General features: G+C 40.7%; 4 protein-coding genes and 1 long non-coding RNA gene across 7 annotated transcripts; all 5 read right to left on the bottom strand.

The window, feature by feature from the left end:
• Window positions 1-14,275: 14,275 nt before the first annotated feature.
• Window positions 14,276-15,229, bottom strand: LOC143111895 (olfactory receptor 6N1-like). The gene has a single exon (XM_076274146.1). The coding sequence runs from the start codon at window positions 15,227-15,229 to the stop codon at window positions 14,276-14,278; it is 954 nt and encodes a 317-aa protein (XP_076130261.1).
• Window positions 15,230-32,374: 17,145 nt separating this feature from the next.
• Window positions 32,375-33,325, bottom strand: LOC143111894 (olfactory receptor 10G4-like). The gene has a single exon (XM_076274145.1). The coding sequence runs from the start codon at window positions 33,323-33,325 to the stop codon at window positions 32,375-32,377; it is 951 nt and encodes a 316-aa protein (XP_076130260.1).
• A 12,465-nt stretch (window positions 33,326-45,790) lies between these two features.
• On the bottom strand, window positions 45,791-49,043 carry LOC143112150 (uncharacterized). Of its 3 annotated transcripts, none has more exons than XR_012984682.1 (4): window positions 49,023-49,043; window positions 48,525-48,634; window positions 47,158-47,261; window positions 45,791-45,954 (listed from the first exon to the last, which is right to left on the bottom strand). It is a non-coding gene; the product is annotated as an uncharacterized LOC143112150 (long non-coding RNA). The 3 variants fall into 3 exon arrangements; XR_012984683.1 differs by having other exon boundaries at window positions 48,525-48,624; XR_012984681.1 differs by lacking the exon at window positions 49,023-49,043 and having other exon boundaries at window positions 48,525-48,947.
• A 3,194-nt stretch (window positions 49,044-52,237) lies between these two features.
• On the bottom strand, window positions 52,238-53,191 carry LOC143112184 (olfactory receptor 10G4-like). Its single transcript, XM_076274434.1, has one exon. The coding sequence runs from the start codon at window positions 53,189-53,191 to the stop codon at window positions 52,238-52,240; it is 954 nt and encodes a 317-aa protein (XP_076130549.1).
• A 16,851-nt stretch (window positions 53,192-70,042) lies between these two features.
• On the bottom strand, window positions 70,043-70,996 carry LOC143111892 (olfactory receptor 10G4-like). Its single transcript, XM_076274144.1, has one exon. The coding sequence runs from the start codon at window positions 70,994-70,996 to the stop codon at window positions 70,043-70,045; it is 954 nt and encodes a 317-aa protein (XP_076130259.1).
• Between the last annotated feature and the right edge of the window lie 1,093 nt (window positions 70,997-72,089).

Genomic DNA, 72,089 nt, shown 5'->3' with positions numbered 1-72,089 from the left:
GCATTTGAAAGACATCCGTGGCACCCAATAAATAGCCTGGCTAGCGCCACCACTTACCAAACGTTAATTTTCTCGTATTTGAAAAAAATGCCCAGATCCGTTTATTGGGTGCCACGGATGTCTATAAAATGCGTTTGTGCATAGCACATCATCGTTTTGCTTTCCCCCTTGTTCTGTGATCGTTCCCTATCTCAGGCGAAAATTTGCTCCATGGTTTCCAGGCTGCCTTACAGCGTGAATCAAATCGCGCGCAAGGCAGCATGGGGACACCCAGGCTAGGTGTACTTTCTATTCATGTTAATCCTCCGGGGTAGTAGTGCATACACAACCACTAGGTGTAGTAAAACATAAACAACCACTAGGTGGCAGTACATCCTGTAACATCTTCCTTTTACATAATACAAGTTATGCTACCTGTATAATTGAGGCATACTGAATACTGAATACAAAACGAAATAGCATAAGGCACAGAACTTAGGCCTACTGAATACAACAATACAAACCGAAATAACATGTTCCACCACACTGGCAACAAACAGAATACAGTTGTACACTTGTCTCTCCTTTGTTTTTTTTTTTTTTTTTTGTTTTTTTATATGGTGTACAAACAAACTATTCAAAGATCAAGTCTGTTTGGTGCCCTGGTTAGCCGACCATAGCGCGACGTAGCTGGGGGCCTTGTCGGTGTGGATATTGGATCCACAGCTGGGCTGTCGACATGCCTAGGTGGGGAATCGCATGGTGTGTGACCACCAGGCTCCACGATGGGTGACTCTGGCCCCTTTTGGTTCATGGGGAGCCCCTCCCTCAGCTCCTTCAGCAAGCTTCTCTGCAGATGACTGTCTGAGTTTTGTGATGTAGTTGGCTCTGCCGGCCGCAGATCTACCCTGTTTCTGCGGTATCGCGATCCCTCTACCTCGACCAGGTAGGACCGTGGGGCGACCCTCTGCACGTAGGATCCCCGTCTCCAGATGCCTGTCCGATCACCAGGCATTGGCTTCATTCATACCCCTTGGCCTACCGTGAGCTCTGGTAAGTCCTTCGCTGAGCTGTCATAGCTGGCTTTGGAGATCTGCCTCCTGTGACGCAGCTTCTCCAACACTCCAGACACCACACACGGTTCCAACAGCTTGTTGGCCACTGGTAGCGCTGTCTTAAGACGCCTTGACATCAGGCGCTGCGCCGGACTACTGTCCATCCCTTCGGTCGGCGTGTTGCGCCACTGCAGGATCGCTTTCCAGGCATCCTCGCCCTCACGGTGAGCTTTCTTGCATAAGTTCTTTGCTATCTTGACTGCGGCTTCAGCTTTGCCATTGGCCTTGGGGTGATGCGGAGATGACGTGATGTGCTCAAACTCCCAGTCTTCTGCAAACCGCTTAAACTCGAGGGATGAAAACTGAGGACCATTGTCGGAGATAAGCCGATCAGGCCGCCCATGGCGAGCGAACTGTGCTTTGCAGCGCTTGATCGTGGTTTCGCCCGAGAGATCTGGGAGGAGATCAATCTCCCAGAAGTCCGAATAATGATCTACTATCAGGAGAAAGTCTTTGCCATTCTGTTGAAAGAGGTCAGTGCTAACTATCTGCCATGGGCGTGTTGGCAGTTCGTGGGACATCATAGACTCTTTCTGCTGGGTAATGGCATACTCATTGCAGACTGTGCACTTGCCTACAAAGTCTAAGATTTCAGCTCACATCCCTGGCCAATACAGCGTGTCACATGCTTGCCTGTAACAGGCCTCACCCCTATGTGGCTTGAGTGTACCCTTACCAACATCTCTACCAACAGGGCTTTAGGGATAATAACCCTTTCCCCTCTGAACAGCACTCCATTCTGAACACTGAGCTCCTCCTTGTACGCCCAATATTCTCTCACCTGCAGTTCTGCATCTTCTTTGAGGTCAGGCCAGCCCCTCAGTGTCATTGACTTAACCGCCTGGAGCTGCTCGTCTCTCTCCGTGTGCTGTCGAATTTGAATGAGTCTTTTGTCTGTGACATTGAGGTAGTCGTCCTGGTTGATGTGCTCTACCTCCCTCTGTTCTGTTTCCAGACTGCAGACTGTGTGCACACCAAGCCTGGAGTTTGTGCATGTGTCAGCTACTGTGGCCCTGCTAAGCGTGTCACTCACATACATTTCCAGGCCGGGCTTGTACACAACTGTGAGGTTGTAGCCCTGTAGTGATAGCAACATGCTCTGTAGGCGCTTTGGTGCATTCAGCAGTGGCTTGCTTAAAATAGCGATGAGGGGCTTATGGTCCATCTCTGCAGTGATATTGTTGCGCCCATACAGGTACTGATGAAAGCGTTGGCATGCGAATACAATGCTGAGGCATTCCTTCTCAATTTGGGCATAATTCTGCTCTGTTGGTGTGAGAGCCCTGGAAGCGAATGCAACAGGTTGGCCCTCCTGCAACAGAACGCAGCCCAGGCCATGCTGGCTGGCGTCACTCTGGATTGTCACCGCCTTTGTCACGTCATAGTAACGCAGCACAGGTGTTGTCGTCGCCAGCTGCTTAACTTCCTTCACTGCTGCGTCGTGTTTCGGAAGCCAGTGCCACACTGCATCCTTATCCATGAGCCTCCTCAGTGGCTCGCAGACCTCTGAAAGGCGTGGTAGGAACTTGGCCAGGTACGTCACAAAGCCAACGAACCGCTGTACGGCCTTCACATCAGTTGGGAGGGGCATGTCCATGACAGCCTTCACTTTATCTGGGTCAGCTTTCAGTCCCTTTGCTGACAGGATATGCCCGTGAAAGCGAACCTCTGACACTTTAAACTGGAGCTTCTTTATGCTGAGCCGTAGTTTGACCTGTCGACATCTATCCATGAGGGCCAGCAGATTAGCATCATGGTCACGCCCTGCCTCCTCGTCTGTATCCCCGCAGCCCACAATAAGGATGTCGTCTGCTATGGGGTCCACTCCATTGAGGCCCAACAGGAGCTCGTGCTGCTTCCGTTGGTATACTTCTGGGGCCACAGATACGCCAAATGGGAGCTTCAACCAGCGCTTGCGCCCCCAGGGTGTCCAAAAGGTGGTCATGTAGCTGCTTGGCTCGTCCAGTCTGCACTGGAAAAAGGCGTCCCTCGCGTCCACCAAGGTGAAAACACTAGCTTTGGGGAGCTTGTAGAGTATGTCCTCGAGAGTGGGCATTATGTAGTGTGACCGCAGCAGAGCCTGGTTGAGGTGCTTTGGATCAATGCATATTCGCAGCTTGTCTGGTTTCTTGATGATCACCATGTTGCTGATCCAGTCAGTCTGCTCTGTGACCGAAGTGATGTGGCCCTCCGCCTCGTATTTCTCCAGCTGAGCTTTCACTGCCGCCCTCATGGCGACTGGGACGTTGTGGGGGGCACTCTGAACTGGCTGAACCGCCGCATTTAGCTGAAAGTGCACCACCCCTGGGACAGATTCTACTAGAGCAGTGAAGACGTCCCGATACCTCTCAATGAGAGCCTCCCTTTTCAAAAACCCAGCATGGGTGCTACTGTCCACTGCGTTCAGGCTTGCTGGGATGGTGAACTGCATAAGTCCGAGGCACTCGCATGTAGACCCCAAAAGCAGGGGGTGCTGACTGGTTTCGACTATCTCAAACTGTAGGGCGTGTTTGCGGCCTCGCACAACACACTCCGTCACAAACAGACCCATGGAGGTCATCAACTGACCTGAGTAGAGCTTGAGCTTGGTGCTGCTTGGCATGAGTTTAACTTGTGGTGCGATTCGCATCTTGTCTCTCAGGCTCATGACGTCACAGGTGGCTCCCGAGTCTAGCTGACATTTTTGCTTAATGCCATTCAATAAAAGCGCAGCAAACCACTTTTTTCCTTTGGGCCCAACGGCTCCAATGCTTTCTGTTGAGAAGAGATCATCTCCACTATCGTCTGTTTCCTGGGATGCTATTGGATTCTCCATGGAGTGAACATGAGCAGGTGCCTCCAATCCCCTGGTTTTCATGCACACACGAGCAAAGTGGTTAGCTGTACCACAGGCTTTGCACACTTTCCCATTAGCAGGACAATGCTCTCGCCCTCTCTGATGATGCACACCACAGTATCTGCATGCAGAGACACTGTCTGTGGCTGTAGCTGCGCTGTATTTCTTCTGCTGCTTCCCGGTAGCATAGGGAATTTTCTTTGATGGCTGTCTGAACGCTGCATTGACGCTATCTGTATGTGGCCTTTCTTGTTCCATGGACCTCAATGTCATGTCCGTCAACTCTGCAGCTCGGCATATTTCTATGGCTGTAGTCAGTGTCAGACCTTTCTCTCTCAACAACCGTCTACGCGTGCCCTCATTGGTAATGCCAAGTACTACTTTATCCCTAATCAACTCGTCCCTGAGAGCCCCATAGTCACAGGTTGCTGCCTTTTCCCTCAAACGGGTAACAAAATTGTCAATGGACTCACCATCCTCCTGTTTGCAACAGCCGAGAACATATCGCTCATATATTACGTTCTTGGCCTGTTTGAAGTACTCCCCTAATTTATCCAGAACGGTCTTCACATTGCCACGCTCATCCTCTGTTAACTGCAGGTTGTGCTTGTATATATGTCGGCATTCTGGCCCCATTAGACTCCTCAGAGTGGCGGCTTGGACTGCTGAAGTTGCCTCTACCAAATCCACAGCCAAACTGTAATCTTAAAATTCAGCCCTGAATATGTCCCAGTTTGTGCTCCAGTCTCAGCTGAGCTTCATTGGACTGGGGGCGGGATCGGGTAGTTGTATGCCATCTCGTCCACAAATCTTCGTTATCCACGGAGCTGAAACTAGCTCATTAGCCTGTAGCGCTAGCTAGTAATACTGTGCTAAACTAGTGAAAACAAAATAATTAAATATGCGTGTGCACTCACGGCGTAATTGTGCTGATGCACCGTCCATTAGTTGTCAATTCGTCGCTTTTATTGAAAGTTATCCCACTTCTGTCACCATGTTGCAAGAACGACGACACAAGAGTGCTGGTGTACTTGACTATTCATGTTAATCCTCCGGGGTAGTAGTGCATACACAACCACTAGGTGTAGTAAAACATAAACAACCACTAGGTGGCAGTACATCCTGTAACAGCATTTTGCACAGTTAACCATATCCTATGCACCCATCCATAAGTTCAACAAATGTTCCTTTTTTTAAATTGAGACTTATAACATTTGTTATCATCATTTGTGTAATTATGTGTCATTTGTATGATGTAAATTGAGGGAGCAAAATAAAAGCAGTATCGGCTCCAAATATCGGCTCAAGAAAATCGGCAGCCTGTATCGGTCATCGGCTAAGGCTGATGGAAAAAAATCGGTATCGGTATCGGCACTAAAAAATCCATATCTGTCGATCCCTACTCATTACCATAAAGTTCACTGACTTTCTGCTTGACGCTCAAGGCGCCCAAAACGCAACGCCGACGGATTTGCCACTTCTGGCAGCTGAGAGAAGTCGGCTTCCATTGAAAATTAATGACTTCCTGAATCTTTGGAAGCTCAAGTCGGCGGCGGTGTGTACGTACAGTTACAACTTTGCAACAATATCATATTTTATGACAGCTGTCATGGCACATACTGGTGTGTAATGCCACCTTGTGGGTTATTCAATTGTATGTTGTAAATTTGCTGGTTCAGATTTGTAATGCTTAAAAACTCGTTAAACATGTTCTTGCCTGAGGCTTGCTTGTAAGTACTGAAAAACAGTGAACTATGTAGCATGACATTAAACGGTTGTTTAAACTACGTAGCATATTTTGTGCAAATTGTTTCTTATCTTAAAGGAGAATTCCGGTGTGATATTGACCTAAAGTGTATTGAAACATGATACCGAGTGTGAACGTATGTCTCATAGCCCATCTCGGCTTGTCCCCTGCACTCCAAAATCTGGCGCTAGTTAGCCGATGCTACCAACAGCTTTTTCAATTGTGGTGTTCAATCACTGTTTTACACCATTTACGAGGCTCAATGTATCTCCACACTTCATTGGTAGACTTCCGAGGGCCCTGACATTTAAAACGAGACATTGAGAACTTTGAAAAAGCACTGGTAGTTTACTTACAAGACGATTTATACAGACAGTATCTTCACATGCCTTTGCAGCCATCTTGAATTTAGTCACGATAAGTCGAGCGACGAGTAAGAATGAACAGGTATGATAAGGGATCAGATTCCAAAAATAATTCAGTGGAAATGCATGGATTCCAGTTTCTTCCAGTAGCAGCAACTAGAATCCATGCATTTCCACTGAATTTCCTCGGAAGTCTACCAATGAAGTGTGGAGATACATTGAGCCTCGTAAATGGTGTAAAACAGTGATTTATTTGCATGGCTAGCCCGATGCCGAAGCACCACAATTGAAAAAGCTGTTGGTAGCATCGGCTAACTAGCGCCAGATTTTGGAGTGCAGGGGACAAGCCGAGATGGGCTTTGAGACATACGTTCACACTCGGTATCATGTTTCAATACACTTTAGGTCAATATCACACCGGAATTCTCCTTTAAGAACGTTATCACAGTGTGTGGCTGTGGCGCGGGCGGAAGACAGCGACAATTGGCAGGGGAGGGTCATGTCTTTTTTAACAATTCTGTCGGAGGGTCATTGAACAATTTCTAGCAGGCAAGAGAGGGTCATGCAACTTCCAACTGAAGCACTCAAAATTCCTCCGGTGGCCCCTTCAATAAATAACGAACAGTCCCTAGATTGCTGCTGGGCTAAATGTTTTGGTTCATGTCTGTTAACAACTCATTGCCATCAAACGCATAGCCTATCTCGCGGTTGCATCCATTACAAAAACAAACATGCAATGTGAACGTCTGGGATTGGGGAGAGCACTAAATGCTCTACTGAATAAGCACGAAGTCAAACCTTTAAATGAAAAACACTCTTTAATAATCAAAAAAATAAATAAACCGCTAATGAAGTAAACTTTTGACCATCAAAAATCGTTTATCGCCTGTAACTCTGTGATAACAGGACGTAACAGGAAGGCATTTGGCTGAGCAACGGAGGTTAATATCCTCTATATTTTGTCCAAATGATGTCTGTCTATCATCGTTGCACTCGGAAAAAAACAGAATGTTTAATTTGTCCTGCGTTTCTTCTACGGCTGCAAATGGGATTCACTCGCAGTTAACCAAATATTTCTTTATTAGGGCAGGCATATTTCTGGCTATTAAATTATTTCTAATTATTTCTCTTGCTAAAGTCTGTAGTGAAGTCTGTGTAGGGTTTTCCAGGCTCCATTTCTTTTTACGAGACACCCTGCTCACTTGAGCCATCTACCGGTTGTTTGGGTTGTTTCAGCGTCTCACTGGAAAAATACAAATTAAAGTCGCGTGATACCATGAGCGGACCGCAAGTGAAGCTGGCCAAGTCGAAGCACTGCCCACTGTATATCCACCCTCTTGGTCACCCACTTAAATTAACTGAACTGATATATCTTTATGGCTGGTTACCAAGTGAGCATAAGCAAGCACCTCATTAGAGTAACACCTTGTGAAGATAAACTAGAAGACGCCGTTTTGTCAATCAGTACATCTTTATGTGCAGCAGGTATTACAAAATATGAAATTGTGATTAAACTTAGTAACCCCACCAATTTCTTGCTACTCTTCCAGGTGCAGATGGAGTAAATTATTGATAAAAGTACCTTTGGGTACTGGCACTAAACACCAGGTACCGGTACTGATATCGGTAAAATGTGAAAGGTACCCAACCCTACAGGGAGGGCTTGACGGTTTCGCAGGGTGGGGACTAACATGCACTAGTTTAATGTGCACACGCAGCAGACACAGCTATGTTTACAAAACAGACAAGCTTGGATTACAACAAACACAGAGGGAGTGTGACACTCTCTGCTTATCACACCAGTATGCCAATATATCTTCACATAGAAAAATATTTGATCAGAATATGATCTCAGTCGCGTTTGTTTCTGTTTATATTTACATTTATTAGCAGATGCTTTTGTGCAAAAAATGTACATTATATTTTACCCAAGGAAATGAAACACACCAGAGAGGTAGCTCACCCCTACCTTAAGTGTTCCCAGAGAAATTCCACTCAAGATTTCGCTTTGGACATGCTGTCCAAAATTGGTTTGTTTCCAGTTTTTGGAGCCAGGGTTGCTTACAGAGACTGGATTTTTGTGCAGTGTACTCACAGAATGGGTATCAGTTATGAGGAGATTATTGCTGAATGTGAGAAACATTATTATGGGCTTGAGATTGTGTAAAATCCCTGACTGCACCTTTAAGGTTCAAGACATTTTATATAGCATCTTTCTGAACCATCTATTCTTACCCATCTATTCTGGCATCTAAATGGCATCAGTTCTATCACTAATGTTGTTGTGCTTGATCTAAATGCTTACCTTTAGTATTCATGTAGATTTTTATTTTCCATCGCACACTAATTAACTAGCTTTGTCTCCAAGAGGGAGAGAAAGGTTTAGGTCAATTCATATGTGTGTGTGTGTGTGCTCACACTTACTTGATATTTTTTAGACTAGATGTACCGCAGAGTGGTACAAAATATGACCGCCGCCCAGTCCAGCACATTTTTTCCACAAAAATAAGTCACGCTGAAAGGCATATATGATTCTAACTGTATCACTGAATTGCATTATGCACACTCAATTCTCACTGGTATCTGCTAGACAACAAGTATCAAAACATGATTAGTTCATAGATTTCACATGTAAAATACATTTTATACAACCCCATGTACATGTTTATGCTTATGTGTGTGTCGGTGGGTGTGTTTGTGTGTGTGTGTGTGTGCGTGCATGTGCTTGTGTGTGTGCCTGCGTATGTGCCTGTGTGTGTGCACGTGCATGCATGCGTACATATGTCTACTGTGTGAGTATGTGTCATACATATGATTACTGTGAATGTATGTGTGTGCATGTGTATCTGTTAATGCACATGTGTGCATATGGAATGGGTTAACACAGCGTTTCTCAAACTGTGGGTCGCGACCCACTACTGGGTCGCGGAGACATGCCAGGTGGGGCGCGAACTGACGTGAAAAACAGGAGTTTTATTTTATTTTTTATTTAGGCGAAGATGGCCTATCTTAGCAATATATTTGATATATCTTAGCGATACATGAGTTAAATGTCCAGTTACAAGGCAAAGACAAGCACCTACCTCACCTAGCAAATAAGATTACTGCATTCACCAAAAAAACTTGAGGTATGGGACAGGCGCCTCGATCGCGACAGTATTATGCCTTTGAGATTTCTGAGCGAAATCGCTGAAACGTCTGATTCGGGATCCACTCTTGTGATCCCATGTGTTAAACAGTAGGCCTACATCACATCCCTGCAAAGTTTATTTAAAAAATATTTCCCAACCAGCAGTGCTCAGTATGACTGGATTATGGATCCATTTAATGCAGCATGTTGGTATTTCATTGAATACAGTATATTGTACAATGCTGTAAAATGGCCTATGCTTCCTAATATGTTGCTGGAAAACAGAAATATGTGTGTTATTATGTATTTATTTATTATGACCGCTGCTTCATATAGGTTTAGTCAGATTTTTTTTTCTTTTTTTTTTTCTTTTTCGCATGTCCAAATTTCTGTCAATGATTCCCGGGACACTGAAAGACCGGGGTAGACGAAACTTGGTGGGCATGTAACCCCATATGGATAGCATGGAACCATCATTTTTCGTTTTGATCTGTAGCCCCCCCGCTGGACTGCACCCCCCGAAAGGAGGGTAGGGCAGACACAGTTTTCTGTGAATATCTCGAGAACCGTAAGGTTTAGGAGGACCATTTTTTTTTGTATGTTGATCTCAAGGGGCCATGTCAACCCATTCCATAACCACTCATTTCATGTATAGCGCCACCTAGTTAAACACAAAAAAGTAAAAATTAGGTGTTGTAATCGCAGGTATCTGTGACCTAACATAGTCAAAACTGCACGAAATTGGAAGTGTAGGATCATTATGACACCCTCTGAATGCACGCCAAGTTTCGTGGAATTCCGTTCATGGGGGGCCACACAATAAATTAATTTATGTTAATATACACCAACTGGCCTGTAGGTGGCCGGAGACAGTTTTCTGTGAATATCTCGAGAACCGTAGGGCTTAGGAGGTCCACCTTTTTTTTTGTATGTTGATCTCAAGGGGCCATGTCAACCCATCCAATTACCACTTATTTCATGTATAGCGCCACCTAGTTAAAAATTAAAAAGCAAAAAATTAGGTGTTTTCATCACAATATCTCTGGCTGACATGGTGAAAACTGCACGAAATTGAAAGTGTAGGATCATTATGACACCATCCGAATGCATGCCAAGTTTTGTGAACTTTCGTTCATGGGGCGCCTTACAATAAAATAATTTATGTGTACATTTAGTGACCGTACACCAACAAGGATTCCCGGGACACTGAAAGACCGGGGTACACGAAACTTGGTGGGCATGTAACTCCACATGGATAGCATGGAACCATCGTTTTTCGTTTTGATCTGTAGCCCCCCCGCTGTACTGGACCCCCCGAAAGGAGGGTAGGGCAGACACAGTTTTCTGTGAATATCTTGCGAACCGTAGGGCCTAGGATGACCAATTTTTTCCGTATGTGTGCCCTCCAGGGGTCATGTTAACCCATTTCATGTGCACACATGTGCATAAACAGATACACACGCACACACATACATTCACTGTAATCATACGTATGACATACTCACACAGTAGACATATGTATGCATGCATGCACATGCACAAACACACATACGCAGGCAAACACACAAGCACGCACACACACACACACACCCACACACATAAACATAAACGTGTACATGCACACATGCACACAATTCAAGAATTTCTCAGAATTATGAACAGGCAAGATGGGGGTGGGGTTGTATAAAATGAATTTTACATGTGGAATCTATGAACTAATTATGTTTTGGTACTTGTTGTCTAGCAGATACCAGTGAGAATTGAGTGTGGCTAATGCAATTTAGTGAGACAGTTAGAATCATATAGGCCTTTCAGCGTGATTTATTTTTGTGGAAAAAATGTGCTGGACTGGGCGGCGGTCATATTTTGTACCGCTCTGCGGTACATCTAGTTTAGTATTATATCTGCAGAACCAGCTGATTTTAACTCTGTTGAAAAGGATATATTTAGAACTTGTCATTATTTCAATAAATTTGACAATTTTAAGCTTGACCTACCACTTTCTTAGAGCGATGAGGGACAGGTGGGGCTCGAGAATGCCCCCTTGATCAAAGTGGGGAATGAAAGAAAACGTTTGAGAACCACTGCTCTAAGGAGTGACTCAAAAAGTAGCTTTCTCACTCCCAGGGTACTAAGCTACACAATAACATAATGGGAATTTGTTATCTATCTCATTGGTTCCGTATACCTTATATAGCTTAGGAAAGCTAACAGCTTTCTATAGGATCTAGTTTGTTAACTACCACAGTCACGAGTGGGTCGCGATAGTCTGTCATTTTTAAAAAGTGGGTCCCCAGAAAAAAAGTTTGAGAAACACTGGGTTAACATGACCCCTGGAGGCAAACATACGCAAAAAATTGGTCATCCTAGGCCCTAAGGTTCTTAAGATATTCACAGAAAACTCTGTTGGTGTACGGTCACTAAATTTTTTGCTTTTTAATTTTTAACTAGGTGGCGCTATACATGAAATAAGTGGAAATGGGATGGGTTGACATGGCCCTTTAAGACCAACATACAAAAAAAAAGGTGGTCCTCCTAGGCCCTACGGTTCTCAAGATATTCACAGAAAACTGTCTCCGGCCACCTACAGGCCAGTTGGTGTACAGTAACATAAATTCATTTATATTGTGGCCCCCCATGAACGGAATTCCACGAAACTTGGCATGCATTCAGAGGGTGTCATAATGATCCTACACTTCCAATTTCGTGCAGTTTTAACCATGTTAGGTCACAGATAACTGCGATTACAACACCTCATTTTTACTTTTTTGTTTTTAACTAGGTGGCGCTATACATGAAATGAGTGGTTATGGAATGGGTTGACATGGCCCCTTAAGATCAACATACAAAAAAAAGGTGGTCCTCCTAAACCCTATACGCATGGGCGTAGATTTAGAGTGGGACGCTAAGGACTAGTCCTAATCAATATTTTAAGATGACAAAATTGTCCCCACCAATATTTTAGCGAACTTATTTGTGCTGCTGATCATTCCGACAGCCAGCACAACAGTACAAAAAACGTCGTCATATGATTTGCTGAAAAACAGAGGGGGAGGGGGAAGGGTTATCTGACATGCACGCTACAGTAGGCCTACACGCACGGAGAGTGTCAAAGGCTACTGTACTTGTTTGCACCGGCAGTCAAGCGAGCGGGTGTGTCAACGACAACGGTAAGTTAGGGCTGTCTGCCAATACATAGCCTATCCCAAAAAAGGCCAGAGTAAAACATTGTGATATTCCCTTTGCCCTTCAGCATGTACATCTTTGCCCCTTTTTGTGGTTTGTAGATCAGCTTTGCCACCCCAAAATACGAAGCTTTTTCATTGCAGTCTAGGCAAAATAATTAGCCATACAAACTGGTAACTGGTGAACAGGCTTTCAAATGCGTATTTTACTGTGTAAAATAGCATTAGCTGTTAGGATATTACCCAGGATATTGTCACAGCTAAGCTAGCTTCTGTAATCTTTCAACCAAAGTTAGGAGTCATGTTGAATAAGGGTGTGCCGCACGGACAGTCACATAGGCTATAAGTCACCATCACTGACTGTTAGGCTAATTGGACTACCAATCTTGCAGTCGCAATAAACAATGGATCTGAGACATTTTCCTGTTCCTATATTCTGTTTACGTAGGCTAATGTATTTGTGAATGTAGCCTGCACAATGCAAAGAAATAAAAGATAAACTGGTACATTTCCATACTCATAAATGAACATTGCGAGACACTTATCTCTTCTATGATCTCATCCCAGAAAGATTTTCTTTGACTTGTTAGTTGTTTTAACATTTATTTTATCTAATGACATAGCATGCTGAATTGAATCCACATATCCTTGCACCTGCGAAACTATTTTTCAGCATTCACGTTCCTCTTAAAGTGACAGGCACTTAATTGGATTTACACACCAAATGTGATGATGTAGACAAGTGTAGCCTAATAATTTAAATATCAATATGATGTAATCAAATTACTAAATATGTTTAGCTATTAGTAATCATGTAGATCATAAAATACTATATATAATTATCAATATAAATGTATAGTTTATATGAATTCCAAAATATGAAAAAGAAACCTATGACAACCATCACTTTCTATGTGTGTGTGTGTGTGTGTGTGTGTGTGTGTGGATGGTCAATCAAATTCTATGATTACCACTAATGTGAATGATCTCACAAATCACACAAACCAAATCAAATTTTAAAAAATCGCAATAGTATCGAAATCGAGATTCTTCACTTGCTATTGGTATTGAAACAATAATGTTGGTATTGTGACAACAGGAGTTGTGGATGTGTCCCTACCAAAGCTGAGACCAAACCTACGCCCTTGCCTATACGGTTCTCGAGATATTCACAGAAAACTGTCTGCCCTACCCTCCTTTCGGGGGTCCAGTCCAGCGGGGGGGCTACAGATGAAAACGAAAAACAATGGTTCCATGCTATCCATGTGGGGCTACATGCCCACCAAGTTTCGTGTACCCCGGTCTTTCAGTGTCCTGGGAATCCTTGACGGAAATTTGGGCATGCGAAAAAAAAAAAAAAAATCTGACTAAACCTATATGACCGCCGCTTCGCTGCGCGGCGGTCATAATAAGTGGGTCACTCACTATATCTCAATCCCTCTACATGATAATCTGGATCTGAATGGGAAAATGAACACTAAACACTTCAAACATGTTCTGAATGCAAATGTAACAATATTAATGTATCAGTATGTAACATTTTGACCAGTACATTACTCATGGAAATGGAGTCAAAAAGTCAATTATTGAGTATAAAAATCAGATGATAACTACAGATTCATCATTCATCATAAAAAAATGAATAACTAACTTTTTGATTGCACAGTGGCAAGAGAGAAAAAATGTTTGCATTAGCAATTGGACTGAGCAAAAGTAGGCTTTGCTTAAGGCTTATTTTATGAAAATACTGAGCATTCATTTAACTCTCTCCTTTGGTCATCTGACCAAAGACAATTTCAGATAAGTGAGAAAAGATGCCAAATACAGCAGATTTTAATTCATCACTCAAATACAGTTCCAGATGAGTAAAAACATTGTGAGAGCATAAGCTACTTTTCTGTGAAAATACAATATGCTTTCACTTAGTCACTTCACTGCCACATTTTTTTTTAGTCAACAGGCTTATCAGCCGTCCCCTCAGCTCTTTTGTTGTTAGACAGTAAGTCACAGGGTTGACAAGGGGTGGCAGCATTGAGGCCACGATAATCACAGCATTCCTCTCTGTCAGGTTAAGCATCACACCAACTCTACTTAGCAGCACAGATACTATTTTTGGTGCGTAATAAGTAGAAACCACAATGATATGCGAAATACAAGTACTAAATGTCTTCTTCCTGCTTCCCTTGTCTGAGAGTCTCAGCACAGTGTATAAAATTACAATATATGAAATGAGGATCAGCAAAAGATGACCAAAAAGCCACAAGCCCTTGATTACTGAAGCTGTAAAATAAGGGCCAGGGTCCACACATCCAGCTCTTATTATTGCAGGATAGTCACAAAACACATATCTTATTTTGTTTTGACAGTATGGAATACTGTCAGCTGCTGTTGCATTTGGAACAATTGATCCAATTGCTATTGTCCAGCAAACCAGAATGGCTGCGATGCAGCGTGGGTTTGTGAGGATGCTGTTGTATCTCAGAGGCAAGGTAATGGCAAGCATTCGATCCATAGCCATCAAGGTTATCGCTAGACACATAGTGACATCCCCAAGATGGTAGGTGAACATGCTACTGATGCACGAAGTAAAGGTAATAGTTTTCATTTCTGCAAGAAGTACAGCTATCATTGTTATACAAGAGCTGGTGCTAAACATGATGTCCACAACGGCTAAATTGCAAATTAATATATACATTGGTGAGTGCAAACGCCTGTCTGCAACTATTATACTCAAATTTGTGCTGCAAAAACACAGTATGAGGACATAAGTAATAAGAATTAAGGAGCCAAGTAGTTTCTGATGTGAAAGATGATCAAATCCTGTTATGATAAACTCAGACACCCGCACAGCTGTGTCATTTTTTGTTCCCATGTCTGGATGAAATTGTAGCAAAGATATATATTATTACATTCATATGGTATCCTCTTGTATTTCATCCTAACATTACCTCTGTGGGATAAAAGCAAGTCATTGTTTATGGTGTCTGGTTTAATTTTCTTCTCTTAGTCGTAAGATGTGTTGTGTCTTCTCCTTGGTCTGCAGAATGACAGTTTGGCATCTTTTATATTACCTGGTCCATAGGGTTGCCCATTGGGATTTGGATCTCTAGGTACTGAAAGGTGCTTCTTTAGGATTATGGTAGCTACCATTGTCATCATTTAAAGCTGCAGTTGGGAAGTTTGACAGATTGAGGGGACTTGAATGTTTACAACTCTCATGCCCCTCCCCCACTACCATCAGTGAGTCAGTGCGCACCGGACTGCACCAGACTGTGATTGAGAGTCAGATCTCACACAGCCCTGCTCTGATTGGACCAGAAGAACTGGAAGCTATGGATTTTTGCAAAACGAATAACAGGCTCTAGGTGGAGGTAGAAATGTGTTTTTTTTTCTAAAACTGGCTGATTTATGTTGTTCTGTCAGAGCATAGTGTCGATTTCAGTGAATATGATAAAACAAATCTTGCCAACTGCAGCTTTAAATTAATCAGTCATTATTTCGTGATTTCTATGTAAAAAAAATGTTATGAACCCAGAACCTCCAGAGGACAGAATTTAGTGTACATTATACATCAATATGAATTTGGTTTATCCTAATAATGGAATTTATGCAGCATGCCCAATTACTTTATCTTATAAATCACCTGTTCCACTAGCCTGGCGGGCCATCCTATATCATTGAAATGTATAGTCTGGAATCGAGCCATTCACCTCGCTTAATCCAAGGGGCGGGCAGAGAATTGTCTTTCAAACTGCCTAGGCATGCAATAGGCCAGCGCTACGACCATATCCGTATCTGGTCGGCAAAACAACAAATACATCCTTCTTTGAAAGGAATGACTTAAGTGCATTGTGTGTCCAACTCCTCCAAAGTTGACGCCAACGCCGATTCAAACAACCGCTCTTCGTTCGCCATAGCCACCTTCCTTGTTGTTCACCGTCGCAGGATTGTCGTCATCCTGTTAAGCCCGCCTTAAGACTCTCTAACAAAATAGAGCGCTGTGATTGGATGACGTCCACGGCGTCAGCCAATAGAAATCCCTATGGTTTGATACTAGACGTACAGGCTGAGCAAATTAATTTGCCGCCGATAGGGTGCGTCTAGATTTCTAGGCTACTGTTCCACAGGATTGACCATCAGAATTTGGTCAACAGGTATTGAAGTGGAACCCATGTGGATAAGTAGCATTGGCATTCCCTTTATATTCAATCCTCAGTGCTCCTTAAAATCACCAATATATTCTTCCTGTTGGCAACTATTAATGATTTACTCTTCCTCCTTGGATAGAAAGTATTAGTGATTTTAATATTGCCATTGGCTATAGAGTGGACAAAGCTTCCCATTATGGGAGAGAGTCCTGCCATGAATAACTGACAAGAAAAAGGTATTACTGCTTCCTGTACAGAACTAACTGATTTGAATACATTTTTCATAACTCAACATTTCACAACTCAAAATATTATTAACTTGATTTGACACACATTTTCTTCCCTTACTTTTGACCTTTCTGTTGGACAGATTCATTTCTCCACAAGTCAGTTCATTTTTCCACAAGCCAACTGGTAGTCTGTTGTTAACTCAGTGCCGGCCCAAGCATTTATGGGGTTCTGAGCAGAATTTGATTTCCCACCATCGCGGAGTCACCTGTGCCTAACTATTATTGATACAAATGTCTCACTATGATGAACATTATAAATTGTATTAATACAGTTGTTATTTACAGTGTCACTTTAACCTTGGAGGGTACTAAAATCACAAAAATGGTTTAGTGTTATTTTACTGAAACAATAATAATGATAGGCTAAACATAATTTTTAGACCTATTTATTGTAGCCTCAACAGGCCTACAAACAAACAGTAGTCCTAAGACAGTTTCATCGGCTTAAAACGAAATAACAACTGTCTCTCATATATTTAACAGTGACTTGTGATTTATGTTTCAAATGAATGAAACATTGTGGAATGAAACTCATCATCATTGATTCTTTGGCATGCCAGGGCTGCTTACACGTTGTTCAAATTTATCCAGGTTATGTCTACATTTAGGCTACATTTATTAATTTGGCAGACGCCTTTATCCAACGTGACTAGCAGCAATAACATTTGAGCTACAGCAATAAAATTGCCTGAAAGCAACTGACTTGACAGTTCTGCCTGGCCTACCGGCGACTGTACTGAAGTACAAAAAATCTAGCCTTGGCTGTTTTTTATGGAATGGCTCAATCTTCGGCATCGCTAAGGCTAGGGTCTTTCGCAATTACCTTTGCCGAGTTGTTTTAACAGGTATTTCATACAATTTTAATTATTATCCTACTCTTTGATGTGGATAGGCTTCTCACATCTGCACACAGTTGTCAACTCACCTTTGTAATGTTCTCTTTAACCTTGATGAGAGAAAAATTATCCCCATACTTCCACGAAGGCAAACACACTTTTATCCAAACTGTCGGCAATGCTGTGGGTTTAATGTTGCTGCGTTAACGTTAGATCACTGTCTGTGTCTCATTGTCCAAACGCTGGCAGACACAGCAGCATTGATCATGAAATCAGAATTACCTTGTATAGCGTACAATATAGCGTATATATGAAAATATATATAATTAAACATGTTTTTATTCAAATATTTTCATGTTAATTCATATTAACTGACATGAACCCTACATGAAATTTTACTATGTACAGCCGCGAGAGAGCGCTCTCATATTGCACAAGTTCTGCGCACTTGCAGTCAGAGATTAGTGCTTGCACTATGCCTGAAACACACGTGCATACCTAAATCCTCAAATTATGGCCGGGATTCTATTTATAGACGGGCCTCAGATTTGGACAAGTAAATGCCGGTAATAATTGCCTACATTGTTTCGATTTAACTCGTAAAGGAGCTCTTCTTAATATTTTATACTGTTGTTTGGTTTAATATTGTTGCCAATGAAAAGTCGTTGTCCTACACCATGGGTCTCCAACACGTCGCTCTCAAGGTACAGTACCAGTCGCTTGCCACTGCCTTCTGAGCTTGCCAGAGGCTGAAGCAGTAGCCTACATTTAAACACAATTGTTGCTGCAAGGCATTCCAGTCTATGAATTTGATAAAAAAGTGAATCATGCATAATAAAAAAAAAAAACTCAATTTAGGCTATCGTAGACCTATTTGGCTATATGCAATAAGGTTTCCATTATAGCATAGCGCACGTTGAATAAATGAAAGCGGATGCCTTGTCTCGCAAATCCCGACACTCTATTAACTACATGAAAGTTAATAGTGAACCATCAAAAATACCCCACAGATTTCAGTGGCCATCAGTCCCAACATTTAGCAATATAATCAAACAGTCCAAACGTAAATTAAATCCCCACAAAAAGTCTCATAATAAAACGCACCACGTAAGAAATAAAGGCCTGCCTTGAATACAAGCCTGCCCCAAATAAATGTAACCGGGTCATGTTTTAGAGTTTATTTGTGCTAGGAAACAAAACATTTGTTTTATTAAGGTGACTAAAAGCCACATTGTTTTATCTAGTTTTGAGACTGTATCCTGAAATCTATATCCCGGTGAGAACACCCGCCAATGCAGTGACGTGTATGAAGTTGTAAGTGTATTGAATTTCTCGCTGCCTCATGTTCCATGGTATTTTGATGTAATGCATGAGCTTGATGTAGGGTGTATTTGTAGGGTGGGGTGATTTTGTGTATTTCTCTCTTTGTAGTATCACTGCTACCATTTTATGCCACTGAGATTTACACTGTATCACCATGTTGAGCTGTTACTGTAGTTTTTATTCTGCTAAATTTGTAGGCTACTGCTTTTGGCTCTGCCATCTTAGATGGACATTTGTAATGTTAACTAGACTGCATTTCCGGCGGGAACTGCGAAAGTGTGCTTGCCCTGGTCCGGTCACCAACGTGAGCAGACAGTGACATACGCTATGCTGAACCTGGCTTGATCGATCCAAGCATTCTAACAGTGCCTTTCAGTGTTGGAGCAGTGGCAATACCTCAAAAGCTCTATTCAACTATTGCCTTGCGGGGTGAATGCGGTTCGTTGGATTTTACCTGTGGCCTGCCTTCGAATTTAGCTTCTATGACTAAAATCAAATCAATAAAATAAAACAACAGCAGTGATTGGCTGCAAAAATAAATAATGTCACGCATCTTGCACCTCTCAAACTGGGCTATCAGGTAACCTAGAGAAAAATTAAAATGCATTAAAATGCTGCTTGTTTGTCAGGATACTTTTTCACTGATTTATTTTAAAAATATGAGCTATGAGTGTGAATGTTATATATTCCATCCTCTAATTCTGTTTTACTGGTTTATTTGACAAATAATCTATATGGATTTGCTATAAAGACCTTATGTCTGTTTGGGATTGTTTTGAGAGCCTATTGATGTATCTCAGAATAAAGGAATGTCCACAACATTAGTGATGTTTTTTGTGTGTGTGTGAATGTATTTTACTTAACTCATTGAATGTAGCTGGATACTCATGAACGCATGTCTCTAATAGCCACAATAGGAGTAATTTTAGCAACACCGTATTTTGTGTGGCCCATAACAACCCAGTGGATCATGAAAATGTGCCAAAATTCACATTCCTTGCTTGTTGTTGGTACATTAATCCCATTCAGATTGCCACTTATCTGACATGTAAGAGTTCAGTATAGGTTTAAGGTCTGGGGCAGGGATTTGACATTCTGTGACTTCTTCATTGAGGGCTTGCTTAGCAGCACTGTCCGCTTTCTCATTTCCCCTCAGACCAACATGGCCTGGGACCCAGCAAAAAACTACACTCAAGTTCTGGTTCTTTAGACATTCTAGGTGATCAAGCTCAGCTTTGGTTGTACTTTTTGCGTGACATTAAAGCCTAATGGAAAGATTTTTAATTGCAATTTAATTGAATGCAATTTACTTTTACGATTAAATAAAATTAATGTATCCCTCTCACCCATAGTTTTCTATTTATTTACAAATGTACATAGACCTACTGTAATTACATTTATACATAGTTATTCTACTGATCTTTATACTATTCATCCTGCACATAGACTTATTCTTACTAATCTTATAATGTTGTTTCTGCACTACAATGACACTGTTTCCACACTGCACATAGCTGTATGTTATGTACATATCTGTTATATATTTGTCATATTGAATATCCATATTTGTTCTGTTTTATTATATTCTGTTAATACACTGCATATATCTATATTATTATTTCTACTATTATAATGTTACTGCTACATCTATACATTATTCTACTTATTGTATGAGATAACTGCTAATACACTGCACATATTTATATTTAATTCATATTACTCTAAACCACCTTCTGTAAATCAACTGTATACTACTGTCTACATTGCACTATATTTCTTGACCTGTCTCTGTATATTTCATCACCTTTCTATACTTTGCATCCAGGGTTGGGTAGTAACAGATTACATGTAATCTGGATTACGTAATCAGATTACAAAAATCAAGTAACTATAATCAGCCCAGATTACAATAAAAAAAATGGTGTAATCAGATTACAGTTACATTGTTGGGGATTACCTGATTACATTTTATCATGCAAATAATGCAACTTTTTTAGGATAGCCTAGCTATCTTTTAATTTGACAAGCAGTTCATTCAGATATTCACTTTTTAGACTTTTTTAAGATATAGTTAAGAACAAAATTATTCATACCCCTGGCAAATATTGATTTTCTCTTGACCAATATGTTTGTTCTTAATTGGGGGCCAAGCAGAGAAGCTGCGAATTGGGCCATGGAAGGGGCCATGTGAACACATTCCATAATCACTCATTTCATGTATAGCGCCACCTAGTTAAAAACAAAAAAGTAAAAATGAGGTGTTGTAATCACAGGTATCTGTGACCTAACATGGTCAAAACTGCACGAAATTGGAAGTGTAGGATCATTATAACACCCTCTTAATGCATGCCAAGTTTCGTGGAATTCCGTTCATGGGGGGCCATACAATAAATTAATTTATGTTACTGTACACCAACTGGCCTGTAGGTGGCTGAACACAGTTTTCTGTGAATATCTCGAGAACCGTAGGGCCTAGGTCAAAACTGGTCAAAACTGCACGAAATTGAAAGTGTAGGATCATTATAACACCCTCTTAATGCATGCCAAGTTTCGTGGAATTCCGTTCATGGAGGGCCATACAATAAATTAATTTATGTGTACATTTAGTGACTGTACACCAACAGAGTTTTCTGTGAATATCTTGAGAACCGTAGGGCCTAGGATGACCATTTTTTGTATGTGTTTGCCTCCAGGGGTCATGTTAACCCATTCCATATCGTCGCTGTCCGATGAAAACCACGTATCTCCATTTTTTCTGATTTTGAGTTTTTACGACCGATAGAATGTCCAGGTTCATTTCCGTATACAGTTTGCTTCATTATCTAAATTACCAATGAAAAGTTGTGAAATCATGTAATCTGATTTCCAAGTATATCCATTTGGTATCAAAGCTGTCAATCACGCCGCGTATCTCCCACCCTGTGGAGGCATCTCGCCGGTCTCATGAAGAAGTTTCATCTTAAGCGTCTCTGAGCTCATCATTGGATAGCCGAATAACACTGTGAGGTAAAGTATCAGCAAAGTTTGTTTTTGACAAATGTTCTCAAGTTTATTATATATTCGCAATATATTCACAACTATTATTTACCGGTAAATGGTCTAGACGAAGCAATTGTCACCGAATATTTAAAGTGCATGAAAATGCACTGTACTGTTCTTCCTAGGCTTCTTCTTATTATAGTGCATGAAAATGCACTATACTGTTCTTCCAAGGTTTCTTCTTTTTACAGTGCATGAAAATGCACTGTACTGTTCTTCCTAGGCTTCTTCTTATTCTTCTTCTTCTAACGCATTTAATGCAGCTTCAACCGTTTAACGTAGAAACTTCATTCAAACTATGTTACGTAAGTCTTACTTAGGACAAGAGTGCTATGTATTTTTCAGCTTTGTAACTTTTATACTTTTTAAACTATTAATTAAAAACTGTTCAAAATTTCCCCATAGACTTTACATGTGCTGATGACATCACAATAGAGCCGTTAAGCAATTAGAATCCTATGGCAGGTGTTCGGGCCACCTGCATCAACTGCCAGTCTCAGGCTTTAAGCATACAAACTGGCCCTATTAAGACTACACATCCTGTTCAACTGCTTCCTCTGCCAAAAACTGTTTCAAAATAAAAGTCGTCACTACAATATTTCACTGTTTAACAATTTAACCCTTTAAACTATTGAACTTTTTAACTGTTCAGCCATTGTAACTGTTACTTGTCAAGTCAAGTCAAGTCAGTTTTATTTTTAAAGCGCATTTAACATGCACATAGTGCAACCCAAAGCGCTCCAACAAACAAGACACATAACAAGACAAACGATGCCGGATGGAGCGGCGTAGTCGCCAGTGTGCCCATGACATCAAGACATGACAAATACATTTAAAAAATAACAAATACAAAAAATGCTGGACGGATCGGCGTAGTCACCAGCGTACCCGTGACACCAAGACATACAACAAAACAAATAAACAAATAAAAAGTGAAAAAAAAGAAAATATATTTAAAAAGGGGAAAGGTGATGTTAAAATTAGTCCAATTTCCAAACCAGCTGAAAATGTCCAAGGGCAATGATGATCCGTGAAAACTGCACAGAGTGTCTTCACAACCGATAGGCTATGCCAACAAAGTTCTTTAACGTTAGCAAATGATCAACCCGGTGAATTCACTGGCAGTCTGGAGATCACGTTAACGTTAGGCCTTGTAGACTACAGTCTGGAGATCACTGGAAGCAAAGTCTGAAGTAGTGGGCGATTGTGTAGATCCGCAACTCGGTGGGCTTCTAACAGCGACCGTCTGTTACTCCGTGAGACTGCAGCTCCTCACCCTAGGCTAGGTCCAGCTGTCCTGAAAGATCCCCTCGACCAGACAGTGAAGTGCACCGTTAACGGATGGATGGATGTCAGAGGCCCAGTTAGTCTGCAGTTGGCATGGCAGTTCGCAGGTCAGCAACAGCTCGGTGGCCACGGCAGATCTCCCGCAGAGTAGCCCAGGTCCAGCTGTCCCGAGAGATCCCCTCGACCAGACAGTGAAGTGCAGCACCGCTCACGGATGGATGGAAGGATGTCCGATGCCCAGCTAGGGCAAAAGCTAGCCATATCAAGCTCCCAATGGACAAACGTCAACGACGTTTCAGCTGACTTAGAAGCAGTAAAAAGGACTAAGAATAACACGAAAACTATCAAAAATAACGTAAATAAATAGGGAAAACATTTAACTAGACAAACCAATACAAAAAATAAACATGACATTACATACTGTAAAATTACGAACATTACATAAAAACAAACAAAAACATGATGCCAGACGGAGCGGCGTGTCTCGCCAGCGTCCCCGTAACCTAGCAACCGTGACAGTTTTGCATGGTATTGCCCCCTGTGGTAGAGTACCCGAGTGGTGAAGGAGAAATCAGGCCGAGACAGCAGGTTTAAGAGGGCCCACGGTGTTTTATTTACAACGTGCAAAAAAGAATAAAAAAATACAGTCCACTTCCTATCCGACACTCGGTCGCACCCGACAGGAGATAAAACGAAAAAGACAAACAAATCATTTAACAGACACGAATATCTAAGGTCTCTTATGGCTAGGCTACATGCCACTATATAACCAGACCTGACCGCAGGACTCACATCAGCCCCTTACCGCGCGTCACGAAACTTTGAACTCCTGCATAGAGAAAAGCCGGCGTTTAAATGGCCAATTAACTAATTACTTCCGCCGACACCGGCGAAGTCTAAACACCCAAAACGGGCACACCGCCCCTACCTGGCGGACATCTAAAGCCTACATAATGACATCAATCAAAAGTTACCATAGCACAACCCCAAAAACACATGATCCAATATTAAGCAACATTCCTCGCGCGCAAAGGAACGCGCCCAACATATAGAACACGCACAAATCATGAAATTGACATAACATATATCTTGTCTAACATATACTTGTCATCAACTATGACTCCTACCCACTGTAGCTAGTTAGCATAGTTAGCATGTTAGCATTGCTAACATTGTTAGCATTTTTAGCAAAACTGCTAAAAATGATTAGCTAAGTTAGCTAAGTAACATGGTTAGCATAGTTAGCATGCTAACATGTTAACATGCTAGTTAGCATAACTGCTAAAATGATTAGCTAAGTTAGCTAAGTCACATGGTTAGCATAGTTAGCATGCTAATATGTTAGCATGTTAATTAGCATAGTTAGCATAACTGCTAAAATGATTAGCTAAGTTAGCTAAGTCACATGGTTAGCATAGTTAACATGTTAGTTAGCATAATTAACATAACTGCTAAAAATGATGATAGCGAAGTTAGCTAAGTCATATGGTTAGTATAGTTAAAATTTTAACATTGTTAGAATGCTAGTTAGCATAGTAACTTGGTTAACATTATTATCTTTGTTAACATAGTTAGCATAACTGCTAGCAAACATTAGAGCCATTCCAACTGTTAGTTAACGTCAACTATCTGCCTAAATAATTTAACCATTTCAATTATCAACCTATTTAACTGTTCAGTCATTCCAACTATATTAAACCTCATCTACTTAGCAACCAATATAGTTTGTTTTTACTCTGTATGATATTTTACATCATATTTTTGCATTTTCATGCACTGTATTTCCTTCAGGAAATGCTTTTCTAGTTTTTTTTATTGTTAACCTGGCTGACGCACGTATGATATTGAAGCTCTCCACAAGCTAGCCTAGTTCTCCACAGATTAGCTTGCTTTCTACTAGGTAAATAAACTTGGTCTCATTGATAAGATTCAAGCAAACATAGTTTTTTCATAGTTGCCCTGGCATCAGACCTAAGTCTGCAGAGTACCACACTCGCAGCTTAACAGCAACGGCAAAGCACCAGTCTAGTTGGCATCACTGTCAGAGTACATCCTCAACCACTATGGGAATAACCCTGTCACAGACTCCTCCCCTTCAGGAGGCCTGTCAATGCACTTGGTGCACATGGGTGTCTCTCACACACGCCACTACCACCATACCTCTCCTTCCCGTGGAGATCCTCATGCTAGGGCTTCACCCATCTCTGGCAACTCTCACACAGGGGGTCATCCAAACCTGGTGGGCCTCCAACCAGGCTGAAACCTGACACGCCTCTCAAGGCCTCACGGTTAGCCATCCTACTCCTGACACCTGTAGGGGAAAAAAGAGAGAGCCGTCATGACCCCTGACTTTGAACCCCCCCCCCCCCCCGACCTCCAGTTTGACCACAACGCTGAAGGACCAGACTCTTTCACAAGGCAGTCACAAGACAAAGTGAACCAGAAACCTGGGTGGCTGTGCACCATCACACTTATAACAATTCCCTCCACCTGTAGTGACTAGTACACAAACAATTAACACACATACACACCATGAAATATTTTTTAACTGACTTGATAACAGGTTCAGGTTAACATCCATTTCCCTACACAGATAATTCCCTACACCTGTAGTGACTAGTATGCAAACAATTAACATACACACACTCACTATTAAAAGTATTTAATGTTTTCTTGATAAAAAATATGTGTATTTAATTTGACTACCTGGATGAATGGGCTGTCCTGACTTATTGATTAATTTATTAATTACCTTTTCTATTTGTTGAGTATTGACATGTAATTGTTTATGTAAATGTTTTAAAATGACTTGGTCTTATCTGTTGAACTCTTGGAATTCCTATCAGCCAATTCTGACAAGAAAGACATGATTAAAATCTTGCATTAATGCCTGTTGCTATTTTATAATTCCACCTGTAGTAGCAGTATGGAGTCTAATTACTGTAACATTAGTCGTTACTGCTTGTATCACCTGAAGAAGAAATATGAACTGGTTAACTGGAGTTTACTGAAACTGCAACTTCATAGTGTCAAATAAACATTGTTTTGATGGTGTGACAATGACTTTCCTTTACAGTAGGCCTACCTTTATTGAGGTTAAAGTTTTCCCCGTGAAGCCTGAGACGTAGATCTAGGAGTGGAGAGGAGTGACAAAATTACGGTAGGATTGTTCAAACAAAGTGTCTGTTTACTAGCATTGCCATGCCAGTGTATCGATTCATTGTCCCTTCATAGTTTGCAAGAGACATTTCAGGTTGGACGTATTTAATAAACAGCGTAGGCTATTCATCTGTCAATATGAAACGCGACTTGGCCATTCTAATTAATGATCGGAAAAACGCGTATCGACCACTGTTACTGTAAAATATACACGTATGTCCATTTAAACTCGATTTTGGTAAAATATGGATTATATCATTACACTGGCAAGAATATGATTACATTTAAAGATGCCGTACCAAGTTTGACGACGCTACGTTCAACTGCTTTGAAATTACGGTGTTTTTTTTTACTTCCTGAAAAGTAACCATTTTGGACATACGTGAGTTTCATCGGGCAGCGACGATATGCACACATGTGCATAAACAGATACACACGCACACACATACATTCACAGTAATCATACGTATGACACATACTCACACAGTAGACATATGTACGCATGCATGCACATGCACACACACAAGCACATGCACGCACACACACACACACACACCCACACATAAACATAAACATGTACACGCACACATGCACACAATTTAAGAATTTCTCAGAATTATGAACAGGCAAGAGGAAATATGTTCGTCAACGACCTTTTTTTTCATGACTAAGATGAGACGATGACGAGACGGCAGTAATGTCCTGAAACACTGAATAAGACTATCTTAAGATGCATTATGCATTAAGATGCATTATTATTGACGAAAAAAGACAAATGTTTTGCATGAAATAAAAACTAAGATAAAATCTCTCTTCATTTTCGTCTACAAAATGAGAAGACAGAATATCTAGCTGTTACGTTTTCAAAATATTCCGAATGAGTTCATACGGAACAGCTTTCCTGTAGGCTAGTCTACGTGCTGTTGCTGCAACCCTGTGGCTGCAACACGAAACTACATGGAACAAGAACACTGGAGATTGCTAACTACCTAAGCTTTATGCCACAATGCTACATACCCAGAAGTTGAAGCTTCTCTCATAACATCCCCCAGAATGTCCATACGAAAATGTTCATCATGTAATGTCAACTATTTAACTAGTTAGACTGATGATACAAAGTTTGCTAGCAAGTAAGCTAATATGGAAAGTTTGCTAGCAAGTTAGCTATGGCTAAGATGGAGAGTCTGTTTTGGGAATGTGTTTTGTTTGGGCGCATATCGCCATCTAGTGAGGAGAAGTAAAACATTAATACATTAACTACGACAGTGTTTCGCAAACTTTTTCAGTTTCAGGACCACTTAACTAACCCTAGCTAAAAAAAAAAGATTAGACCTACTTCAACAGTAGCCTATAATTAGTCTACACAATAGGCCTACTCACTGAACCACCTTGCTTATTGTCTTTGCACTTTGCTTATTGTGTGGCTTCATACTGTATGATTTAAACTGGCAAATCTTACATAGACAGTGTTGCAGAACTGTTTTTACATACAAGTTGGTTCAATATTGCAAACAACTCATCTATATTATATTTTACCACGTCTGCTCGCAGACCACTTGGGGTAGCTTGCAGACCACCAGTGATCCCCGGACCACACTTTGAGAAACACTGGTCTACGAATATGACAGTGGTCCAGTCAAATCCCTACCTGTGCATGTAAACATACTGACTGACAAAAAATCAGAATGAGTAATTATAACAGACGAGTAACCCTGTGGACACACAATATTGTTGGAAAATTGAGATGTGTGAAACACTATTTGACTCAAATGGTAATCATAAATAATTTGTTATAAAAAAAAGACTAAAATGTGTTGACTAAAACTGACTAAGACTAAGATACCTTTAGTTTTCTTTTGACTAAAACTACACTAAAATGACGAGACTTTTAGTCGACTAAAACTAACAAAAATTATATTTGAATGACTAAATATGACAAAGACTAAAAAGGACATTTCGTCACAAGACTAAGACTAAGACTAAATTAAAAATAGGTGACAAAATTAACACTAGTGGGGTTGTAGAAAATGTATTTTACATGTGAAATCTATGAACTAATCATGTTTTGGTACTTGTTGTCTAGCAGATACCAGTGAGTATTGAGTGTGCATAATGCAATTCAGTGAGACAGTTAGAATCATATATGCCTTTCAGCATAACTTATTTTTGTGGATAAAAATGTGCTGGACTGGGCGGCGGTCATATTTTGTACCGCTCTGCGGTACATCTAGTTATATAGGGTTTTTCTAACATATTAAGAATAACACGCGTAATGACTGAAAGTGAGCGGCTAGAGACCTTTGCCTTCTCTCTGCCTCATTAGCGGTTTGGAAAACAGGCAGAGGTATCCCCAGCGCAACTGAACTGGCACTCTGCTGTTGTACTGTAAACTCCTATCCATACAATACAGGAAGCAGTCACACCTGGGTAAATGAGCATCCGGAGGATCTGTCTTTGCAACATCAGTGTCAATGTGCAACACTCTCATTGGGTACAGTTTCTGAAGTCACAGCTTGGCAGCTAGAGCAGCCGGTAGCTTGATGTCTGAAAACTTGAAAGTTTTCACCCCTTATAAATGCCTTATTTTTTACTTTAAAGCAACACTATGGAGTTTTTCAACCTTCATAATATATTTCCAAGACCCTTGTGATGGTACAATTTAGAGCGAACAAGAGCGACCACGCGAGACCGAGACTTCAAATTGTGTGTGCATCTGAGTTTAGCGTGTACACGACGGAGAGAGAGAGAGAGGGGTGGTGCTTGTGTGCCTGAAGCGCATCCAAGACAGAGAGCATCCTGGTCCGTTTCGCTAAATCAATCAGTTTTCAGTGTAGGTGGGCTTTTATCTATTTTCTCCCAAACTAAATTAATCAGTTCATTGCATGTACTGTAGGAACAGGAGCGTCATGACAGAGTCAGTTCCCCTCAAAAAGGAACCTTTAAGACTCATTTCACATCAGACTACACAAAAGTGTACCCTTGTCTCATAAGAGTAAAACATAATGATAGTCTTGCACACTGCACTGTAACAATGACTTTAGCATTGCCTATGGCAGGTTATTATTCAGGCCTATACTAGATGGCTAGTTGCCAAGGCTACATGAAAAGCCCAAACTACCAAAATCTACATATTTTATTATCACAATTTCTATCCTTCCTTGGTGTACTGACTAGACATTATTGAACATATTCAAACATACTTTTCAGGACCAATGAGGGAACTGAGAGTGGTTGAAGGAAATCGTGAAGCTGTCCGCGCGCTGTTGGAAATATGACAAATTATATAAACCCCTATTGAATGGACGCCTGTGATGGCATAATAGAGCCAGCTGCGCTCATTAAGTAGTTCTCAGAGCAGTTCCCAGGCTAATCAGAACACTGGCACAGGTGTCACCTGTGAGGAATCCAACTGTTTCAGCTTCTAAACATACAATCTGGCTCTTCCTGAGCTACACATCCTTGTTGAAGTGTTTCATGTGTGTCAAAATAAAAGTCCCAGTCATATCTCATGCATTCAGCATTATGTCTCCTAACGGCTTGACATGCTTCAGATTTGGTATTTTGTTTTTGGATTTTGCCTAGGGCCCCATGGAGGTCTGAACCGGCACTGACCATAACCATAACATTTGGAACATTTAACACAATAATAGAGCAGAAAATAATAATAATAAATTTTGAGGCTAACGCAGCAAAGTGTTGCGGCAGTATATACAGTACCCTCCAGAATTATTGGCACCTCTGCTAAAGTTGACTAAAAAATTGGAAAAATCCAACCTTGAAGGGAAGCAAATTTATTTTGGGAAAAAGGAAAATCTCATAAAGAAATACATATTTTTAACAAAAACACGTTGCTCACAATTATTGGCACCCTTGCTTGTAATACTTTCTTAAGCCTCCCTTTGCTAATAAAACAGCTTGTAATATTCTCATATGACACACCATAAAGTTGGAGAATACAAAGCAAAGGATTTAAGACCGTTTGTCTTTACAAAATCTCCCCAGATCGTCCAGATTCCTAGGTCAACACTTGTGCATTCTCCTCTTTGACTCACCCCACTGTTTTCCTATGGAGTTTAGATCAGGGGACTGAGATGGCAATGTCCGAAGCATGATTTTGTGTTCAGCAAACAATATTCGTTTTGATCTGGACGTTTGTTTTGGTTCATTGACCTGATTAATGATCCAATCATGATCAACTTTTAGTGTCTTGGCAGAGATTGACAGATTTCCTTTGAAAATGTTCAGGTTTTTCTTGGTGTTCATGATACCATGCACCTTAAATAGGTTCCCAAGGCCTTTGGGGAAAAAAACAGCCCCACAATAGCACAGCCCCTCCAGCATAATTCTCATTAGGCATGGGGTTCTTTTCAGTATAGCCATTCTTCTACAGTATGTACGCCAAACACACCTAAAGTGTTTCTAGCCAAAGAGCGCAATTTTCATTTCATCTGACAATAGACCACACTCCCAGACAAAGTCACTGTACCATTCAGTAACTCCTGCCATTTACATTGGTAATTAAATGACTAGACAGACTTTTACCTGGCATGCCCTCTAAATAATCTATTAGCAGTGAGGTCACTTTTGAAGATTTTTTGGGGGACTTGGTGACCCCAAGATGATACCTTTGTCTGTAACTCTCCAACAGTGTTTCTTATGGAATTATTTGCCTATCTTACCATCCTCCATACTGTTCGTGGGGGCAAGATAACCATGGGTCTTTGTCCAAGCATGTTAATTAGAACCTTTTAATCATTGTTTTAACCGTAAATATAGGCATTTTCAACAAAGTACCTAGTTGTCATAGACATTCTCTGAGTTACAAATGTCAACACACTTTCTTTTTATTTAAATTTAGTGTATTCTCTTGTCTTTCTGATGTTGAAAAATGACTAGAGGATTTAGCCTCTGTATGACTTTATTTTCATACCATAGTGAAAAAGAAAGTCATGAACTCCTTCTGAAAGTTCACAGACACTCTGATTAACTTAATTAAATTGAAATTAGACAATGCTTTCAACAATTAACAAATGCTTCTGTTAGGTTTTGTATATAAGATTTTTCAGGGGTGCCAATAATTGTGAGCAACATGCTTTAGTTAAAAATATTTATTTCTTAATGAGATTTTCCTTTTTCTCAAAATAAATTTGCTTCCCTTCAAGGTTGAATTTTCCCTATTTTTTTCATTGTGAGATTACAATAAATCACCAACAGATTATTTTTTATACCGGTTTACGTCATCTTTAGCAGAGGTGCCAATAATTGTGGAGGGTATATATATATATATATATACATATATATACATATATAGGTTTTGCTAAAAAATGCTTACATAACCCTACAAACTGCAAGCCCTTGTTGTGGGCCCCCACAAATACCAACAATTTCCTGCAAGTTCTTCAGTCATTCCTCTTTGTTGCTGTGGCAGTTTATGATTCGATCAGCAACATATATACCAAGCACTATCAGAAAAACTTCAGAAATACAGCGGTCATGTCCTTAGTATGTTCTTAGTATTTGTTGTGATTATATGAATTTATATACATTCGTTTAAGGAACACAACGACCAGAAAACTGGAAGCCTTAACCCTTAATTCCCTAAAAGCACACCATATGGCAACAGTGGCAAGAAAAATAGGCTGTGATACATGTTCCCACATAGAAACAACATCAGCTCACTAATACAGAATAGCACACAGACACAGTACACAGAATAGACTTTCTTGATCAATGTAGTCAATTGAAGTAGGACTTTGCGTCTCTTTCAGTATACTCAGTAGAGATATTACATTATTTTGTGATTTTGTTTGGGGAAAAAAGACATCTATAGACTCATCCTAGTTAACTGAATTTTAAGAACAGTATCACATAACTGAAAACATCATGAGAGAATAAATGTAATGTCTGTATAAAAATACAATATGCTTTCACTTAGTCACTTGATTTCAACACGGTTTTTAGTGAAGAGGTTTATCAGACGTGTTCTCAGTTCTTTTGTTGTTAGACAGTAAATTATAGGGTTGATGAGAGGTGGCAGCGTTGAGGCCACGATAAGCAGAGCATTCCTCTCAGTCAGGTTGAGTGTCACACCAACTCTAGTGAGCAGCACAGATACCAGTTTAGGTGCGTAGTAAACAGAAACCACAATGATATGTGAAATACAAGTACTAAACATCTTCTTGCTTCCCTTGTCTGAGAGTCTTAGAACAGTCCAGACAATAACAACATATGTCAAGAAGATTAGAGTAAAATGTCCGCCCAGAAGCCACAGCCACCAGCCCACGAGACTTGGGATTGAAAAATAAGGCCCAGGGTTCACACATCCAGCTCTTATCATTGCAGCATAGTCACAAAACACATATTTCATTATGGGCTGGCAGTATGGAATGCTATGTGCAGCTTCTGCAGTTGTACTCAGTGCTATCATTCCTATTATCCAGGTAGCCATAATGCTCATGATACACCGTCTGTTTGTGAAGATACTGTTGTACCTCAGTGGCAAGCTAATTGCAAGCATTCGATCCACAGCCATCCATGTTAATGTCAGAATAGAAGAAAAATCCCCAAGATGGTAGAAGTACATACCAGTGAAACATGAATAGAAGGAAATGCTTTTCATTTCTGCAAGAAGCACAGCTATCATTGTTATACAAGAGCTGGTGCTAAACATGATGTCCACAATGGCTAAATTGCAAATTAATACATACATTGGTGAGTGCAAACGCCTGTCTGTAACTATTATACTGAAATTTGTGCTGCAAAAAAACAGTATTAGGACATAAGCAATAAGGATTAAGGAGCCAAGTAGTTTCTGATGTGAAAGATGATCAAATCCTGTTATGATAAACTCAGAAACCTGCACACCTGTGTCATTTTTGGTTCCCATGTCATAGCACTGTTAAGTGTCTGCAGAAAAGACTCTTTGGCAACTTTTGATATATCCGGCCTCACAGGATTGACCATTGGGAGTTGGACCTAGATATTGTTAAGGAAACAAACATAACCAGGGGTGGGGCCAGAGGACAAATGATACTAGAATGTAATGCCAGAGGAATTACAATAGTGGATGGAAAGCTGCTAAAGTTGGTGGGGAAATTCCTGGGAAAAAAACATTAAATCACTTAATATTTGAGTTCATACAAACCCTCGTGCCAAAAGACCTTGTGTGTCAAGGCGTTCTTGAGATATAACACTCAGAGTGTTCATTGACTTGACCTTTGACCTTTGACCTCCAACATCAACTCACTTCATCTTTGAGTCCATACAAACACTTGTGCCAAATTTGAAGCAAATACGTCAAACCGTTCTCGAGATATAATGCACAAAGCATGAGATATGGCTGTGACTTTTATTTTGACACACAGGAAGCACTTAAACAGGATGTGTAGTTTTAGGGAGCACCAGATTGTATGCATTAGAAGCTGAGACAGTTGAATTCACAGGTGACACCTGTGCCAGTGTTCTAATTAGCCCGGGAACTACTTTTGGGAGCTTAACAAGCGCAGCTGGCTTTAGGCCATTATGACATCACAGCCATTCAAGTGTATGGGGGAAAAATTAGCTTTTTACCATTTTTAATCCCCTATTTCTCAAAAAGTATAAACTTTTAAGAAAATCTGAAAAAGTTACTCTGTTGTCCAACTCCAGACCTACAAAACGGTTATTTCAACATGTCTGTACGTTAAGCGGTTAGAGTCGCATTAATTCTTGAAAAGGTAAAAAGAAAAAAAGGTTATAATAACTAGAAAAGCATTTCCTGAAGGAAATACAGTGCATGAAAATGCAAAAATATGATGAGTTCATATGGTTAAATTATTTGCTTGGTAGATAAGGTTATACTATAGTTGGAATGACTGAACAGTTAAATAGGTTGATAATTGAAATGGTTAAATTATTGAGGCAGATAGTTGACGATAACTAACAGTTGGAATGGCTCCAATGTTTGCTAGTAGTTATGTTAACAAAGATAATAATGTTAACCAAGTAACCATGCTAACTAGCATGCTAACAATGTTAAAATGTTAACTATGCTAACCATATGACTTAGCTAACCTAGCTAATCATTGTTATGTGACTTAGCTAACTTCACTAAACATTTTTAATAGTTATGCTAACTATGTTAACTAACATGCTAACATGCTAACCATGTGACTTAGCTAACTTAGCTAATTATTTTTAGCAATTTTGCTAAAAATGCTAACTAGCATGCTAACATGTTAGCATGCTAACTATGCTAACCATGTGACTTAGCTAACTTAGCTAATCATTTTCAGCAATTTTGCTAAAAATGCTAACTAGCATGCTAACATGTTAGCATGCTAACTATGCTAACCATGTGACTTAGCTAACTTAGCTAATCATTTTCAGCAGTTTTGCTAAAAATGCTAACTAGCATGTTAACATGCTAACTATGCTAACCATGTGACTTAGCTAACTTAGCTAATCATTTTTAGCAGTTTTACTAAAAATGCTAACTAGCACGCTAACATGCTAACTATGCTAACCATGTGACTTAGCTAACTTAGCTAATCATTTTTAGCAGTTTTGCTAAAAATGCTAACTAGCATGTTAACATGCTAGTATGCTAACATGCTAGCATGCTAACTATGTTAACCATGCTAACTAGCTACAGTGGGTAGGAGTCATAGTTGATGACAAGTAACAGTTACAATGGCTGAACAGTTAAAAAGTTCAGTAGTTTAAAGGGTTAAATTGTTTAACAGTGAAATATTATAGTGAGGACTTTTATTTTGAAACAGTTTTTGGCAGAGGAAGCAGTTGAACAGGATGTGTAGTCTTAATAGGGCCAGTTTGTATGCTTAAAGCCTGAGACTGGCAGTTGAAACAGGTGGCCCGAACACCTGCCATAGGATTCTAATTGCTTAACGGCTCTATTGTGATGTCATCAGCCCATGTTAAGTCAATGGGGAAATTTTGATAGTTTTTAATTAATAGTTTAAAAAGTATAAAAGTTACAAAGTTGAAAAATACATTGCCCGGGTGTCCTAAGTAAGACCTACGTAACATAGTTTGAATGAAGTTTCTACGTTAAACGGTTGAAGCTGCATTAAGTGCGTTAGAAGAAGAAGAAGAACTAGAAAAGCATTTCCTGAAGGAAATACAGTGCATGAAAATGCAAAAAATATGATGTAAAATATCATACAGAGTAAAAACAAACTATATTGGTTGCTAGGTAGATGAGGTTTAATATAGTTGGAGTGACTGAACAGTTAAATAGGTGGATAGTTTATATGGTTAAATGATTTGCTTGGTAGATAAGGTTTAATATAGTTGGAATGATTGAACGGTTAAATAGGTGGATAATACTTAACTTAGTTAACTTAGCTAATGTTTTCATTTTTAGTAGTTATGCTAACTAGCATGTTAGCAATGCTAACTATGTTAACCATGTGACTTAGCTAACCTAGCTAATTCATTTTATCAGTTTTGCTAACTATGCTAACTAGCATGTTAACATGCTAGCATGTTAACTATGCTAACCATTTTACTTAGCTAACTTAGCTAATCATTTTTAGAAGTTTTGCTAAAAATGCTAACTAGCATGCTAACATGCTAGCATGCTAATTATGCTTACCATGTGACTTAGCTAACTTAGCTAATAATTTTTAGCAGTTTTGCTAAAAATGCTAACTAGCATGCTAACATGCTAGCATGCTAACTATGTTAACCATGTGACTTAGCTAATCATTTTTAGTAGTTTTGTAAAAAATGCTAACTAACATGCTAGCATGCTAACTATGCTAACCATGTGACTTAGCTAACTTAGCTAATAATTTTTAGCAGTTTTGCTAAAAATGCTAACTAGCATGCTAACATGCTAGCATGCTAACTATGTTAACCATGTGACTTAGCTAATCATTTTTAGCAGTTTTGTAAAAAATGCTAACTAGCATGCTAACATGCTAACCATGTTACTTAGCTAACTTAGCTAATCAATTTTAGCAGTTTTGCTAAAAATGTTAACTAGCATGCTAACAAGCTAGCATGCTAACTATGCTAACCATGCTAACTAGCTACAGTGGGTAAGAGTCATAGTTGATGACAAGTAACAGTTACAATGGCTGAACAGTTAAAAAGTTCAGTAGTTTAAAGGGTTAAATTGTTTAACAATGAAATATTGTAGTGAGGACTTTTATTTTGAAACAGTTTTTGGCAGAGGAAGCAGTTGGACAGGATGTGTAGTCTTAATAGGGCCAGTTTGTATGCTTAAAGCCTGAGACTGGCAGTTGAGATCCAGGTGGCCCGAACACCTGCCATAGGATTCTAATTGCTTAACGGCTCTATTGTGATGTCATCAGCCCATGTTAAGTCTATGGGGAAATTTTGAACAGTTTTTAATTAATAGTTTAAAAAGTATAAAAGTTACAAAGATGAAAAATACAAAGCCCACATGTCGTAAGTAAGACCTACGCAACGCAGTTTGAATGAAGTTTCTACGTTAAACGGTTGAAGCTGCATTAACTGCGTTAGAAGAAGAAGAAGAAGAAGCCTAGGAAGAACAGTACAGTGCATTTTCATCCACTGTAATAAGAAGCCTAGGAAGAACAGTACAGTGCATTTTCATGCACTGTAATAACTAGAAAATGTAATTCCAGGGAATTACCATTGCATGTAAATGCAAAACAAAAATGCTGTTTATAACATTATATTACTTACAGTATAATTATTCAGATTACATAGACTTACAGTATTCTTGAAAACCACTTACTTGGTTAGATGTTGGCTTAGAGTATATGACAGTAAAAATAAATTGTTAATTCAATATTGATCCAACATTCTTTGTTTTAATACAGCAGAATACACAAATGAACACTTATCAACCAATGTAAGCTTGAAGTAAAAAAATCACAGTTGTTGAAACCAATTTTAAAGTTACCCAATAATGATTAGGAAGAAACCAGATGTCTACTGAATTTGCATTCTTACAGAACTTGATAATGCCAATCATATTATAAGATCTATTTATCAGTGGTAATTCTGAACTGGCAGCAAGAGCTACTGGTCTCAGTTAATAGTAATAGGTCACATTTGGTGGTGATATAGACTGAAGAATAAGATTTATCCCTTCAGATGATCAGTTTTAGACAGAACTTAGGTTAGAATCTTAATTTTCACACAGCACAGCTGAGGTCTAAAAACAGAGGTCTAACAGCACAGCTAAGTTTCACAGATGTCACAGCACAGGTATGATTCAAATGTGTGCATGCTTCATATAGTTGTCATCATAGTCCTCCTGTAACAATATAATACTCAGAATGTCTCAGTGTAGATCTCAGATCTACGTCTCAGTAATATAGTTCAAAGGTATGTGCACATATGTTGAGATATGATCACATGTTTTTAGAAATGAATGCAAGTGTTAATGTCAGCGACGTATGGTTGTTTGGCAGGATGTGCACACAGACAGGCACACACGTAATGTAATACACGGTCATCACCACACTGGTCTGGTACCTAAAAGACAAAAGCAAACAAGTTAGTTATACCAAAAACAATGAACGTGTACAATTGTTCAATACAACTTAGATATTTAAGTGAGGTTGTTGCACCATAAATCTAATGGTAGTTAAATATACTAGCCTATAGGATTTCGTTGCAAACAAAGCAACATTTTGTGTTTTATTTATTTCAGTTTAAGGATAGTTGATAGCCAAACAGTTTAAAGTAAACAGCTTAGAACACTTAGGCAAAGGGTGTGTTGCTGTTGATAATCATAAACTGAGTCTTAAGGATGGACCATTCTGATATTATGTATCTTGATAACCAACTAGCTTATACAGCTTGCTAGGTCTGTCATCCACATTTTTTCTACATATTACGATGTAGGCCTACTCTAGGATGTAGCCTACTACAACTGGGAAGCTTGATTCGTGTGCCAGGCTACGCTTTCATTTTTAGGCCAGAATAATTCTGAAATGAGTAACGTTAGCCTAGGAAGTAAACATACTCTGTAGCCTATGTTGACAACACAAACGTTATACCTCAACTTCTGTAGTGTTTTAACAATACTTTGGTCATATGGTCCGTTTCCAAACAGTAGGCTATGGCTTTCATCAGGTCCCTTTCAACAGGTGTATTTTATCAAGAGCCAGATAGTATCCGTAGGCCTACAATATGATTAGGCTACTTTATCTGGTTAACGTTAACATTACTGCTGGTTAGTGAGCAAATGTAACGTTAACGTCAGTGATTAGCTGGGAGCAACCAGAGAATGTCTAATAAGGGGAGAACTGCCACTCTCGGAAAACTTCCGGTTTCTGAACTGGTTGCAGTTCCTTCTGTGGTTCCACATGAGGGCGCTCGTCCACGAGTGCAGAATGCATGGAGGTCTATGGAGCTGTACCCCTCAAAATCCACTTTTCTCGGGATATAATTTTTTTTCAAGTAATTTGAATATTGTATTCGAAAGGGGAGGCAAAGAAAATACACTTGGTGGAGTATTATATTTTTTAAAGTCACTTAATTGTTCTAAAAAGCCTTTCAAACGTGTCAATGACGTCACTCATTAGCACAATGCTAGCGTGTTATGGGCAACAACGACCCAAACTGTAAGAAATCAAAAGGACATAAGTACTCGTTCATTCAACTTTTGACCTATAATCCATGTTGAAGTTATACAAACTACAATCAAATCTGAGATTTGTCAACGACAATCAGGTGAAAGAGACAAATTTAGCCGTCTAGCTCCATTGACTCCCATTCATTCTGCACTCATGGCGATCGCCCCCAGTGGAAATATGGTGGAACTGCAACCAAAATTCAGTACAATGGGACTTAATACGGAGTGGCAAGGCTCTCCGTAGACGGGCTCTGGAGCAACGTTAAGTTTGATTGTCGTTAGCTAACATTGTCGAAACCTACAGCTAACCGGACTTTAAAGTTGACGACATTAACGTTGATTAGGTGGGTTTCCTTAACGTTACATAATAAATAGCAACAGATCAAGTGCTAACGTTAACTATTCCCCTAACATAACGTTAGTTTGGCTATTTCATACAACATAATGTTTGATGACTTAAATGTCAAATGCCAAAAATCGGACCACTTACCTTGTCTGTAGTTGGAGAAGGACAGTTACGAGCAAGTAAAGTGGGATCACGGCAGGCGATAAGACGAACTTTCAGAAGGCTCACAGCTCCAGTGGTAGAAAGATTGCATGGTTGATTGCATTCAGCTGCAGTTCACGTCATAATGCTAAAAGTTTCCGCCACGACGGTCAATGTTAACTCAATGGGAATTTGTTGCTCTTTTATCGTAAATATGTCAAAAAGTATAAAGTTCACAAATGTAAAAAATACATTGTGCAATTGTCCGTTACAAGACCTTTGTAGGAGTGTTTGAATGACGTCAAACCGTTCAGTGGTTTTAGTGTTATTAAACGTCAAATTTGGTCGGAAGAAGAATAATAAAAGACGATAAGAAGAACAGTGATAATAGTCCATTGCATTTACATGCAATACAATAATAATAAGAAGAAGCCAGATTTCAAGATAGTGGATTCCATCCACTATAATAAACCCCTATTGAATGGACGCCTGTGATGGCATAATAGAGCCAGCTGCGCTCATTAAGTAGTTCTCAGAGCAGTTCCCAGGCTAATCAGAACACTGGCACAGGTGTCACCTGTGAGGAATCCAACTGTTTCAGCTTCTAAACATACAATCTGGCTCTTCCTGAGCTACACATCCTGTTGAAGTGTTTCATGTGTGTCAAAATAAAAGTCCCAGTCATATCATGCATTCAGAATTATGTCTCCTAACGGCTTGACATGCTTCAGATTTGGTATTTTGTTTTTGGATTTTGCCTAGGGCCCCATGGAGGTCTGAACCGGCACTGACCATAACCATAACATTTGGAACATTTAACACAATAATAGAGCAGAAAATAATAATAATACATTTTGAGGCTAACGCAGCAAGGTGTTGCGGCAGTATATACAGTACCCTCCAGAATTATTGGCACCTCTGCTAAAGTTGACTAAAAAATTGGAAAAATCCAACCTTGAAGGGAAGCAAATTTATTTTGGGAAAAAGGAAAATCTCATAAAGAAATAAATATTTTTAACAGAAACACGTTGCTCACAATTATTGGCACCCTTGCTTGTAATACTTTCTTAAGCCTCCCTTTGCTAATAAAACAGCTTGTAATATTCTCATATGACACAACATAAAGTTGGAGAATACAAAGCAAAGGATTTAAGACCGTTTGTCTTTACAAAATCTCCCTAGATCGTCCAGATTCCTAGGTCAACACTTGTGCATTCTCCTCTTTGACTCACCCCACTGTTTTCCTATGGAGTTTAGATCAGGGGACTGAGATGGAAATGTCCGAAGCATGATTTTGTGTTCAGCAAACAATATTCGTTTTGATCTGGACATTTGTTTTGGTTCATTGACCTGATTAATGATCCAATCATGATCAACTTTTAGTGTCTTGGCAGAGATTGACAGATTTCCTTTGAAAATTTTCAGGTTTTTCTTGGTGCTCATGATACCATGCACCTTAACCTGTTCATTCGCTAGCGCCCCTAGTGGTCGCGCCGCCGATCCAGAACTGATAACATCAAAGTTACAACAAACTAATAACAAAACTAAATAATATATTTTCATAAACAATGTGGCAATACAATAAGAACTAATATTCATACAAACACACACAATTTCAGATGCATAGGTCCTACAGTTCACTAGAAAACAGTTAAAAGAAAAACTGCTCATAATCAATGAATTGTAACCTGACGGTAACGTCTCCCAAACTAATCGTTCATTTAGTCATGTTACAGTTGTCAAAAAAGTTTTTTTTTGCCATATAAAATCATTTCATATCTAAAAGATGAAATCACAAGACTGGGTAGATTATCTATTCACATTTGAGTAGTTTATTATCGTACTCACATAATGGTGAAAAACGTGTATTAATTTTCCATATGACGCAATCAACATATTTCCGATCTCGTAGGGGTCATATAAAAACATTTTTTTCCAAAACCATGGCTATATTACGAAAGCTTAACATGTCCTTTACAATACTATATGGTTTTTATTCACTCAAACACATTGTACTCCTTGTTTTATTACAGTTTCCATGTTTAGCGCAAGTAGCTAAACTACTTCCGCATTTGACACCAGCCCATCTAATGTCATGATTCTTCTAACCAAAGATTGTTAAGGCGGAGCAAGATACTTCATCAGGAGCCACTTCCGGGAACCCGGATCGCACGAGGGGGGGTCAAAAATCCCCCTTTATGCAGAGCAGAGGCAGCGACTGCTCCATTGAAGTCTATGGGCATAGCTCAGAATTTTACCACATATGCTAAGGTCTTAGTTCTATAGAGTTAGGAATGTGAATTTCGGGCACGTTTTCATGATCGATCCTCAAACCCTTGTGAACATTTCAGGTACATTTTTAGCATTTTTGAGCATTCCAGTCTGGAGAAAATCGACTTTATATCAGGTGTGCGCCGGTTATTTATGCCGCTGCTGTTGGCGGGTTGCAACGTACGCTCATCAATACGTCATCAACACGCCTCTTTATGCAGACAGGATTCGATCCCCATTTCGCGCCCATAGACATGAACTACGACGAAGTATCTTGCTCCGCCTTAACAATCTTTGTTCTAACCATGGTTCCTGACCTGATTGACACCTGTTTTATCCAATAGTACTGGCTTTCAGCTTCAAAATGGTATGACGATTGCCTGACTTCGAAAGACAATAGGGGAGTTCGACTTGCGGCAGATCTGTGCAGATCTGACTTGATGTGATGCATGCTGGGTTGAACACAATGCATACTGGGATGGACGCAATGCATACTGGTTAGAAATTCTGTCCGACTTCTGTCAGCCGGGGAGGGACTTACCACCGTGACACCATGTCACATGGCCTTAAAATATCGCGGGAGTCTTAGCCTGCAGACAGATCTTGCAGTTGCCTTCCACGAGCTGCACGAGCTGAAACACGCCCTCATGACGTCAGTTCAAAGACGTGATAGGGCCATTTGGGAGGAATGTCCTCATGACGATTATGACTAGAGGCTCATGCTGCTTCCTTATGTTGGAATATGCGAAAATAAACAGAATTCGAAGGGATACCTTCTTATACGTGATTTCTGCAACAATGGTAGGCTAGCCTACTGAAAACGTTTGGATATTCTGTTATTTTCTGCTGTTGGCTAAATAGATACACACATATAGGGGAAACACTTGATATTGAATTTATGTGCTACAATGCAGGCCTGTTAACTGTATGACAACAGTGGTTTATTTAAACTACATCATAAGAATTTATTTCGTCAGTCATCATGCTCATTTTAATGAGTAAGAATGAAAGTTCTGCTGTGTTTATTGCAAACAACATTCTGCGATATCTCCCGCGATGTCTCCCGCGAGTCACGTCAGGCAGACTGTAGCCTTTCTGTCCGGGATGAGCTGCCCTCTGTTGTAGCTAGGCTCTGAAGATCACGTTTACGTAGTAAGCCAGACCAAGTCAGACTCAGCCGAAGTCAAACAAGCCTATTGAGGTGTGATTGGTTAGTGCGTAACCAGACTTGTCCCCCTTGCGCCATTGTTCTCTCACGTGCGTTGTTTACATTTGCGCAGATGCGCACAAGTCTTGTTGACGAACCCTGCCTGTGCCAGTCAGGTCTGCATACTTTTCACAGTATTGGTAGACTTAACCAACAGAATTGAAGAGATTTAACAGGGAACAGGGGTCCGTTGCACAAAAGCAGAATTAAGACATCCGGGATAAGTTACTGAGCTGCGCTCAATGAATCCAAAACAAGAGCATACAGGCTTAATTGGTTGCACAAAGACCAAGCCAGGATGAGCAGACACGGATTCATCAAGCCAGGTGAAACCTATCCTGGATAAGTGCGCGCTCACGGCTCCCTCAAATAGACCCCGCCACCGATCACAGATTCACTGATTCACCATGGCAACTAGCGTCTCAACTAGCGGCTTCATTGCTTCTTCTACGGTGTGAAGTAGGTAGCGATAGCCTTTTCACAACAGCAACAAACAGCAACACCTCTGTTTAGGAGAATATTGCAACTAGTTCCGCCACCACCACGTGCGAAATGGTTAGGCCAGAGCCCGTCTACGGAGAGCCTTGCCACTCCGTATTAAGTCCCATTGTACCGAATTTTGGTTGCAGTTCCACCAGAGTTCCACTGGGGGCGATCGCCATGAGTGCAGAATGAATGGGAGTCAATGGAGCTAGACGGCTAAATTTGCCTCTTTCACCTGATTGTCGTTGACAAATCTCAGATTTGATTGTAGTTTGTATAACTTCAACATGGGTTATAGGTCAAAAGTTGAATGAACGAGTACTTATGTCCTTTTGATTTCTTACAGGTTGGGTCGTTGTTGCCCATAACACGCTAGCATTGTGCTAATGAATGACGTCATTGACACGTTTGAAAGGCTTTTTAGAACAATTAAGTGACGTTAAAAAATATAATACTCAACCAAGTGTATTTTCTTTGCCTCCCCTTTCGAAAACAATATTCAAATTACTTGGAAAAAAATTATATCCCGAGAAAAGTGGATTTTAAGGGGTACAGCTCCATAGACCTCCATGCATTCTGCACTCGTGGACGAGCGCCCTCATGTGGAACCACGAAGGAACTGCAACCAGTTCAGAACAGTTTAGAAACCGGAAGTTTTCCGAGAGTGGCAGTTCTCCCCTTATTAGACATTCTCTGGTTAGGCACTCCCGTGATGTCACATTGTCGCATGACAGGTCGGGAATGGCGAGTATGTAAAAGTTAATTAATGATCACAAACGTTTAAATAATGACAATGGGTCTAGGTATATGTGATAACAATGTGTAGTGGGCAGTGGAATAATTATTGGTTTCCGTTTGTGGTGACTGCTGACTGAGATAAGGGATGAGATTAAATAGATCCTGGAACTTGGCCTGGTCTGGAGCAGGCTAGTGTGGGTACCTGATCTGCACGGGTTACCAGATCTGCATGATTACGTCACAAAATACATAAAATACATTCTGATTGGTCTATTAGCCGTTGCACTTCCAGAATTTCATTGGTCAGAATGTTGATTGCTGTTCGATAATTCGCCTGAGTTTATTGTTTTCTGTTGAAGGACCCAACGTACAGGAAGGAACGCAAGTGTCTTTGAAATATTGAACTAGCCGCCCATCATCTATTGTGACGTAATCATGCAGATCAGGTACCCTGACCCGTGCAGATCAGGTACCCTCAAATATTGAACTAGCCGGCAAGCCGCCCAATCACCCAAACACCGATAGGCCTACCTACCGTTTTTGTAATATAAACAAATAAAACATTAGTTGCAGTATTAAATTGCAAACTTCTAGCCTGTCAATCCTTGAAATACAGAACTACCAGCTAGCCACCAAACATCGATGTACTGTCTTACTTATAGGAACGTATTTCCAACCTCTTGTAGACTGTCACTTATTAGCCATCAAACATCGATGTATGCATTTCCAACCTCTTACGTGTGTCACTTAATATTCATTTCTATACAAACCAAGACAGCGGATTCCTAAAGAAACACAAGCACCCACACGTGTATCTAAATTAGCTATGTACCAAAAATACATGTTACCATGACTCAAAGAGCTGTAAACAGTGTTGAAGGCTGCGTGTAGAAATCCGCTTGGAGCTCCAGTGGAAATTTAAATTGCGAACTAGTCTGTCAAACCTTGAAATACAGAACTACCCAGCTAGCCACCAAAACATGCAGTCTTACCTACTGTTTGTAATTTAAAGAAAACATTTGTTGCAGTAGGCTCCTAAATTGCAAACTTCTAGCCTGTTAATATACGGCTCTTCTATTTCTTATCCTGCACTGCCACCTAGTTATATATATATATATATTTTATCGATTACAGCCCGACAACATTCGTCAGTGAATCTTTATGGGCACAACCCTCCTACCTGACATGAGGTTAAAACGAGACCCTCGATATATCGGACATTACAATTTATGTAATATGATTTACATGCAAACTACCGGAAACATTGACGTCGTTAACCCAACCCTTGACAAAACCAAATCAGACTAAAGAAATTGACGAGCTAAACATGTGTGAATAAAATGGGCAGCAAATTAAATTCATTTCTGTGAATCTTACTTTAAGTACCTTTAGTTTAAATCAATGTTTTCTTAAGTTTAAACAGGCCACTCTTGTAATATGATGTCTAGGCTACCTTTGCTTCTAATTAAAATTAACATTTCTAAAATACATAATTTCTAATATCAGCTGATTACACACATAAACAGTAAAATTAAGCTGGTCCATACATTTGGAAATCCATTACCACAAATGACAAACAAAACAATTCCAGAGAAAACAGTGGACATGTTTATTAGTGTCTAAAGTGTTCCACAATGTGTGTTGCATCTTGTAAAGATATTCATGAGAAATCAAGTTTCAGTGTCCATGTCTGGTCGGTGCCAGTCCAAAGGTAGATCAATGTCTCACTGTCCATTGAGGCCTGTCAACCTGTGAAAATAAAACCAACAAACAATAAGTGTTTTAAACCGGTTTTAAAAACTGTGGAAGAACTTTAGCTTAAAGGTCTATAAATACAGAGTCTGAAATAAGTCTGAAATAAGGTTTTTGTCTCTTTAGTAGTTTATTAATCTCTGTGCAAAGAGGTCTCATAACAGTGTTTCCTCTACGTTTATTTCAGCATGGCGGACCACCACGGGTTAATTAATACCGCCATGGTATCAGAATCAGGGTAGACGCACAATGTAGCTGCAGTTGCTTTTTAAACTAGATGTACCGCATAGCGGTACAAAATATGACCGCCGCTCAGTCCTGTACATCCGTTCCGCGAAAATAAATCACACTAATCAATTTGTATCCATCTTTTACTCCATCCCCCACTCTTGAAACTTTTGTGTATGCTTGTTTGGCGTGCCTGTGTGTGTGTGTGCGGCTGCACAGAAAGTAGCCTACTGTCCCTGCAAAGGTGAATAGATTGTAGAAAAGCTAAAAAAGTTGTAGTATTTTTATAAAACCTTTAAAATCTCTAAACAATCACAAGAAGGGCAGTTCATCACAGTTCATCCATTGCAACTGGATTGATGAAAGGTCACTTACACCTGTAGGCTACATTGCATTTGGGAAAAGCAGAAGGTATCAACATAATGTTATATTTTTATTTATTTATTTATTAATAAACAAAAACATCTCTGTCAGTTCCATGCAGTTTTCAACAGCTATCAAAAACAAAGGTCATTTTTGGATGGATGGATTTTTTGTGAATGTTTCTTCTTCTACATAAGATTTTAGTCATCTTTAGTTCATGTGATACTTTATAACAAATCGCAGAAAATCTTTCTGGGATCATAGAGGAGATAAGTGTCTTGCAATGTTCATTAATGATTTTAGTGAGCACTAGGGCCTACTGACAGACGTAACATGAGCTAGCGGGATAGTTAGCAAGGAGCTCTCTCCAGATGTATAGGTTTGCCATGGTTGCGTAGTAGATTTGCGTAAGCGCAAAGTGGTTCACTGTGTGTGTGTGTCTGCGTGAGGCTATGTTCAATTAAACTCGGTAGCTTATCCGTATAGCCTCGCATTCAGGCCACTTCAATCGGAGCATCACTACTTTTTACATCAAATTATGGTGCCAGTTAACCTCCATACTCCATGGGAACATGAAAGTAAGACTTGTATAGTTGAAAGCCCACTCACCACATCAAGATGCAGGCCACGAGTGGGGTGTTAGTAGGACAAGACACCTGTCTCTGCCGGGAGTAATGCGGAGTGAATGCTGAAGGTGGTCTTTTTCGTTGGGGCTGACGGACAACAAAGAACAAACAAAGAACAACAAAGGACAAACACATTTAGGACAATCATTGACCCTTGTACAAACTTCACAAGGACATACATAGAAAAGCATGACCACTGCTGTGTATAACATACATCGAACTAGAACAGGAAGTTTTCATGTGTTATCATGTTTATGATTAAAATGTATTCGCTGACGCTTTTAGTCCTTGGTTAAAACATAATTCCCCTTTACTATTTCGGAAAATCATAGAGTGTTAATAATAGGGAAAAAATAAAAACAATATGCAGGTTACAAGGCAGCCACAGCACTACAGTCTTGGGGGCATGAACATGGGGGCTCATGAGCATGCCTCCAAGAGTGTGGTGCTGTGGCTGCCTGGTACAGAGGTCTATGCGAAAATCGAGTGGACAATGGAGAAAACGCTTAGCTTACTCCGTTTATGACAGAAATTAACTTGGTGCCAACATGTTGTAGAAACACAACCCACAACACTGCGTTTGGTGCAAATCTCCTTTACTTTTGTTGGTTAGGCTATAGTCCGCTATTCACTAGGCTCACCGCAAGTGCATACACAATGTTTTTGGCCAAGTTTTGCTTTAATCCAGTTTACCTTCGTTTTTACCAGTCGTTGCTTTTTTTCCCTGCGTCGAATTGCGATTGAGTGCGCATCTAATGTAACAGTGGTGTCTCTGCGGAGACATCCACTCTCCATGTTTCATTTTGTTGCGAGCGAACTAGTAGGCTACGATATGGGAAATGCTTTCAATACGATCTGTATTTCCTCTCCCGATACACGTAAAAAAAAAAAAACGATTTCATAGGTCTACAACTATAAGATTGACTCGATCGAGTGATGGCCACAGGAAAACCCACTCATAAGTCCTAATAGCTCGTCGCTTTACGCGCAAATGGTTGACCACAAACCAGAGGCTGAACCGTGGCGCTTAGCTATAAACTGAGGAAAAGGTCAATAAACACACATGTATTTACTCTACCGTTACACGTAAAAAAACAAGGTTCCATAGGTCTAACGTTACAACTGTAAGATTGATTCTGACCGAGAGTTGGAAAACCCATTCACAAATTAGACTGTTAGCCACTGTTAGACTTACATTTCTTCTCCCGAAATAACTATGCTAGGGTAACATTACTTATAAGACCAAAGGACTGATTAACGTTGTTTTCATGAGAGAAAGTGACAGTTGTGTAACTTCAAAAATGTTATCAAGCAATTGTTATGGTAAATTCGAGTAATTCATGTACTTACCTTGATCGGTGGAGTTATTGTTAGCTGGAGGGTGGTGATCTGCTGTTTCCCACGACAAGGTGATATCCAAGAGTCGTTTTTCAGAAAATATAGCCTTTGGCTGAGGATTGCTTTTGACAATGTAAGTGCTACTCTGAGAGCGGCAGGAATAATAAACTTCCTGCAGTTATACTTATATGATGTTTCCACTAGCATATGAGCTAGTTTACGGTTGATTTCACTACTGTCAAACAGCAATACAATAGCATTAGCTAAATAACTCGCAAATATGAGCTAGTTTACGGTTGATTTCACTACTGTCAAACAGCAATGCAATAGCGTTACACTTAAGAAACATAAAAATAGATCAAAGTATAACCTAAAGTTAGCTTATTTTCCCGCGATTACAGCAGGGTTAATCAGACAGCGTTGTTTGCAGTCGTAGGTGACGTCACACAAACCAGCCAATCACACCACTGTTGCTGTGAAAGGGTCCACTTTAAATATTAAAACTTTTACCTCAGGCATCGCTTGAGCAACTAGGACTACGCTTCAAACCGTCTATGCTTCAAACCCAGCCGAATTCTACTCTCGACTTTGGACGAATGAGGTGGCGACACATCATCTATTATGACGTAATCATGCAGATCTGGTAACCCGTGCAGATCAGGTACCCACACTAGCTCCAAAGAATAAATCGCCATGGTAACTTATACCATAACATATCCTGCTGCCCCCTATCCCGCTTTTGTGCAACTGGATCACGGATAAATTGAGCCACGATAACCAAGATATCCCGGCTTAATCCCTTATCCTAGTTTTGTGCAATAGGCCCCAGGTTTTCAACATGCTTTCTAGTGAGGGAGAAGATGGCAACATGTCTTCTTGATGGCCTAGCTTCCAGCCACCATGGAATCCTATTTGAAGAAAGGCTAATTGGGTCCTGAACATGTAAGTATCTGTAGTTTGATTGCGTACTGAAATGAACATGCATTTAGAGCTTGAATGAGTTTGCATTCAGATATATTTAAGAAATGCCTATATGTAGAATTGCCTATATGTATTGGCTAAAGCAGAGCACCCCACAGCTCTGTCCTGTCAGGTGATGCAGGCCTTCCACGAGCTACATGGGCAAGGCACACCACCAGCACTATGCAGAGCAGCCGCACCACCACAACTGCGTGCAACACCGCACGTAGCTGCTGCTTCTGTACCTGACTTAGCAGACAGATGGCATGGAGTTCAGGTGGATCTCCTGAAGTTGTACAGCACATTACTAGCTTAGTAATTGTTCTGGCTAATAGAACTCGGATGTGAACATTTTGTTTTTGTTATTCGGAAGACTGACATCACAGGGACAAATGTGAGGAAACCTCACAAACAAGTGCAAATCCACTGCAAGTGTCAACGTCACAAGAGCTTACAGTAGAATACATTACTGCATTGCTAAATGATTTAGAAGTAACTAAACATTCATTTGGATAGGTTTTGGGTATATTTTGGAGTGGGTTAGGACCATCATTTAGATTCCCATAAGAAAATGCCTCATATTACCCAGAAATTAAGTCAGGATGGTTTGCGGTAGGATATAATGCATGGAAAAACTAGACACACTTGATATTCAGTGATTGATGTGTTGTTTTGTATTTGGTGATTTTGGATAAGCTATGAGACACTTGGAAACGCCTAAACATACCATATGAAATCTGCTCTGTAACACCTGTAAACCTTTACCTATGATGTTCAAAATTTACACACATACTACCATGATGTTGTTGAATCATGAAGTGCAGTTTTTAATTTCCTAAGACTCTCATAACCAGTTCCACACTACAATAAACAAACAAAACAGTAGGTGTTTTGTATTTTTTTTTGCTTTTGCAGCTGTAAAATTGAACACAGAATTAACTTAATAAAATACTGAATATGTTTGAAGTTGATGGCCCAGGTGTCCTCTTTACTTTAATCCATTATTATTATTATGCAATTTGTAGAGCCATAGATATTTAAGTTTAAAATGAAACCATCCAATATAGGCGGAAATTGCCCATTTATGCCTACTGCACCAGCAGGTTAAATAGGTTCCCAAGGCCTTTGGGAATAAAAACAGCCCCACAATAGCACAGCCCCTCCAGCATAATTCTCATTAGGCATGGGGTTCTTTTCAGTATAGCCATTCTTCTATGTACGCCAAACACACCTAAAGTGTTTCTAGCCAAAGAGCGCAATTTTCATTTCATCTGACAATAGACCACACTCCCAGACAAAGTCACTGTACCATTCAGTAACTCCTGCCATTTACATTGGTAATTAAATGACTAGATAGACTTTTACCTGGCATGCCCTCTAAATAATCTATTAGCAGTGAGGTCACTTTTGAAGATTTTTTGGGGGACTTGGTGACCCCAAGATGATACCTTTGTCTGTAACTCTTCAACAGTGTTTCTTATGGAATTATTTGCCTATCTTACCATCCTCCATACTGTTCGTGGGGGCAAGATAACCATGGGTCCTTGTCCAAGCATGTTTGTCACATTTCCAGATAATTAGAACCTTTTAATCATTGTTTTAACCGTAAATATAGGCATTTTCAACAAAGTAGAAAGTTGTCATAGACATTCTCTGACTTACAAATGTCAACACACTTTCTTTTTATTTAAATTTAGTGTATTCTCTTGTCTTTCTGATGTTGAAAAATGACTAGAGGATTTAGCCTCTGTATGACTTTATTTTCATACCATAGTGAAAAAGAAAGTCATGAACTCCTTCTGAAAGTTCACAGACACTCTGATTAACTTAATTAAATTGAAATTAGACAATGCTTTCAACAATTAACAAATGCTTCTGTTAAGTTTTGTATATAAGATTTTTCAGGGGTGCCAATAATTGTGAACAACATGCTTTAGTTAAAAATATTTATTTCTTAATGAGATTTTACTTTTTCTCAAAATAAATTTGCTTCCCTTCAAGGTTGAATTTTCCCTATTTTTTTCATTGTGAGATTACAATAAATCACCGATTATTTTTTATACCGGTTTACGTCATCTTTAGCAGAGGTGCCAATAATTGTGGAGGGTATATATATATACATATATATATAGATATACATATATAGGTTTTGCTAAAAAATGCTTACATAACCCTACAAACTGCAAGCCCTTGTTGTGGGCCCCCACAAATACCAACAATTTCCTGCAAGTTCTTCAGTCATTCCTCTTCGTTGCTGTGGCAGTTTATGATTCGATCAGCAACATATATACCAAGCACTATCAGAAAAACTTCAGAAATACAGCGGTCATGTCCTTAGTATGTTCTTAGTATTTGTTGTGATTATATGAATTTATATACATTCGTTTAAGGAACACAACGACCAGAAAACTGGAAGCCTTAACCCTTAATTCCCTACAAGCACACCATATGGCAACAGTGGCAAGGAAAATAGGCTGTGATACATGTTCCCACATAGAAACAACATCAGCTCACTAATACAGAATAGCACACAGACACAGTACATAGACTTTCTTGATCAATGTAGTCAATTGAAGTAGGACTTTGCATCTCTTTCAGTATACTCAGTAGAGATATTACATTATTTTGTGATTTTGTTTGGGGAAAAAAGACATCTATAGACTCATCCTAGTTAACTGAATTTTAAGAACAGTATCACATAACTGAAAACATCATGAGAGAATAAATGTAATGTCTGTATAAAAATACAATATGCTTTCACTTAGTCACTTGATTTCAACACGGTTTTTAGTGAAGAGGTTTATCAGACGTGTTCTCAGTTCTTTTGTTGTTAGACAGTAAATTATAGGGTTGATGAGAGGTGGCAGCGTTGAGGCCACGATAAGCAGAGCATTCCTCTCAGTCAGGTTGAGTGTCACACCAACTCTAGTGAGCAGCACAGATACCAGTTTAGGTGCGTAGTAAACAGAAACCACAATGATATGTGAAATACAAGTACTAAACATCTTCTTCTTGCTTCCCTTGTCTGAGAGTCTTAGAACAGTCCAGACAATAACAACATATGTCAAGAAGATTAGAGTAAAATGTCCGCCCAGAAGCCACAGCCACCAGCCCACGAGACTTGGGATTGAAAAATAAGGCCCAGGGTTCACACATCCAGCTCTTATCATTGCAGCATAGTCACAAAACACATATTGTATTATGGGCTGGCAGTATGGAATGCTATGTGCAGCTTCTGCAGTTGTACTCAGTGCTATCATATCTATTATCCAGGTAGCCACAATGCTCATGATACACCGTCTGTTTGTGAAGATACTGTTGTACCTCAGTGGCAAGCTAATTGCAAGCATTCGATCCACAGCCATCCATGTTAATGTCAGAGTAGAAGTAAAATCCCCAAGATGGTAGAAGTACATACCAGTGAAACATGAATAGAAGGAAATGCTTTTCATTTCTGCAAGAAGCACAGCTATCATTGTTATACAAGAGCTGGTGCTAAACATGATGTCCACAATGGCTAAATTGCAAATTAATATATACATTGGTGAGTGCAAACGCCTGTCTGTAACTATTATACTGAAATTTGTGCTGCAAAAAAACAGTATTAGGACATAAGCAATAAGGATTAAGGAGCCAAGTAGTTTCTGATGTGAATGATGATCAAATCCTGTTATGATAAACTCAGAAACCTGCACACCTGTGTAATTTTTGGTTCCCATGTCATAGCACTGTTAAGTGTCTGCAGAAAAGACTCTTTTGCAACTTTTGATATATCCGGCCTCACAGGATTGACTATTGGGAATTGGACCTAGATATTGTTAAGGAAACAAACATAACCAGGGGTGGGGCCAGAGGGGTGGCTCCGGGTGGCACGGGCCACGCTTGATATTCGATTGGCCACCCCAAAATCCTAGTCTACGATTGGCCATTAACAGTCGAAGGCAGGACCTTTCTTGATGCACTTGCAGTGCGAGAATTTGAAGTGTCAGAATTTAACATCTTGAACCTGTTTCTGTTTATCTGAATGTTTTGACTCATGCCACCCTTGAATTAATCAGTGCCCCACTAGGGCCACCCTTGTTAAAAATGTCTATTATGTATGGTAGGTAGAATAGGCAGGTAGAAAAATTAGCCTACATCACGTGATTCAACAGACGCAATACTGGGTTGTTTGTGATTAGATAAATGCCTATTAGGCCTACTGTAAACTCATATGCAAAAAACAATAAGCCATGTCAGCAAGCGTGTTTGCTATTTACATTTCTGACGTCTGACACTTCAAACTCACGCGCTGCAAGTGTTTCAAGAAAAGTCCCGCCTTTGACTTTTAATGGCCAATCGTAGACTAGGATTTTGGTGTAGCACCTGGGGTGACCAATCGAATCTCAAGGGTGGCCCGTGCCGCCCGGAGCCACCCCTCTGGTTCCGTCCCTCTTTGGCAATTGTAGAGCTCCCTCTAGATTCTTGATATATTTATATTTTACTCTGCTGTTATAAATAGCAAACTTCTCATGACTTATCCCCCTGTACACAATAAAATGCTTTTGTTGTGGAGGTGAAGGATTAACAACAGGCAAAAACTATCTCCAAAGAGCTATCTACTGACAGTGTAATGTTTCACGATTCTCGCGAGATTTGTCAGGCCGCCATTCTTGAAGTTGAATGCCTGGTTTTCTCGGTAGCAACTCGCTACCTCTGTGCTGTATTGCTATGCTAGGTGAATGATTCACTGTTTTCCATCAAATTGAAATTTTGCATAGTGTACCTTTAATACAGTGACAACAATAACAACATATGCTAGAAAGATCAGGGTAAAATAGCCACCCAGCAGCCACAACCCTAGGATCACAGCAACGATTAAATAGGGTTCTTACCATTGCAGGATAGTCACAGAACACATATCTAACTATGGCATTGCAGGATAGTCACAGAACACATATCTAACTATGGGCTGACAGTATGGAAGACCCAGTGGCGGATTTAGCAAATTGGGGGCCCAAGGCGAAGGTATGTATGGGGCCCCCCCATCCGATCTTTAAAAGAGAAATGTAAACTACCGTCTGAATGGTGGATAGGCAGGTAAAGCTAATCTACGGGAAAGTAAAGGTTGGAGAGGAGAAAAAACCCTACCCCTTTAAACCCTGCACTTCTTTACTCCAAAAGGAAGATGGAAAGCAGAGAACACACAAAGTGTAGCACTACACAAACTAATAGTCACAAAAGCACAACAGAGAACTCGACCCCTAACCTGACAGTAGCCAGATGAATTTCGTTCCGCTTAGCTCCGCCTAGCTTCACTCACATCCATCTGGGACCTCTTCCATTGAGAGTGATTTCTGCAACCGACTTTATGGTTCAGCCAATCAGGACGCAGGGCGGGAGTTTCATAGATGTGACATAGCGTAGAAGCGACTGTGACACTGTTATTAGCGTCACGGGTTGGCTTCGATGTGAGTGGTTTAAGTAGCACGTCAATAGATGACGGACAAGTGGCTTATTCAATCATATGCAAACATTTTTTGATTAGGCCCAGCCTTCTGAAGCAACACTTCAATGGAACGGTTCCAGATGGATGAGTGGAGCTAGGCGGAGCAAAATTCATATGGCTAGGGTCAGGTTACTCGACCCCCCCACCACCACCTAAAAAACCCTTGTGATGGCCCTTTAATTCCCCTTTACGCCTGTTTGCTTTTCTCCTACTCATATTATAGGCAACTTCTTGAAATCATTTTTAGTTTTAATACTTATATATTAATTGGTAGGCCTACACTTTACATTTCTGTAAGAAATGCAGTCATTTCCAACCTATTCCCAACTGCTGCACCATAGGGTAGCCTACACAATTGTAGGCAATGGCTATATTTTGGATATATTTTTAGGCTATATAGGCTTAAATGTCACTCGAACAGACCGACAGAATTGTTTTTTTTTAGGCTACTCCAGCCGACAGTCTGTCCTGCATTGACAACATGCTACATAGCCTAAACAAATGTTATAGGCCTAGGTTTCTACTTTTTTTACTTGTATGCTCGATTTTGAACTATCTACTTTGTGAATGAAGTTGTAGCCTACTTTCCTTTGTTCAATGTGCTTGTTGAACGATGCTGGCAAGCGCGTCGCTGTTTCCCTGTCATCATGTCATTGCTCTCGTCTCGTTTTTGCTGAACCTTCCAGTGACGTTTTCTGGGCTGTTAAGATTTATAGAACATCTACTTCCGTGTAATAACATGGGCTGATACCACATAAGCCAGTCGTAACTTTTATTATCATGGGGTAGCTAACGCTTTGGGCGAATTCGCGAAGTAGGCCTAATTCACTAACGAAACAGGCATGAGAGGGGAGATTTTCTGACGTTTCAACAACGAAACAGAGTTTGCCATCGTTGCAAGAAATAAGCAAATTTGTTCTCGCCATTTTTCTCGCTAGGGATGACCAAAACTAGCGACAGAGTCGCTAAATTGTCAACACTTTCCCAGTTGTCCTTTGTTTATCTTTCGCGCAACGCACGTTACAGACTAGTCCATTTCATTGTGGAAGTAGGGGGTGTAGGCCTATGTGTAGGGACATAACCATGAATTGGACATTTTAACTACTACGTCAATGTTTTAAGTATTTCTTAAGAATATTATTACAATTTACAATACTTTTGAAGCGTTCATGATGATAAGGTTTTTTTATTTTTTATTTTAGGTTGGTTGGGGGCCCCCCTACTAAGACTACTGGTAGGGGGCCCCAAGCAGCCGCCTACCTATGCCTCTATGTTAAGACCGCCACTGGGAAGACCAGTGTGGTATTACATTACATTACATTACATTACATTACATTTGGCTGACGCATTTTTAGCCAAAGCGACTAACAACATGGTAAACAGTTTAAGTTTAGAGCAATTCTCAACAATATTAGGACAATTTAAAAAACATTAGAGTACAGTAAGAATAAGTGCATCAGTGAGTGCAGTTTTTAACAGTTACGTGTCAGTTTAAGACGGCTGGTGAGTGCTAGGATCAGCAAGACTTGTTGTAAGTGTTGCTATGAGAGGAGATGTTCTCTAAAGAGCTGGGTCTTCAGGAGTTTTTTGAAAATGGAGAGGGATGTCCCTGCCCTTGTAGGAACTGGCAGTGTGTTCCACCAGCGAGGAACAACAGATGAGAAAAGTTTGGATTGGCCTGAGCGTACCGGAGGTGGAGCTAGACGTCGTTCGTCTGAGGAGCGCAGCGGTCTGGAGGTAGCGTATGTCTGTATGAAGGCATTCAAGTAGGTGGGAGCAGAACCGGAGACTACTTTGTAGGCAAGCGTTAGAGCCTTGAATTTGATGCGGGCCGCCATAGGTAGCCAATGTAGCTGGATGAGTAGCGGGGTAACATGTGCCCTCTTGGGTTGGTTGTAGACCAGGCGCGCCGCCGCGTTCTGGATCATCTGAAGTGGTTTCACTGCGCAGGCTGGGAGACCTGTCAGGAGGGCGTTGCAGTAGTCGAGTCGTGAGATGACTATTGCCTGAACCAGAAGTTGGGTGGCATCTTGATTTAAGTAAGTCCTGATTTTCCGTATATTGTAGAGTGCGAAACGGCATGACCGGGCGACTGAGGCAACATGATCTGAGAAGTTTAGTTGGTTGTCGAGAACAACTCCTAGATTTCTTGCAGTCCTGGTAGGTGAAACAGACAGAGAGTCAAATTTGATGTTGATGTCGTGGTGTATGGTAGATTTAGCTGGGAGGACCAGCAGTTCAGTCTTTGAGAGGTTCAGCTGGAGGTGGTGTGCCTTCATCCATGTAGCTATGTCTGAGAGGCAATCCGAGATCCGTGCTGAAACCAAGGGGTCATCAGGTGGAAAGGACAGATAGAGCTGTGTGTCGTCTGCATAGCAGTGGTATGAGAAGCCATGCGAACGGATAATCTGTCCCAAGGAGGTGGTGTAGATAGCAAAGAGAAGGGGGCCCAGTACTGAGCCCTGGGGGACCCCTGTGGTGAGATGGAGAGGTGCAGATAGCTGACCAAGCCATGATACGTTAAACGAGCGTCCTGTGAGGTAGGATTCAAACCAGGAGAGAGCAGAACCGGAGATTCCCATGTTAGCGAGTATAGAGAGAAGGATGCGGTGATTAACCGTGTCAAAGGCAGCCGATAAGTCAAGCAGAATGAGTACTGATGACCGAGCGGTCGCCCTGGCTTCTTTTAAGGCTTCTGTTACAGACAGCAGAGCCGTTTCGGTAGAGTGGCCGCTTTTGAACCCAGACTGATTTGGATCCAGAAGGTTGTTCTGTGAAAGGAAGTCAGAGACCTGTTTGGAGACTGCTCGTTCAATGCCTTTGGATAAGAAAGGCAGGAGTGAGACAGGGCGGTAGTTCTCGACTTGAGCAGGGTTGAGAGAAGCTTTCTTAAGTAACGGTGTTACCCGGGCCGTTTTGAACGCTGTTGGAAATGTGCCGGAGGTTAGCGAGGCATTGATCACGTGTGTGATAGCTGGTGCGATGGTCGGGCTGATGGACTGAAGTAGGCTCGTAGGTATAGGGTCCAGCGAGCATGTGGTAGGACGGCTGCATGTCAGGAGTCTAGATACTTCATTCTCGGAGAGAGGCGTGAATGCTGAAAAAGATGATCTAGCAGTCCCTAGAGGTTGTAGGAGTGCGGTATCTGAGTCCGATGCGTTGAGTGGGCCTGTAGAGAATTTACTGCTGATTGCCGCCACTTTGTTTGTAAAAAATGAGGCGAGGGTATCTGCAGTAAGGCTGGATGGAGGAGGAGGCATCTGAGGGTTGAGTAGCGATTTGAAGGTTGAAAAAAGTTTTCGAGTGTCTGTAGCACTGTTGATTTTGTCATTGTAGAAAGCCGTCTTAGCAGCAGTGATGCTGGCTGAGAAGGAGGCCAGGAGTGTCTGGTAGTTTTTGAGGTCATCAGTTAGTTTGGATTTGTGCCATTTCCTCTCCGCGGCTCTGAGTCTGGTGCGCTGCGATCGGAGGGTATCATTTAGCCATGGATGAGAGTGTTTGGATCGAGCTGGCCTTGTGGTAAGAGGGCACAGCTCGTCTAGACACGAGCTCAGTGTGGAGCAGAGCGAGTCTGTGGCCTCATTAACCTCCAGAGAGGAGAAGGTGTTGAGTGGAGGTAGACCGGAGGCAACCACAGAGGAAAAGTGCGTTGGAGACAGGTTCCGGATGTTGCGGCGGAACGTGACCATCGGCTGAGGAGCCGGAGGCTGTTCTGTCAGGCTGACGTTGAACTGGATGAAGAAGTGGTCAGAAAGATGGAGAGGCGTCACCGTGAGGGTGTCTGTGCTGCAGTTCCGAGTGAAGATCAAGTCAAGCTCTTTGCCAGCTTTGTGTGTCGGTGGGCTTTGAACCAGTTTGAGGTCAAAGGAGTGGATCAGGGCCAGAAAGTCCGCTGAGCCTGGGGCATCTAAGTGGATGTTGATATCGCCGAGAAGAAGAAGCGGACAGTCATGCTCAGGGATGGAGGACAGCAGAGTGTCAAGTTCATCCAAAAAGTCGCCTAGTTGGCCTGGAGGGCGGTAGATGACCAGCACGTAGAGTTTTGCTGGGGCGATCACTGTGATGGCATGGAATTCGAATGAGACATATTTGTTTGAAGGCAGTAGCGGGGTGAATTTCCATTTGTTGGAGATCAGCAGGCCCGTCCCACCTCCTCGTCCAGATGGACGAGGGGTGTGGGATAGTGTAAGGTTAGTGGAGAGTGCAGCCGGGGTGGCTGTGTTCTCTGGTTTGATCCAAGTCTCAGTGAGAGCAAGGAGTTCCAACGAAAGATGGTTGGCATAGCCAGCTATGAAGTCCGTTTTGTTGACTGCGGATTGACAGTTCCACAAGCCCATGGAGAAAGAGGTTTCTGTAGGTGAGGACCGTTTAAGTTGCTGTAGGTTAAGGCGATTTCTGCCCCTTTTGGCATGATGCCGTTTTCTGCGATGGCCGGTGATAACAGATATGGTGGAATGGCACATTTTTGCCTTTGTCGGCGCCTGTGCTCGGTGAACTTGCACAGGTAAACTTGCTTGTCTTGACCGCGTCCGTCTTAAACGAGGACGGCTGAAACGAGGGCTGCCGCTTACGCTGACGCTTCAGCTACAGCCTCTATTGTTATGCTGACAGGAATTGCCTGCAGCTGTCCTCGTGTCTCACTAATGATGAATCAGCGTAGACCGCCCTCTGACGTTCACACAGCTTAGATTGTTCAAAAGGGTGTTAATTACTGTCAACTGAAAGTCCGCTCGCTCACACCGACCGAAACTCGCAGTTTCAAGTAGCCTCCTCCCTCAGCTGTTTCCAAACGCCCAGAGTCCAATTGTAAACAGTGAGTGGCCATCCTGTGATGTCCCCGAGATGATAGATGTACTGGTGGCGCACGAGCAGTAGGACATTGTTTTCATTTCAGGAAGAAGCACAGATATACTATAAGCACATGTTATACTCGCAGCAGTAGTAAACATTATATCAACAAATGCCAGATGAAGATGTACATGGGAGAGTGCAGCCGTCTGTCTGAAACAGTGTTGGTCAAGTTACTTGGAAAAAGTAATTAGTTACTGATTACTTATCCAAGAAAGTAATCTAGTTACTTTACTGATTACTTATTTTCAAAAGTAATTAGTTACTTTACTATTTACTTTACTTAATTACTTTACAAAAACACACTAGCTATACACAACCTGAATACGCTTTTTTAAAACTTGGTTTTATTAGTTTCAATCTTAACTTTTTGGTGTGTAGGCCTATACTCCTTCATTCGAATAGATGTAAATAAAATACAGCAAAAAAAATATTAAAACCAAAGTCTCTATTAACATTTACATCTTTTAACAGTTGCAGTGCAGAGAGGAGTAATGCATTTACCAAAACAGAAAATGATGTTGCATGCCACATTTAGGCTGTTCTAATGTCAAGAAGAGTATGTGTTTGAACTGTGTGTGTGCAGTGCCGCTGCTGGCTATTTTGGTGCCCAAAGCAGAACTGTTAGTTTAAAATATTTCTTAAGAAATACTACTAATTTGATGCAGTTTAACTCATTTATAAATGGTGCACTGTCACTTTAAGAGCATCTATACAACTCTCATAATGATCAGCTCCATTCAAATATAAGCCTATGGCTAGTCCACAAACTCCACATTTGGCACTATATTAGCAATAGTCATGATATTAAGTTGGTATAAACAGCTAGCTAGACATTTTCTGTTTGCAATTAAAAGTGATAGCCTATATGAGCCTGGTAGCACCTATCTGAGTGGAATGTGTTTCAATCGGCATAGGCTACTGTGCTTCATGTAAATGCTTAGTTTAAGGCAGTGGTTCTCAAACTTTTTCTTTCATTCCCCACTTTGATCAAGGGGGCCTTTTCGAGCCCCACCTGTCCCTCATTGCTCTAAGAAAGTGGTAGGTCAAGCTTAAAATTGTCAAATGTATTGAAATAATGACAAGTTCTAAATATATCCTCTTCAGCAGAGTTAAAATCAGCTGGTGCTGCAGATATAATAATAAATAAATACATAATGTGCCATTGTAAATTAAACACACATATTTCTGTTTTCCAGCAACATATTAGGAAGCATAAGCCAATATTTTACAGCATTTTACAATATATTCAATGAAATACCAACATGCTGCATTAAATGGATCCATAATCCAGTCATACTGAGCACTGCTGGTTGGGAAATATTTTTTAAATAAACTTTGCAGGGATGTGATGTAGGCTTATAGGTTTAATACATGGGATCACAAGAGTGGCTCCCGAAGCAGACGTTTCAGCGATTTCACTCAGATTCTCAAAGGCATACTGTTGCGATCGAGGCACCTGTCCCATACCTCAAGCTTTTTGGTGAATGCAGTAATCTTATCTGCTAGGTGAGGTAGGTGCTTGTCTTTGCCTTGTAACTGGATATTTAACTCATTGAGCTTTCCAAATATATCGCAAAGATAGGCCAGCTTCAAGAAATGTTCATTAGTGAACGTGCTTGCAGATTCAAACATGCGCTCACGCTGCCTTGACACGAGCGCTTCCCTATGAATAACACATGCGTCCATTGCGCATCGGGTGCTACCTTGGCCTAGGCTACAGATAAAAAAATAAAAACTCCTGTTTTTCGCGCCCCACCTGGCATGTCTCCGCGAACCAGTAGAGAAACGCTGGTTTAAGGGAAACGAATTATTGAAGACTTCAACACTCACCAGCCCCATTACAAAAAGACAAAGACCACATTATATTTTTGCCCATTTTCCAAATCACAGTGAATGCAGCCAGAATATTATAATGCCCTGGCTCCTGTTATAACAGGCCAATAGGCTACAGGGAACCCGCGACGTCCTCTATTTTCACCTGTTTCTGCAGCCTTCATGTCGGGATCTGGGGGTGTCTCAATGAGTTTCACATTTCTGTGCCGGCTTGCTAGGCTTGCTCAGATTTGAGGTGGAATTTTTCGCTGTAGACAACATGTTTCTTCCCATGAAGAGTGTACAGCGTTAATGTTTTTTTCGTAATGTCTGAACTGCAATGAATTAAATGCTCCATGTTCGCGCTCTCTCCTGCACTCCATGTCTTGCACACGTGTGTCTGTTGTTTACATCTATATCACGCAGCTATAGCCTACATCATTGTCACGAGTTAGTCTCACAAAATCCATATGGCAAAATCCCAAATTCTTTTACTGTCTATGGCAAAATCACGGTTTAGTAACGCAGTAACGCAGGCTGCTTGCAGGAAAGTAAAGTAATCTAATTACTGTTTTTGTAATTGTAATCCCTTACTTTACTTGTTACTTGAAAAAAGTAATTGGATTACAGTAACGCGTTACTTCTAACGCGTTACTGCCCATCACTGGTCTGAAATTATAAAGCTCATAATGATGGAGCCAAGAAGTTCAATACAGAGACTCTGACTATTGAATCATTTGTGGTACCCATGGTTGCCATATAAACACCATTCAAAGGTATCCAAAAGATATCTATCCATAGTTCATCATAACAAAGTCTGGGTGATACTGAGTTATCCATCACTTTACATGGTAGAAGTCTTCAGTTTCCCTCATGATTCATGACTGTTGGGTGTTCTTCTTTTGAGGGGACAGCTTGTCGGATTTTATATGTAGTCCTATGAAGGTCCGCTGGGTTCATCGCTGTGGTCTGGACCAATAGGTTTTAGGTATTCACATAACAAAAGATCACCAGTTACACAAGAACTGGTGGTTGCAGACCCTTGGCCTTACCTTGCAACATTAACGAAAGTAAAATACTAGGCTACACAGTACAAATTGGCTAGGACAGACAGCAGGAGGGAGGTTGACCCCTCAACGCCACCCTTTCAGGTGGATCTGGCCTATCCGTCTGTCCATGTAATGTCAGAGGCCTGGCATGAAATAATCAAGAAACACCTATTAGGTTAGGTTTGCAATGTGAACATGGTTATACACTAATGAAAATTAAATTCTGAATGAAATATCTTTGCCTAATAACCCCCTAATTCATAGGCTCTACTGCACAAGCTTGAGTTTAAAATGGTGTGTAGCTGCTTGACAATTATCTGTGCAATATGCGATCATTGCCCCATTTGAAATAGAAGAGAAAAATGTCTGAAGAGCCAAAGAGAAAGAGAACTACCATGTACTTTGGAATACATGTTGGATTATGACATCTTCACTCCAAACGTAGGTGATTTGTATAACCAATAATTTAGACTAAATGATCTATTTCTGGCCCACTGTAGCATGTAATTGCAGTTTCTGTGACTGAGGGACTTTGGAATTTGTGACATATGAGGTGTCATCTGAACTTGTAATAGAGAAATGATGTATATATAACGACCAAGATGGCGGCGCGGATGCATCGTGACGCCCTGTGTCTCTCCGGATTTTGCAAATTAGTGGTAATATGCTTGTTTATTTCAAGTATTTTCAGTAAAAACAGTTTAGCGTACGTATCATACACCCGACAGGAACTTTTGGACATCGGTATTCCCGGACGCGTACTCGGGACCTGTGCTGTGCAGCTGACTGAGGTTTGGACTGACATATTTAATCTGTCACTAGCCCAGGCGGCTGTCCCCGCGTGCTTTAAAACCACATCCATCGTGCTGGTGTCAAAACACTCCACTGCAACAAGCGTTATGACTTCCGTCCAGTTGCACTCACCCCCATCATCATGAAGTGCTTTGAGAGGCTGGTCCTGGCCCATCTCAAGACCTGCTTACCACCCTCACTAGACCCCTTCCAATTCGCCTACGGTCAGAACAGGAGCACAGAGGATGCCATCTCTACGGCACTTGTCCGGCCCTTGACACGGCCCTGTCCCACCTTGTCACACCTTGACAATAGCAACATCTATGTGAGAATGCTGTTCATTGACTTTAGTTCAGCATTCAACACCATCATCCCCTCCAAACTGATCACCAAACCCAGAGAACTGGGCATCAATACTTCCCTCTGTAACTGGATTCTGGACTTCCTAACCAACAGACCTCAGTCTGTTAGGTTAGATAATCACACCTTCTCAACCATCACCCTGAACACCGGTGTACCACAGGTAGAGCTTAGATCGGGCCCAAAAAATCAAGCCCGACCCTACCCGAGCCCGTGCACATTGTGCCCGAACCCGACCCGGCCCGACACATTAACTGTAATTATGAGCCCGAGCCCGATTTAAACCCGACATTTTTTAAATACGTGGGCCATTATAACTGACGTTCTCAACTACAATTCCGAGCTGTTTGAGCTACAGAAATCCGTTTAGAATTATATTTTATGAATAATGCAATAATGAAGAATGTAGGCTAAACTATGTTTTTTTATTCAGAATGGAATGGATTGCAAATAAATCCGAATGAAGAAACGTAAGCCACTTACAACGTAAAAGTATGTCCCTGCAGCAAAACTCAAGGCATTTCTCTGTGAGGGCTTGCCTCGCTCTCAGGTGTATGCTTGGAGAAGTGACAAAAGAGGACATTGAAGGCTGGCTATCATTATTTCTGCCATGGCAAGCCTGCTTCATGTTCATCAAAGTCTTTTTGCTGTCATAGGTGAACATTGTGCGCACTTAATGCACGCAACAAAGCATACCTGACAAATGCATAGCCTACCTCCGACTTTTCTCCAAACTTGCTCGAAGTTATTTCTCCTGTTTTCATTTTTTTTCTTTACATCTTCAAGCTTCACGTTGCACTTAAACTACACAATACAGCACAGCAGGCCCCGTGTGATGCGTGCGAGTGGAGAAGCTGCGCATGATACGTGTTGCGCAGATGACAATTTGTAACTCTGAGCCTAACTTGTATAACTTTGTATACACTTGTTACTTAGGCCTACTTTGTTAAATATATAATATTTCTGAGTCTGACTATGGCATAGCTTTAGCTCCCTACCCAAGTAGGCTAATGATTTAAAAAAAAAAATGCTTGATCAAGGACCCGGCCCGGCCCGAGGATAGTGGCTGGAAATATCGGCCCGACCCGGCCCGCGGGTCGGGTCGGGTCAAGTTCGGGCTCGGGCAGAGAATCTAAACTCTAACCACAGGGATGTGTGCTGAGCCCTCTCCTCTACTCCCTCTTCACCTACGACTGTACACCCGTAAATGGCTCTAACACCATTCTCAAGTTTGCAGACGACACTACGGTGATTGGTCTCATCAGCAACAACGATGAAACGGCCTACAGGGAGGAGGTCCAGCACCTTACATCGTGGTACACTGACAACAACCTGGCTCTCAACACCAAAAAGACCAAAGAGTTCATTGTGGACTTCAGGAAGTCTAAAGCTGGCACACACACCCCCATTCTCATCAACGGGACTGAGGTGGAGCGTGTCCACATCTCTGAAGACCTCTCTTGGAACCTCAACACCTCTACCCTGATCAAGAAGGCTCACCAGCGTCTTTTCTTTCTGAGGAGACTAAAGAAGGTCCACCTGTCTCCCCAGATCTTGGTGAATTTCTACAGCTGCACCATCGAAAGCATCCTCACCAACTGTGTCACAGTTTGGTATGGCAACAGCTCTGCCCGCGACCGAAAAGCACGGGTGGGTGGTGCAAACTGCCCAACGCATCACCGGTTCCTCGGTCCCCTCCATTGAGGCCATCCAGGGCAAGCGATGCGTTGCGTAAGGCGTGCAGCATCATCAAAGACTGTTCTCACCCCAGCCACAGACTGTTCTCCCCACTACCCTCCGGGAGGCGTTACAGGTCTCTCCGCACCCGAACCAGCAGGTTCAGAGGAAGTTTCTTTCCTGCGGCTGTCACCTTACTGAACTCTGCATCCCGGTGACAACCAATCAACTAAGCCCCCAACCCCCCCCCCCCGCCCGATGCTTCCTTGCCTGTGCCTGTTGAGTTGTCCACGACTTGGCAACCTTGACAGGGACTACTGCTCTTCATACTATCTATCCTGCACATACACTTATTTTTAATACTCTTATAATGTTACCGTATCTGCACTACAATGGTACTGTTACCACACTGCACAAAGCTGTACATACTGTACATATCTGTCTATATGGTTCATACTGAATATCCATATTTATTCTGTTTTTCTCATAATATATTCTGTTAATACACTGCATATATCTATATTATTCTTACTGCTATTATATTGTTACTGCTACTACTTTGCACATATCTGTACATGTTGTTCATACACTGTTCATATCACATAGCCATATTTATTCTGCTCTTATAAAGTATCTGCTAATACACTGCACATATTTATAGCTAACTTATATTACTCTAAACCAACTTCTGTAAACCAACTACATACTACTGTCTACACTGCATTACATTTCTTGTCCTGCCTATACTTTGTGTATCATATTGCACTTTTCTGCTTTTTTGCACTTTTGGTTAGACGCAAACTGCATTTCTTTGGCTTTGTACTTGTACTCTGCACGATGACAATATAGCTGAATCTAATCTAATCTAATCTAATGTGTGTAGTGGATTCTACATACTGCAAAGCTAAACTGTGCTGCCAGCATAATATTGCTTAGCTTAGCCATATGAATAGCCTGATATTGCCCTGTATCAACATTGGGGGAAATAGGGCTGGTCCATACAAAAACTGACTGGGTGCAATTTTATTCCCACTCCGACCCTGATTGCTGTCTAATTGCTGGCCTACATTGGTCTTTAAAATTGCTTGGCATCTAGTCTAGTATATCTAGTATATTATGCATCTGGATAGTACTTTGGTTGCTGCCCTATTTTAAGTTTAAGTTACTGTTGAGGGTCAGGTACATCAAAAGTCTTTTGATGTACCTGACAAAGACCTGAGTGGTTAAAACGTTGTACCTATTAAATCACCTTGGGAGCATAGAAGGGAGCATAGAAGCGAAGCTAGCGAAGCGGTCATATAATATAATGATTTTTTTTCATCATCTACTTCCTGAATTTTTGGTCAACGATACCCGGGACACCGAAACACCGGTGCACATGAAATTTGGTGGGTACGTAGCCCCACTAGACTTTTACGGAAAAATTTTGTTTCGTCCCCGGGGTCCACTCCCCCCCCCCCGTGCTGGGCCCCCCGAACCGCAAAAAAAGCATTTTTTCCTAAATAACTACCTGAACCATGGCACTGAGGATGAAGAATCTTTTATGGTATGTTGGTCTCAAGGGCCCACATCAACCTGGCCCATAATCACTCATTTGTGATTTGCACCCCCCCGGTAAAAAATGATAATGCAATATCATTCTGCTTTAATCGCCCCTATCTTCAGTTAAGATGTTCAGAACTGCACCAAATGTTATGTGTATGATTGACCTGGCATTCTCTGGGGGAAACCCCCCCCTAGAATTTCATCCATGGGGGGGTCTAAAAAAATGTAGGTTATGTGTACATTTAGTGACTGTACACTCATTGTCCTGTAGATGGCGGTGCACACATATACACATGCACACACACAGGCACACAAGTACTATCGGTATTAGAACGGCCGATACATAATTACAAATTCAGTAGGATTAAAAGAAAGCCAAATATTCATCATCATCATCATGGCTGCATTTCCAGTATTGGCGATACGTAGTCGTTTGTCCACTAGATGGCGCATCGTTGCAGTGAGACGTAATTTTGTTGGAAGTTAAAAGTGGGTTGGAAAAACAATGGACGCTTCCTACAAGGACTGTAGTTTACCGCAGAGAACGTCTAATAAGGATAGGATGATGTTCACATGAAATGTAATTCCCATTTCTTCTTGAAGCCGAAATAAATCTGAGAATGTTTATCGGACATGCTTGGTTTTTACTGCAGGTACGTTAATCTTATAATATCAATAAGGACCTATAGGTACAATAATGTTACCGTTAGCGTTGGTTGAGTGATGGAGGCCAATTTGATTGATTGCATTTGTAGAAAACTATAAATACGGTTATACCAAGCAAATTGATAGCAGCACTGTAATTGTATCTTTCGACTGTCATTTGTTGCACGTGCTACAAAAATCATTACCAACGTTACACCGGTCTGATACAGTTTTGCCTATACATGCGTGAGACTGAGACGCTTGTTTATTTGTTTTAAGTGTGTGCAAGGTGTGAGAAGGGAATCGATGTGCTTTGATTCCAGCTTGGTAGTTGTAGTCTGTGAGATTAAAAAGCATGTGTGTGTGAAGTATCCAAACAATGACAGCTTCATTTCATTATGGCTGCTTTAGCAACACACCTTAAGCTACTGTGTAGTGGGTCCCATTTAGAAGTGGCTACTTCATTCGTGCTTTCCTTGACTCATGGAGCTGCGTGAATTTAATTACAACTTTTCGCCACGATATGGCAGTTTAAGTCCGCTTGATACTGTAAGGCGTAAGCCATTGGTTTCCAAAGGAGATTTTATTTGTGTCGCCAGCATAGCCTATTGACAATTTATGTTGTAAATAGGCCTACCTTATAGGCCTACCTGTAGCAGGGAAGCTAACAGCTTTCTATTATGATCTAGTTTGTTAGTTACAGTTTTGTCATAACTCCCTGATGCATTTTTGCATTTAGAATAGCCAGAGCGTGGATATCTCAATCGGAAAATTAAACAATATCAGGTGCCTATGGACTAGGCTGGGTGAACCCAGCCTGATCTGCCCGCTATTTATCTTTTGATTTCTTAAAAGATTGAGCTTGGTCTGGTGAAAGCCAGACTAGCTATGGACCTCAGTTACACAATGCAAGGGAACATGAATCAGCCTATATTTGCACGAACAATAACGGACAACAGCTCAACAGTCTAGCGACGCATTTCATCAAGGCCCATTTGGACATTGGTTATTTGCACCACTGGTTAGATGTAAAACAGCATTTCGTTTCAGACTACTGTTACTTAATTTGTGCATTGACAATAACGTTTAAGACTTCTGTTACTTAATTTGTGCATTGACAATAAAGTATCACATGAACTAAAGATGACTAAAATCTTATGTAGAAGAAGAAACATTCACAAAAAATCCATCCATCCAAAAATGACCTTTGTTTTTGATAGCTGTTGAAAACGGCATGGAACTGACAGAGATCTTTTTGTTTATTAATAAATAAGTAAATAAATAAATAAATAAATATATAACATTATGCTGATACCTTTTGCTTTTCCCAAATACAATGTAGCCTACAGGTGTACATGACCTTTCATCAGTCCAGTTGCAATGGATGAACTGTGATGAACTGCCCTACTTGTGATTGTTTAGAGATTTTAAAGGTTTTATAACAATGCTACACATTTTTTAGCTAGTGCTACAAATATATTCACCTTTGCAGCGCCAGTAGGCTACTTTCTGTGCGGCCCGCACACACACACAGGCATGCCAAACAAGCATACACAAAAGTTTCAAGAGTGGGGGATGGAGTAGAAGGTGGAGACAAATTGATTAGTGTGATTTATTTTCGCGGAACGGATGTACAGGACTGAGCTGCTGTCATATTTTGTACCGCTATGCGGTACATCTATTTAGCAAAATTATTGAAAAAAATAGTCTGTAATCAACTAACCACCTTCCTATCACAAAATGGGTATTTTGATCACTTTCAGTCTGTTTTTTGCCAATCAAAGCACTAAAACAGCTCTTAATGTTTTAAATGGCATACGCCTCAATACAGATAAAGGCAATACATCAGTCCTGATACTATTGGCAGCATTTCACACTGTTGATCACAACATATTACTACACAGATTAGAACACTAGGTGGATTCATAGTTATATTAACATAGTAATTATTAATGGAGTCTATATAGTTTCATATAGAGTACTGTATATATAGTTATATTTTAGTATTCACTTTGGACAAAAGGATCTGCCAAATCCTATAACCATAACCATAGTTATCAATCTGGTTGTTACATTATAATGCAACAATGTGAAGACAGTTGAGCAAAATAGGAAAAGTCTAATGTTACATACATGCTACCTGTTCCCCATAGAAACAGCATTAGCTCAGTACACAGAGTAGTCTTTATTGATCAATCAAGAGCATCAAGGGCAGTATATGACTTGAGCCAGCACATCTTATTTTTTAAACAGCATTTAAATTCATCACTAAAGTACTGTTTCAGATAACTGAAAACATTGTGAGAGAATAAGCTACTGTCATTTTGTAAAAATGTAATGCTTTCACTTAGTCACTTGATTTCAACACGGTTTTTAGTGAAGAGGTTTATCAGGTGTGTTCTCAGTTCTTTTGTTGTTAGACAGTAAATTATAGGGTTGATGAGAGGTGGCAGCGTTGAGGCCACGATAAGCAGAGCATTCCTCTCAGTCAGGTTGAGTGTCACACCAACTCTAGTGAGCAGCACAGATACCAGTTTAGGTGAGTAGTAAACAGAAACCACAATGATATGTGAAATACAAGTAGTAAACATCTTCTTCTTGCTTCCCTTGTCTGAGAGTCTTAGAACAGTCCAGACAATAACAACATATGTCAAGAAGATTAGAGTAAAATGTCCGCCCAGAAGCCACAGCCACCAGCCCACGATACTTGGGATTGAAAAATAAGGCCCAGGGTTCACACATCCAGCTCTTATCATTGCAGCATAGTCACAAAACACATATTGTATTATGGGCTGGCAGTATGGAACATTGTATGCTGCTTCTGAAATTTGACTCAATGATAACATTCCTATTATCCAGGTAGCCACAATGCTCATGATACACCGTCTGTTTGTGAGAATAGTGATGTACCTCAGTGGCAAGCTAATCGCAAGCATTCGATCCACAGCCATCCATGTTAATGTCAGAGTAGAAGTAATATCCCCAAGATGGTAGCAGTACATACCAGTGAAACATGAATAGAAGGAAATTCTTTTCATTTCTGCAAGAAGCACAGCTATCATTGTTATACAAGAGCTGGTGCTAAACATTATGTCCACAATGGCTAAATTGCAAATTAATACATACATTGGTGAGTGCAAACGCCTGTCTGCAACTATTATACTCACATTTGTGCCACAACCAACCAGTGTAAGAACATAAGAAATAAGAATTAAGGAGCCAAGTAGTTTCTGATGAGAAAGATGATCAAAGCCTGTAATGATAAACTCAGACACCCGCACAGCTGTGTCATTTTTGGTCCCCATGTCATAGCACTGTTAAGTGTCTGCAGAAAAGATTCTTTTATTATATAGCCTGCCTCACAAGATTGTTATGGTTATGCTGCCCCCCCCTCCCAACACACACACACACAGGCAAAGATAACACAAACCTTGGAAATAAATACAAAAACAACCCTTTATTGTTGCTAGTGGTTTTACTATGGTCTACCACAATCACCAACATAAAATAGTTTCTGATTTAAAAATCCAAACACAGATGTTTGCACACATTTGGGCATTTATCCGGGCTTTTGGGTGCCTGGTAAACCCCATACACAGCAAAGAGGTTAGCTGACCAATCTCTTTAATTTGTTGGCTTACAGTAGTTTTATAGCAAAGTTATGAAAACACCATTTTATTAATGAATATTTCTTCTGTTTAATTCCATGTTCTACTCCTGCAACTCCTTGTAAACTGAAGGTCTTACATGTTTTCCCCTTTGTTGCTCAATGATTGTTGAAAGTAATTCTTGCCTACATGATGTATATTTCACAAAACGGTCAATGTTTTTTAAAAATATGTGTTTTTAATCCATACTCATATATGTTTTTGCAAGTCACTGACAAGTCTGGAACTGAAAATCGTGTTAAAGAGACTAGAATTCCTTGCAGTGCTCCTATCACTGATGTTCACACTGTAGACATCCCAGGACCTCATATATGATGCAAAACATTACTTTAAGTTACACAAAATGCACAAAATGATATCTGCAGGCTTTTATTTTTCAATTTATTGAGGTATAGTAGTAACCAAGACCATCTGCCCACTGAAACTTCATCAATTAATGACAGATCATCACAATGTAAAAATTCATTGTAGCATTAAACCATTAAACATTTGAATGAACAGACTGTGATTATATTTCACACATTAGTTTTACATCTTACTTGTCAAAGTTTCTTTTTTTTCTTGTCAGTTTCTTGTTCAGCGTAATTGACTTGCACAATAAAATGTGATTGTGTTGTGAACACTTACTTGCAAGTATTGTGGCGTTTGTGTTTCGTTAAACTGTCTTGCGGTCGTGTTGTGAACACTTGCAAGTGTTGTGGTGTTTGTATTTCGCTGAGCCGTCAGGGCC

Source organism: Alosa pseudoharengus, unplaced genomic scaffold, assembly GCF_046254945.1.
Source record: "Alosa pseudoharengus isolate Yale_2024_CS ecotype anadromous, Long Island Sound unplaced genomic scaffold, YU_APseudo_1.1 YU_APseudo_1.1_scf_8, whole genome shotgun sequence".
Taxonomy (NCBI): domain Eukaryota; kingdom Metazoa; phylum Chordata; class Actinopteri; order Clupeiformes; family Clupeidae; genus Alosa; species Alosa pseudoharengus.
Note: the sequence above shows the minus strand (reverse complement) of the source record. Positions and strands in the feature narration are given on the sequence as shown.

Coding starts and splice junctions, on each gene's coding strand:
- LOC143111895 (XM_076274146.1), bottom strand. CDS start 15,229: ATGGGAACAAAAAATGACACAGCTGTGCGGGTGTCTGAGTTTATCATA.
- LOC143111894 (XM_076274145.1), bottom strand. CDS start 33,325: ATGGGAACCAAAAATGACACAGGTGTGCAGGTTTCTGAGTTTATCATA.
- LOC143112184 (XM_076274434.1), bottom strand. CDS start 53,191: ATGGGAACCAAAAATTACACAGGTGTGCAGGTTTCTGAGTTTATCATA.
- LOC143111892 (XM_076274144.1), bottom strand. CDS start 70,996: ATGGGGACCAAAAATGACACAGCTGTGCGGGTGTCTGAGTTTATCATT.